The sequence below is a fragment of the Dermacentor albipictus genome, chromosome 1 (genome assembly GCF_038994185.2).
Source record: "Dermacentor albipictus isolate Rhodes 1998 colony chromosome 1, USDA_Dalb.pri_finalv2, whole genome shotgun sequence".
Classification (NCBI taxonomy): Eukaryota; Metazoa; Arthropoda; class Arachnida; order Ixodida; family Ixodidae; genus Dermacentor; species Dermacentor albipictus.
The window spans coordinates 50719587-50785382 of NC_091821.1; the positions used below are offsets into that span (position 1 = coordinate 50719587).

At 44.3% G+C, this 65796-nt stretch overlaps 1 protein-coding gene and 1 non-coding gene across 4 annotated transcripts; both read right to left on the reverse strand.

The window, feature by feature from the left end:
• Positions 1–559: 559 nt before the first annotated feature.
• LOC135912019 (U2 spliceosomal RNA) lies at positions 560–743 on the reverse strand. Its single transcript, XR_010567538.1, has one exon. It is a non-coding gene; the product is annotated as a U2 spliceosomal RNA (small nuclear RNA).
• Positions 744–18524: 17781 nt separating this feature from the next.
• On the reverse strand, positions 18525–57418 carry LOC139054917 (nose resistant to fluoxetine protein 6-like). Of its 3 annotated transcripts, none has more exons than XM_070532660.1 (15): positions 56808–57418; positions 47060–47268; positions 45025–45145; positions 43533–43620; positions 43337–43434; positions 34996–35178; positions 29286–29379; positions 28727–28828; positions 28450–28615; positions 25039–25118; positions 22492–22614; positions 22252–22372; positions 20707–20893; positions 20050–20204; positions 18525–18810 (listed from the first exon to the last, which is right to left on the reverse strand). In XM_070532660.1, exons 1-15 carry the CDS (start codon positions 57103–57105, stop codon positions 18622–18624), a joined length of 2214 nt encoding a protein of 737 aa, XP_070388761.1. In that variant the 5' UTR covers positions 57106–57418; the 3' UTR covers positions 18525–18621. The 3 variants fall into 3 exon arrangements, with proteins under 3 accessions (XP_070388761.1, XP_070388763.1, XP_070388759.1); XM_070532662.1 differs by having other exon boundaries at positions 20050–20192; positions 34996–35181; XM_070532658.1 differs by having other exon boundaries at positions 34996–35181.
• Between the last annotated feature and the right edge of the window lie 8378 nt (positions 57419–65796).

Sequence of the window (65796 nt, forward strand, 5' to 3'; positions counted from 1 at the left end):
AACGACGAGCAGAACTATAAAGCCCAATACGCTCCTGCAAGTCGAGAGAAAAAACTCAAAGCACATGAACGCTGGAAGATGACGCGTATGCGCTTGTTCTTTTTTTATTTCGAAACTTACATGCTCACCGCTTGGAAGGTGCTAACTATTACAGTCGTTCGAATACGGCAGCCTTTAACTGTGGTGTTAAATCCGTACGTCGAAGCAACTGCAACGAGAACAAGCAATAAGAACAGCGCTCAGTGTTTGTTGACTCGACACCAGAAGTTACTGGCCCGGCAGAGCAATGACCGCCACTGGTAGTCGAATTAAGTTTGTCCATGGCGGCCTCTTACCTGCATGGATGAGCTCCCCTAGCTCCCCCTGACTGCATGTCGAAGGACCACAAATTCCCAACAGGAAAGCGTAATCTCTTCCTCTGATCTTGTCCGGCAACGCATACAAATCGAAGCGACCCTGGAGGACATACAAGAGCGTATGGCGTTACAGCGTAGCTTTCTTTTTACAGTGAAGCTGTTTATGGCTAGCGTTCCATGCATTTTTGTTCTGCGTGTACAAAAACTGTGGGCCGATCCCGGGAATAGTGCAATACCGGGTCCTGCCGCGGCAGAGGTGAAGCAGGCTTCAAGCCCTCCGCCAACTTGCAAAAATAAGTTTAATATCTTGGGGTCCAAATAGAGCCCATATCAGACATTAAGCTGATAAGAACAGATACTACGCTTTGACTCGCGTCGGCCATGTATATGTTTGCACCGGACTCTCTTTGTCGGCGTTCCAAGCACTTGCGTATCTCCTTTCCTTTCCTTCCACTCTCCGTGGTGGCGGTCCCATCGAAACGTAAAGCCTGTCTAGTTTCCTTTGATTTTGACACAGGCATTCGAAGACCTGACATCTGTAGTATAGCGACACTTTTCGTTCGGCTCACACGATTCCGTTTTTTTTTTTGGCACGGCACAGTATTTCAGTGGTTCGTGAAGCTCCCTAGCCTTGGGAAATAAGCCTGCTCGACTTTTGGCTGTCCACAAAAATCCAAAGGCGCGAGAAGGAATGCACTTTCGAACCCGAAAGGACATCAAATGCAAAGCGACGGTAGCCCAAGCAGCACTTCCCCAGAAAGGGTTTGCATAACTGTTTTGATAAGGGGACATAGCATGGAACTCGGTTTGTGGAAGCAGGAAGGAACTACTTTGAAGGAGATTAGGGCAGCGAAAATACCAGCCGGCGCTTCTATTATTCCGGGAGCATGGTCGGACAGATTTCAGAAAGGCCCCTCTTGTACTAGCGAAAATGTTGTTTACAATTACGTGTAAAAATGAAATTTAAACACTGCGTCATTGATTACTTCGCACAGAGTGTGCGATAAATCTCACTAAAATAGGAAGTCATCGTTTCGTTCGCTAAACAAATTTGCGCTGAAAGCCACTTTACTCAGTAATTGTAATGCCCGAACAACTAAGTATTCTGATGGTTGAGGGCGTTGTTAACTTTCGCCCATCGCTGGGGAAAGCGGGAAGAGAGAGAGAGAGAGAAAACAAAAGAAAACTCTACCTGAAGGTCGCCGGTCACTTTGAATTTTTTCACCAAATTTTTCGCAAAAGCTTTGGTAAGTCGGAAAGTCATAGTGCAGTACTGTCCTCTCAGTGGGGTTGACCTGTCATGCGTAGGCGCAACCGTTCGTAAGCATTGTTCGAAGCCTCCCAGGTTGGAAACGCTGTATTCCAGTGCATTGTTCGGTACGAAGGCATTTGCGAAGATCACTGCGAACAAATTCTGAGTATTAGAGTACATTTCAAAACAAAACGTTTTTAGCGTTAAGGTGAAGCAGGTGAAGCAGGTGCTCGTTTTTCTTTTTTTTAAGCGTTTGAATTCTTAGGATTCTTCACGCATTTTCCAGGGCTATCTATCTATCTATCTATCTATCTATCTATCTATCTATCTATCTATCTATCTATCTATCTATCTATCTATCTATCTATCTATCTATCTATCTATCTATCTATCTATCTATCTATCTATCTATCTATCTATCTATCTATCTATCTATCTATCTATCTATCTATCTATCTATGTTTGTATCTAACCGTTTTTCGCACCTACCTGGGTCATTGGATAGTCCATTGTCAAATGGGTAGCGCATCGGGCTGCTATGCAGAGGGAAGATGCTTCGAAACCAACCGTGGGACCTACTTGGGCCTCTGAGCATGTGGCAATGTGTACATATGTGTCGCTCTTCAACGGACCTCTTTCACGCCGACATGGGTCAGTGTAGGTGCGGGACATGGGTGGGTGCCACCGTTCGAAGAAACTCTTTTACTTAGAGCGCTGGATATGTGCCATTCAGTCGGTGCTGGTCTTCAATGGACCTTTTTAAAGCCAACTTGAATCACTGGGTATTTGTGTTAACGCAACAAGTAGCTACAGTATAATCTATCTACGAGAGCATGTACTTGTAACCATGGTGACCAGTGTAGCGGTGCGGCCATCTTCCGGCCCACGGTAAGGAAAGCAACTTTGTAAGAGCGGCCCGGAGCTCTGCTGGTCGCATCACTGCATAAACCTAACTTAGCCTAATATCACAAGCTGCTTCTACCGATTGCTGGGTACGCATAACAAAAGGGCTTTCTTATATTTGTCACAGAAATCAGTCAAATACTGGCATCAAATACTTTAATAACCGATAAGAAGTATATGACAGAGTAAATAAATTAGCAAGGAATAGACGCAACGAATTGTGCGATGATATATTTTAGTTTTAGCAGAGGAAACGGTGAATTCTTCAGCATATCAATAAACATTCCCGTATACTGGTGCCTTCGACGCGTTGTATGCAATCGAATTCTTTCGCGTTGTTGGAGGATGTCTCTTGTCACATTCAATTGTGACAGGTTGTGCGAACTGCATCCGCTGCTGATGACAGAATTGCAGGCACTGTCACTTGTTAGGAATCGTATTTGTGACACTACAAAATGTTTATTAGAGAAAAAAAGGTACTGAGTGGCTGACAAGTGCTGCACCTATAATTGCCTACAATATTCTTAGCGTATTATGAGAGCACTTAACCATCCTACCTCTGAAAGGAACATTGCGGCAATCTTTCCATCATACCAGAAAAATGGCTCTTCTAGATTAGTCAGCGCCTCCTCACTTGTGCGGTTGTTAAATTCGCTCAAAACGCAGAAATAATTTTAAATTATGATAATAATCAAATGAGAATCTAAACCGGGCAGCCAAGGGAGCCTCAGGGTGCCTCTGTGCCCACCTCTTTCCTGGCGGGCGAGAGGGACATCAACGCACTCTGACGTGCATGGAACATGAGCGCCTGTAGCGACACGTTGGCACAGTGCATTCAACCACAACGAATTCTAAATGTTTTTGTGCAGCACGATTGTCCATTAAGTAAGAGTAAATGAAATAGTTTCTCTTAAGAACGTCACGTTGTTGTGAAAATCTGTGCACCAGCGAATACGTTTAACAATGTCGCTAACGGCGCTCGTTGTAAATGTACGCCTTGGTTAAAAAAATATCCCTGAGATGCCGCCACCATGGCTGCTGCTGTCTTGGTGACGACACGCGCGGAAAGCACAGTGTTGTCAGTAGAAATTATTTATTTGAGGGCCCAAATCGCGAGTGTACATGCCAACCCTTATAGTTACCTTGCAGAAAAACTACACAGCTTTTGGATGCGCCTCTTGGTAAACATGACCAAAGTGTCGTTGAGGAGCTGCCATACAAATTTCGTTTACATACAGGCCAGGAGCGGCCGCCGCTCATGAGAATCTGCGCTGTAAAATTGTGAGAGCTAGTGATGACATTTTTTTTATTGACTTGAATAAATGATGAGGTGTCGGCACCAACATAAAAAAGCACTCACTGGCAGACTGTTAGTGCTTACGAAGAGCGTAATAATAACAAGAGTAAGTTTTTACTTAGTTTCATAAGATTATGATTGCAATTGACGGGTACACCAGAGTCACAAAATGGATTGTAGGGCAATACCTAACAGCGACGAATCGCTTCAGCACACACTACACAGTACAAAAAAGTAACACAATAAGAATTAGCTCATCATACGATTGATAAGTATACAATGGTACAATGGCATAATGCAGACTAATAGACTTCAAGCATTGGGGCAGTACCTTTTATTATCTTGGAGAATGCCGCTGTAGGTCTTTCGTTTGTTTATGTATACCCCCAGGTATTGCTTGAGTACGGGTATGACTTCCGCTTGAGTGGATATCACGTTATTACTCTTCTCTTCATTAAATATCATTGTTACAGATTTCTCTGTGGTTAACTTAATGCCTAGATTGGTCGTGTCATTGCTACCCATATTCGCAAGTCTATCTGAATCCCTTGCATTGTCCACTAGTTTCATCCCAATACATTAGGCCAGGGACCATATCTCTCACACCTTTTGCCCATTGGGGATGTAAGAGAGATCGAAACCTAATTCACGGCTTTCCAGTACTTTTGTATGTCCTTAACATAAAGCGCGAACAACAATGCAGACAGAGGACATCCTTGCTTCAGCCCTCGGTGCAATTCCATGACTCCATTGCATTTCCAGCCATCTCATATGATTCGTACTCGCTTGTCCCTCTATGTTTAGCCCCATACAGCTCCATGAAATCATAGTCCATGGCCTCCTACTTGATAACATCCCAAAGTAATTCCCTGCCTACGTTGTCGCAACCTACCTTAATATCTAGAAATGCTATTCATAACGGCCTATTCTGAGCTACTGAAATATCTATGCCCTGCGCTATAGTACAAAGATACTAGAGAGCTTTAGCGTGTAGTATGAATCGTATGACATTGCCAGAAATGCAATGAAGTCGTGGAATTTCACCAAGGACTATAGGACCAAGGATGTCCTCGGTCTCCATTATTGTTCACGCCAAAACTCTCTATTATATGGTTTTAGCATGTACGGCTTTCCGGTAACAAGTTTTAGCCTGTCAAGTATTCGTTATATGTAAGCGGACTCGGTGTTTTACTGGATGACCAGAGGCGCAAACGTGAACGGCCTGCGCGGTGCAGACACCTGGTGGCGCAAATATCAACAAGACAAACACAGCCAACAATGCAGTAACCGAGTGTATTTTTCTTTGCTGCTGGTGTAAATGTCCTGCAGCAACACGATTACGCCGCTTACTTGTTCTCTTTTGTAAATACTCTTTGACCTGCTAGCTCTAGTCAGCGGCTGCGTCCAAATAGAATCTTTGTCAAGAAGCAGATTTGTAATCAGATTTGGCGCAGCTATTATCTGCTGTTGGAGATAAAGCATCTTCCCTTTCGAAAGAGCATCTTGTGTACGCTTGAGCTGAACCTCTGGGTAAATGGTCACTCCTGGTCACTCCTGATCAACAGAACTCCTTTACCTGGTCCCTTAAGGTTCCGTATATTGAAAGTCCAATCTAACTGCAAGTATTAAATTTAAAATCTGGGCACGTGGCCCCTGCTAGAGTTCATGAACACGCGGGTCTTTCCTGCTCTTCTTTCTTTCTTTTTTTCCCGCCGTGCTGCTAAATCACTTCTACCACCAGCACATTGGTACACACCAAACCACCCTGAACACCAAGTTGCTTGACTAGGCGAATTCAGCGAAAATTTCGATTATGTTAATGTTATAGCGCACTGGGCTACTGAGCACGAGGCCGCGGGATCAAATCCCGGCCACGTCGGCCGCATTTCTATGGGGGCGAAATGCGAAAACACCGGTGTGCTTAGATTTAGGTACACGTTAAAAAACCCCAGGTGGTCAAAATTTCCGGAGTCCTCCACTACGGCGTGCTTCATAATCAGAAAGTGGTTCTGGCACGTAAAGCCCCATAATTTAAAAATATTATAGCGCACGCGTGTGACGCTCATTGTGCAAATGTGTTAGTGTCTGTAAGCTGAAATGTTTGTACTTTAATGGGTCGTTCTTTGTATTTAAGCTAAGCAGTTCATATCCGCGAGAACTATCGTTGCCGGCAGCATACTACTTGTCTCGCTGAGTACTTTAGCCTCCAAAAGGGTGCTTGTGTACTGGGAATGGTGCTTTTATAACCTTCGGTGCAAAACAAATCTCATAGCATCAACATAATCACCAGGCGAAAATATTGCTAAATGACTTGTCTCGTCTTACGCCGTATACACACCTACTCAGATGAAAAACATCAGGAACAAAGAACGAAAAAAAGAATACTTAACATCCCTGATCGAGATCTTGGGAGGTTCAAATTTTGTAAGGGACAAGGGACAGAGTGTCGGCCGCAAAAAGCAAAAAATACACAAGTCATGGTACTCACTTCTGATGGCCCACGGTTCTTGCCTTTTAAGCGCCATTGTCAATCGGAAGAGCCCCGAGGCACACTCGGAGCTCACATTGACTGTATACATGAGTTCAGAAGAGTGCGACAGGATTGTTTTCACGACGAAGTCGGTTAATCGTTGTAGGTCCACTTCAATGTCCTTTGTCGTAACTTCGGGAGTGTGAGCGTGAACTTGTTTGTGCAGCAGTGCCACAAAGATGAGGAAAGGCAGAAAGTATGCCATCATGTTGAAGTAGTGAAGAAAAGACCGTCCTATAGTATAGGGAGGACTTCGACGAAAGGACGCGGTCGAGGACGCGATGCCTTCTCCTAGAAACAGGAAATCACGTCTCAGCCATCTGTATATGCATTTCTTCCTGCACAGTCGCCTCTCCGTTGAAGCCGCGATGCAGTGTTCTAGCGAAAAGCAACGGCCAGTATCCACCTAAAGCCCCGCGCTGCTATGCTGCTCCTACAGGCACACGTGTTGTCTCTTTTATTTTTTTCGCCTGATTCCACACCAGGGTTAAACGATTTGCGTTGCACTGAACGACGCCTGAGTGGCGACGGTGTCAGGTTAAGGAAGGGTAGAAGAGAAAGGAAGGAACTTTCTCCAAAACGTGTGTTACCGTTGACGTGTTACAAGTGGTTGCTACTCGTAATTCCCGTATGTTCCATCATTAAAAGTTTTGAAAGTATTTCGCTCGATGCGAAGAGTGTCGTATTTGTCTGTCCGCCACCTTAATAATCAAACAACATGCATCCTAAGACAACAACAGCCATTTCTCAAGAGGCAGTGTAGCGCTCTTAAGAACACCCCCCTCCACCTACTCCCCCCGCCCGCTTTTCCCCAAGAGAAAAATTATGTCTGTCTACGAAAAGGTTAATAAACTATTACTCCACATAATATTTTCAACGAACAGAAACTGAGCAATGTGCTGTTCATTAACACATAACTTTAGCATCACTGTGTCCACGATGTGTGGTTCGAAAAGAAAATAAATTTTAAACAACAATGTTTTCGAAATTATTATTTATGACTTGCATCAAGCGGTCTCCCCGAGAGCGCGAGCACACCAGAGGCGAAGAATGGTGTTGAGGTATACTCAACGCAGCCGCATTTCTCCTATAAACTAAACGGGTCATGACATGGTCAACCAGAATTTTGGTGTTTTCCCCATAAATTAAGTGTATGGGAACACCTTCGCATAATCCACTCCAGCATATGCAGAGCTCCGCGAGCTCGGCATCTTGGAGTGTCCGTCCAAAATAAGAGACTTGAATTGACAGGTCGGAGCTCCTCCTTGAACAGGCAGCAGCCGCCATGTTGATAATAAGCATGCGATGTCATGAACCGCGGCGCAACTGCCCGCTATGTGCAATACAGAAATATTGCGGCTACACTGATCGGCGGAGATGGTACGTGAACAATTATATTTCATTGTCTTCCCAGCAGTCAAAAAGCGCGACCGTGCTGAATTAATAGGCGAGCATGACACTGATGTCAGCATGACGCTGACGCCAACCATCGGCCGATAGGTTGAGTCGGTAGGCAGTGTCCCTAAAACACCAGTCGTCTATACTAAGCCGACAACGACACGGACATGACATCGACAGGGAGTTGTCGCAGCCTCGCTGCCTTTCGTGCGGAAAACTCCTAAAAAACATTCTACCGATTGACGTCGGACCGTTCTCCGATAAGTCGGTCTCTGAGTGAAAACATCGCAAGAAGCCCCCCCCCCCCCCCCCCCCCCCCGCCCCTGCCCCCTAATACTCTGCCTCAACTGCAAAGACTTCCATCTTTAGTCGTAGTAAAAAATAAACAAAATGATATAAAAAGGCACAAAGGGGGAGCATGGAATAAACTGAGGCACTTCTGACTATAAGACGTGCTGTCCCCTGTACTTGTCATTTACACAGCTTCCGTACATATATTAATCAATGTCTCCATTGTCTCCAAGGTCGTACCCCTCCCCTAGAGCGCGCCCACTAACTTTCTGGGTGAAAATATCAATCCTTTCGCTACCAGTCAGTTTTCGACAAAACGATGCAAAAATAACATTCGTTTTTTTTATATGTAATGACATTTATGCGGACGTATAAGGTGAAAAAAAAAAACACGAAAGTGCTTTATTACGAAGCCGCTGTATACTTCGTTTTTCAGCGACTACTGTCTCTAATAACATAAAATAAGGAACTCAAGAATCAATAAGAGTTTTTACAGGACATGATTCGGAACCACGGCTCACAAAAGGAAATTCCCTGTTGAACTGTTCAACAGCCTAAAACTATTCTAATTAACTAAGATTGGTTAATTACCTTTTTATTATTGTCAACGTAGGCTGACTATCATTGTCGACGTAGGTAGAAACATGACATGGAAGGAAACGCCTTACATTTTCTTTTAGCTACAGCATTGCGGATAGCAATAAAGCGCTGGCACATGACACGACCAGATATTCCGTGGGTATATATATAGCTCAGTCGTGCAGCACTCTCTTCCCATGTAAGAGGTGCCGGATTGAAACCCCGACACCTCCATAGTGGTGCGCATTTATTTTTGTATTTTGATTCGAAAACTGGATGAAAACTTTCCAGTAAAAGACGATTCTCTACGATGCTAAACAAAGAAAGGTGCGCCTCGCTGGAGCTGCAGGCATGTCACAGCTTCACACGGGATGCCACGCTCGCGCGTCATGCTCCAGCAGGTATGACTGTACCATGTTTCCAGCTATCGGGACAATGATGTATGTCGTACTGCGCTGTCGTGGCCCCCTGATTCTTCTAAACGTTTTCATGCGTCTGTGATGCACCTGTAGCGTCTTTTTATTTATTTGTGCCACGGCGGCCACATTTCAATGGGGGCGAAATGCGAAAACACCCGTGTGCTTAGATTTAGGTGCACGTTAAAGAACCCCAGGTGGTCGAAATTTCCGGAGTCCTCCACTACGGCGTGCCTCATAATCAGAAAGTGCTTTTCGCACGTAAAACCCCCATAATTTTTTGTTTATTTGTGGAGGCGTAGAGCTGAACCCTGGGCCTATGACGAAACCTCAAGAAGAGAAACTCGATCTCGTTGTTGACGCCACTTTAAGAGTTGAGGCCAACAGCCCGAATGTCCTTGAGAACGTTAATAAAGCGTTGCGCCTTCACGCGACTTTGCAAAACGAACTCGAAGCAGTTTTACGACACCTAGCTGTCTGAGTTGGAAGCCAAATTAGCAGTTGCTGTTAATGGCGCGCCTTCGCTCAACTACCGCGAAACCCTTAACACCATCATGATCCGTATGTCCAATGTTGAAGCCAAAGTGTGTGTGTGGGGGGGGGGGGGGGGGGGGGGAGGGGGGGGGGGACGTCCCGGTTTGCGCGGCCAAAAACCACTTGGCTCATATCTGCAGAATTCAATAGAAAGTTGACGGCTTGAAGAATCACTCTCGTAGGGGTCACCTAATGTTTTACGGATTTTATGATACTGGTAAAAGGGAAAAATGGGAAGCTTCCGAACAACTTGCGCTGTTTTCAGCAGTAACAAATGAGGCTTAACAGTTTCTTTGGTTGCCAGGGCTTATCCCTTAGGTCATTTATCTTCGGACAAAACGGGACAGGCAAGTTGAGATGGTGCTAAGTCGTGGCTACAGGCTGAAAAATACTGCTTTCGGTCTTTCTCGTTACCATTCCGAAGACGTGCGAGTGAAACGGCGCAAAGTCTTGCACTTTTCCAAGGGGATAAGAAAAGAATGTGATAGGGTCCATCTGGTATTCAACGAGCTCTTCACTAATAGTGACATTTACGAGTGGGATACAGAAGCCGATCTCGCAATTCGTATAACGCGAGGCGATCCGATGGTGGTTGATGCGCATGCAACACGTATCTTCCCGTTCCACTCAGAATGCATTAACATATCACATACATCGATGACAGCATTTCGTTCTTTTTCACAAATATCAGAAGTGTGCTTCCCAAATCAATTGCTTTTTCATCGTTCATTGATTCATGCTCAGCGTCTCTAGTCGTACTGACGGAGTCCTGACTTGACGACACTTTGTCCAATGCGCATGTTTTGAGTGTTTAGTCCTTGTTTACGTGTTTTAGCTGTGACCGTAAGCATAAAAAAGGCGGTGGTGTTTTGCTGGCAGTTAAAAAAAGAGTACATGTCAGCAAATGTTCCAATTGATACACTTTTATAATGCGTAAGGGCCACTGTAAAACGCGACTTGAGCCAGATGCTTGTTCCTGTATTTTATCGACCACCTAACATAAGCGCCATTTTTTCTGGAGAATTTCAAAGGATCCACACCGTTCTTGGTAATAATCGTTTTACTAACTGTATTTTGCTTATTTTCGGAGACTTTAACTTACATGATATTAACTGTCCAATCTTAACTGTTGCTCTAAACCCTAACAGAGGAGCATTGTTTTCTTCAAACTTGTCTTGACTTTTTTTTAACGCAGATTATCGCTAGTCCCATGCGAAAGTCGGCTTCGTCTGTCAACGTACTCTACCTTATTCTAACTAATGTTCCTAAAATTGGTTTTAACTTGTCCCACGTGGATGGTCTGTCTAATCATGACATTATAATCGATAGCATTGCTGTTTTACCTAATAAAATCCATATTAATAATAGGTATATACGATGTTACAAGAACGGTATCTTCTACAGAATCAAGTCAGAATTCTTAGCTTTTTCTAATGAATTCTTATATGTTTGCTTAAAGCTGACAGTTGAAGAAAATTGGATTGGTTCAAAAATGCAGTAGTCAATTTGATTGACATGCACCTTCCTCTTGCTAAATAAGGTGTTCTAAATTGCCACCGTAGTTAAACGATAGGCTTCCACGCCTCAACAATTAAAAAAAATGGCTGTATAGGACCGCCAACACAAACTGCCGATCACAATCATGAAAACGCTACATATTATGCGAAAAAGCGTACCAATCATCGCTAAAACCTACGAGATGTACCAGTTTTGGAAATGACCTCTCTTCTCTCCTCAGATCTAACTTGCGACGTTTTTGGCATGTTCTATGCCCGCGCAGCCATGCTGAAATTGCACCTACTAATGATAATGGCGGCATTCTCTCCGACTGTGTAAGTGCTCAACTACTAAGCAATGCTCTTTCATCTGTCTATTTACATACGAAGACTTAGCATCCAGTCACCTCATTAGTATTCGCACAGACATAACAAAGCCTGAAATAAATATTTCTGAAGGAGGAATTTACTGACTATTAAATAATCTTAAACTGTCTTCCGCACCTCATCATCTCCGATTCAACAACATGATACTTAAGAATGTCTCAGCTAGCCTCTCACCTATATTGTACGCCCTTTTCTCGCAATCGCTTTCATCGCATTCATCGCTTTCATCACGACTGGCGGCTGGCCGAAGTCGTTTTCATATTCAAGCCCGGTGGTCGATCTTTGCCGCTCAGTTATCGCCCCATCTCTGGAACTAATAGAATCTGCAAACTGTTGGAACACATTATTTACACTCAGTTCATCAACTACCTTGAGGAGCACAATATTATACGTAAGCAAAAGCACGGTTTCCCCAAACGATATTCATGTGATACTCAGCCCACCGGTTTTTTCTTTCTCATAATTTACACTCGTTGCTAGATTGTACTTTTCAGGTTCAGGCTAGCTTGTTCTCTGTTATTTAAAATCTTTCGATGAAGTTCCCCACCACAGGCTTATACTATAGCTAACACAGCTTAGCCCACACCATAACGTCGTCTCGTGTATTAAAGAGAGTGAGTCAACTTTTATTGATGCCACCAGTGACGGGGGCGAACGCAGCCTTCCCCCGCCTAGCAGATGGCCGACATCCCCTGGGTCTCAGCGGCTGCCTCGGCTAGCTGCACGGCCCAGAGCTGGTCTCGCCGGTCTGATCTGAGCAGCAAGGTCGTCCGCTGCTGTCGGTTTTGAATTTTTCGGCCCTCGAGAGGCGCCACCTTCGAGCATGTCTGTAGAATGTGTGGCAGATCAGCCGAATTTCTTTCGCACAGTACACAGTTAAGAGCCGTTGACAATGCTCATTCTTATGTCAACGTAACATCAGTAGACCGTCAATGTACTGTTCTAGGTCCGTTGCATTTTCTAATATATATATTGACCTGCCTAATTGTGTATACTCTTCTCTTTTAATGAAATGAAAATAAAAGAAAGAGACGTACTCACCTTATAATGGTGACGGCTACTCCTTTTCTCATAGCGGAAACAACAATATAAAGAAAGATATGTAGGAAAATGAAAAAAAAAAATCCCTTCATACGGTCAGAAATCCACAGCACTGTCCTATACGCCCATGAACATAACAGTATAAAAGTCAAATGCAAGTTGCACCACAATGAGTTCGTAAACAGCCACAAACGTACACAAACGGCCGTGAGGTAGACTTCGATGAGCATATAAACAGCGGAGGAATTACACAGTGTTAAAATAATTCACGCATGGAAAAAAATGTATAACACGTAATATAAAAGCACTAATAATTACATATAATAGAAGAACGTTATAGTAACATCGTCTGATTATTCAGTGCAATACCTAGTACTTGTTAAGGATGCCTGTTTCATCATAAAAATGTTCAAGTGTGTTCAGTATTTTTCGCAGCGCTATTTTCGGTGGCCATGAGCCCAACAATTTTGCGAGTGAGAAAGGCCGGTGAAGATCAGTGGAGTGTAGCTCTTGTTCTAGCTGCCGTCTTTGCATCTCGTATATGGGGCATTCGAGGAGTGGATGGCGAACATCCTCATCGTCGTGGCCGCAGGAGCAAGCCGGGGAAGGAGCCCGTTTGATGCGGCATAGGAAATGTTTGGTGTATGCTGTCCCAATGAGCAGTCGATGAAATAATGCCTCGGTACTTTTAGGAAGTTGTACATCCAGCTGGTATCCTTTCTTATTAGACTTTTCGCCTTTGATTGCGTACTACCTGTATACCGTAAGATATCAAGCAATACTACTCGTGAACTCCTCCTGTTCGACGTCGTCAATATTATCAAGTGGTGTACCACATGGTTAAAAACGCCGAATGAATTCAAAACAAAGTTACTGTCATTTACTCAGTATAATGCCCGTATACCAGCATCGTACTCTTTAAATAACGCCGAAATTGAACTTCGTGCTGCATATAAATAATACCTTGAAGAAAGGGGGTTAACCGAGGGGTCCGATATTTATTAATCATATTATGAGAAACCAAGAAACAAAGACACCAAGGACAACATAGGGAAGGAAGGAAAAAAAAAAGATGGAGAAGGAAAGGAAATGAGGTTAACCAGTTTAGCTCAACCGGTTTGCTATCGTACACATGGGAGGGGGAGGGGGGATGAAAGATGGAGATTACTTGTACTTACCGATTGAATTAAAGAAATGATAAATGGATGGCAATGAAAGTGGATGAAAAAACAACTCGCCGCAGGTGGAGAACGATCCCACGTCTTCGCATTACACGTGCGACGCTCTAGTCAATTGAGCTACTGCCGGCACGGTTTCCCCTTCCACTTTCTTGGGTATTTATGTGTTACTACTAGAACTATAACCTTGGGAGTTTAGTAACGTCTGCTGCCGGGATAGTTGGTACATAGCTTTTGGAAATGGTTTTAGGAGCAAAAATAAGACGCGGACAACAGAATAAAAGACAAAAGACACATATGTTTTAAAGACGTTTAAAAAAAAAAGACACGGAAAGGCGCACGCTCGCAACTGTTTTTTATTTTCCCCGATGCTTCACTTATATCCCCTCAGGCACGCGAAAAGGAACATACACGGGTGAGATCACATGAGATACAAACCAAACCTAATCACATCCTATCAGCCAGGAAACTAAACTCATTCTCGTGAAGACACAATGACGAAACGCTGATACACTGGTCACCAAGCTTTCTGATGAAAAGCCATGTACCAACTAGCCCGGCAGCAGACGTTAATAAACTATCTGTCTTGTGTCTTGTGCAGCGGGCCCTCCTTTTTGTGGTTCTTCCCTTCTTCCGGATGCTTCCCGGTTATTGTAACCCTAATCGCTACTACGTCATTCAGATCAAGGACTATTTCGTACTGCCTGCATAATGGTTTTGTTCCCGGGGAAGTGGCGAACCTGTTTGGATGCAGGAGACCATCTTAGGGACATGCCTAGCGCGTGTCAAAGATTGGGCGTTCGCAGCTCTGACGCCAAGTTGGGCTGCTATTTGCTGTTTGGATGGCTGCAGTTTCTATGCTTCTCTCAAGAATGTTCCTGGACTGCGCACATAAAACTTCAAAGGCTCAGGAAATTGGCTACTGAAACGACTGAATTCCAGTGGCAACGGTGTCTTCTGCTCTTACCCAGGCGTAGGAAAAAACGGTTTGGTCTGCATGTTTCCAGGTTCTGGGGGACATTCCAATTCCGGATGAGCTTGTTGTGGTGCTAAAGAACGGGCCTAAATAGAATGTCCAGCCTACCATTCCTGCCCACGAGCTGCTCTCCGTGAATAGACGTATGGCCAGCAGGGCTAGGACAGAAGACCAAAAAAGGTGCGTTCTCGATGGAATGAATAGCTTGTTGAAGATGGTTTCAAAAGAAAGCCAATGCGGCCGTGATTCTTTGGAAAGTGCTGTGTCTTTTCTGAGACAGAATGTCCTACGCCTCTTAGTGGCGGACAAAGAGGGGCGGGTTCCCCCATCCCAGGAAAGTGGATGGGGAAACCGCGCCGCGGTAGCTCAAATGGTTGGAGCATCGCACGCGTAATGCGAAGACGTGGGATCGTTCCCCACCTGCGACAAGTTGTTTTTTATCCACTGTCATTGACATTAATTTATTATTTATTTAATTCAATTGGTAGGTACAAGTAATTTACCCTATGTCTTCCTTGGTGTTCTTGTTTCTTGGCTTCTCATGATATGATGTAAATACCTTGAAATTTACTTTCAGTCAGATCTAACATGGCATTATCATACTGACGTCATCCTTGCTGCAGCTAACCATTCAATTGGCCTTATCAAATATTCTCGAAAATATGCCCCTCCCCAGATACCTAAGCACGCGTACATTGCACTTGTTCGTCCAAAAATTGAATACGCTTCCGTCATTTGAGATCCCGTTCAGGACAACCTTACTCATAACATCGAATCCATGCAAAACCATGCTGTGCTCTTTATTCTTTCAGATCACTCACGTAATTCTAGCATCACGGCACTAAGAGATCGTGCTGAATTAAAAAGCTTATCATATCGTCGCCAAGCAACTCGCCTTTCGCTTATTCATAAACTTTATCATCATCCAATTCTTTCTGAAAATTTCTTCCAGTCCCTTGCCGTCTTTTTTCCTCGCGGCGATCACCAATGTGAAGTTCATCATTTTGCATATTCGTTCATACCGCGGACTATCGTCGTATAAAAGCACTTGCCATCTCGCGTAACAACTGAGGGAAACGCAGTAAAATCCCAGCAGCTGCTACAAACTGACCGCTCTGCATGACCTAATTGATTTGTGTCTACTTTCCACTTTTCACGCGTCTTTGGTTTTACAGTTCCTTACACATTGACGTGTATCCTGCCATTAACATGTTACCTCTCCTGTTCTATTTTGTAAGCATTTCTCAGCATATGGTATTTTGCATTTTGTTTTTTATTATTTTTAAGTATATTTGTAAGCTTTCTATAGGTTCTTCTATGCACTATATTTATTGGTTTTTTTATATATTATGCATTGTCACTAGTATAACTGTTGTATCTATTCTAGTCCAAAATATGTCATGGTTTTGCATTCATTGCATTTTTTTCCTATCCACCCTTCCCCGGCTGTTAATCATGCACGGTTAATAATTTTGTTTTTTTTGTTCGTATTTCAGTCACATTATTATTGTGCAACTGTTCTAGCTCCCATGTTATTGCACTACATCCTCCCCTCCCCATATACTAATTCTAATAAATATACGAATTTCAAAAGAAGAATATATTAGGCATACCATACTGCTACATCCAGTGCTGCAACATCCTAATAAGTGACATCTTTGCACGACAAGAGCAAAGGGTTCACTATGCCCATGTGGTGCAACATAAGAAACCTAATTAGAAGAAAATGCCTTACAGTTTCTTTTATCTGCAGCATTGTGAAAAACAATAAGGCGCTGGCACATGACACATGCTGAGGTACCGGGGTTGTAGCCGAAAGGTAGAGTGCTCGCTTTACGTGTGAGAAGTCCCAGGTTCAAATCCTAGCACCTCCATTGCATAAAAGCCATTCCTAGCCATAGCCGACAAAGCAAGGTCACGTCGGCAGAGTTCAGTTGGGATGTAAAGTCGGAACGAAGGAGACTATAGTTGGTGAAGCCGGTTGTTTTGAAAAAGTAGGGTGTGCCACATAGAAAACATGATATCTAGTAGAAGCACTCTAAGTTTTCTAACGGCATCTGACCCATCGTCTTGAAGAGCTGACTAATCGGGGTTATCGATACGCTCGTTACCTATAACGCCGCAGTGACTTGGAAGTCACTGAAATATCACGTGGTATCCTTTCTCCACCATAATATGGATAAGTTCTCTAATCTCATATACCAGCTGTTTATGCGGCCCGCATCGCAGTGCTTTTCTGTGCGTAAAATTAAAATGTGTGTGTGGGCAATACACTCTGTTTTCAATCGGTTGTTTCTGTGGTGTTGGAGCGCCATGTATGTTGAGCGCGATGTTTCCAAGCGAAAGCGGCTCCAACATCGTCGCGTGATTTCTACTTGCAAATGACCACTAGATATTAACAGCGTTCCTCACAAACACCAAAGAAAGCGCCATTTCAACCGACTACCGCAGTGCGTGGGATCCGCATAATTTTTTAAGAGTATATGGCAAGCGTCATGTGGTGCCAAACTAGGTCATCCGGGAGGCAGTTAGATTCATTTGCGACTAACTTCATCACGTGTTGGTTGGGCTGTGCAACTCTAAGCCCGCTTTAATGGCAGACATTTCGGCCCTCGTTTGTAGAAGTTGTGGGCATCGCGCAGCAAACGGGTCACGATATGACATTTCACGGCTACCGGGGCACTGCGGACTGGGAAGCAGTGAACTGGCTGACACCTTGTATGATGGCGCTAAAAATGCGCGTTGTTTTTTTTTTCCAGACCCGATACGAGCTCCCTGATCGCTTGTGTGATACGGATCTTCGCAGCCGATTACTTGGATAAACGAGAACGTGAACACAGCTTCATAAATTTGACGCCGCAGTGGAGCTTCATCTACCATCGAAATTAAAACGCTGCCGCACAAGCTTGGTGTGAAGAATATAACTTGGCGTGGCATTTGCCCGGCGCTAAGCTATATATATATATATATATATATATATATATATATATATATATATATATATATATATATATATATATATATATATATATATATATATATATATATATATATATATATATATATATATATATACTGACAGCATTTCGCTTCTTCTCTGGCAATTATCGGCGCTTCGTCATTCTCAAAGGTCTTCATTTTAGGTCCTTTGTCCAGGTCCCCAAGATACATTGTAATAACTCTAAGGGCAATGGTACAATATCGACATAAACGAGTAGTGACTTCAGTACTTTGAATACGCTGCATTATTCACAACTAGCATCACTGCAATGTTATTATTTGTCGTAATGATCATCCATCGCTTTTTACTCAAGTTTTACCCTTCCCCGGGTGCACGGTAATAGGTCAGAGTGCACAAGTTCGGGCCGGCCTCTCTGTCTTTATATAAGTCAATTCTGATACTGCTACAATGGCAAGCAAATTGAAAGAACTGCTCGCAGAGTAACGGTAAAACTAAATAATCTGGAACCAATGCGTAACCTCTTGGCTGCCTCGAAACTCCAGTATGATTTTTTAATTAACGACTTCAATGAGGGGGAGGGGGTTAAACAAAATTGCATTTTTACACTTCGTGATCATACAAGTGCGCCAACCACACAACGAGAATCGCCCATGTGCTAAACCTGTTAACTGTTTGTTAAATCTGTTTGCAATTATAAAAAGGTTGGATCGCTTTTAGGGGGGTCACCTTTTTGGTGGATTATAATAGAAGCTACAACAAGTGCTTCAGTTTCTTCATGGGGTCATATTTATAGGTGTCGTACAATTGCTATAACTGGAGCAAGGAAAGGGAGTAAAATGTGCCATGAAAAAAAATTACATGCACTGTATTGGAAACACAGAAGCTCTAAAAAAAGCGCGAACAAAAGCCAAGGTGGCATTATTTTCTTTATTTACCACCACTCGTTGGCACCATTGATGTACAAGAAAAGCTCATGACCCAAGGATTTCACTTGGATTGAAGCTCATAGAATTAGGTGAAAACGTTCAGGGAAGCCGTCGGATTTGGTCACTTGTCTGTAGTGGCCTGGGAGTGGACATTGTAGGCTGGGAAGTTTCAGGAACTTTGTTGCCGAAAATGTGCTCATAAACATTTTCGATGGGCGCATCACACAGAAGAAAGAGCAGGTATGCGAAGCAGTAACTGATGCCTATGATTCCCAGCGTGTTCGTAAGCTGAAAGAAAAATGCCAAAAAGTCAATTTATTGAAAAAGCAAGAAACGCAATGTCAACTGTAGTATGGGGGCCTGAGACCGAAGCGACAGCATTTCCTAGCGTTGTTGAGAGTTGGGCAGAAAGCGATATACATTTACAAACTGAAAACAAAAAGACAGGCATAAAGAATAACAATAAGGACCTGCACTCACATTACTTCGAATTTTCTCCTGATGACGATAGCAAAGACCCTGCTGATAACTGGTCAACATCACGTAGTTCTCTCTAAAGCACCTCTGATTAATATCAGAGGTGTTTTCATCTTGCTATAAGTACAGAAGGATTTGTGAGCAATACGCAAAAGATATAATAGCATTCTGGTATGGAAGGACTTCCATGAATGAAGCATTTTCATCTTAGTTAACTGTATTATGGCAGTGAAGATATTACTGTTACGTTCATAAACTTTATAGCAGGCGGAATGTGTGCAAATAACATAGGTCAGGCGGACTATATAAATTAGGAACGTGCGTGCTGAGAACGGTAATATATATTCCTGGACTAGACAAGCGCCCAGAACATGTAAGCGAAACTCATAGTTAAATCAGAATTTATGGTCATACACATGTTCGAAAGTGCAGTCTAGTTTATGCATTACATGGATTCAGTAAATAAAAGAGTAAATTGAATAACTGCACTTGTGATCACTTTAACAGTTCACTAAGCAGTCACCGTCTTGGGCAAGGTGGTATTTCAGAAAATTCTGCTTACTATACTAGGAAAGGTATTAGGACTATTAGGACTATTATTACTAGGAAAAGTATTCGTGTTTATTGAACGTTCTCTTGCGAAGAAAGAAATAAGCAAGACAAGAAAAAGGAAACAGAAATACTTTGAGGGTCTTATTAATTGTGTTCTTATTAGCATCAGCTGAATTTATTTCACCTGAATGACTTAACTTAGCTCATTCCAATTCATGTCAAATAGTCTTTTGTACGATTTTTTCCTCACTTATTAATCGCTAGAGAGGCAGCATGACTACTCCAGAAATAAGATGTTCGTATCGAAATTTACTGGGCATAATCGCCGTCAACGCAATATGACATTGAGAAAGGAACTCGAAAAAATAATTAGGAAGAAACAAAGCCACTCTTCAGCCTTCTGCCAGGCTTGCGACTACAGAAGCTCCCTTTGCCAACGGTTTAGCTATTGTGCTCTTGAAGCCAAAGCGTCTCTATACCCAGATCTGCGTATCTTACCTGAAAAAAGTCGTCCAAGTTGAAGCGTGTCTTTACGAGCGCCATCCGAAGAAGAAGGAACACGCCTTGAAGTAGGTACACACCTTGCGTGAGCCTAGCGAGGGGCACGAACCCTTTCCACGATGACATCCGGGCTATCATGCCTGCGAGATTGGCTTGAGCCGATGAAGAGGCTCACCTCGACTCACCTGTCCGGGTGTTCTTGGGTGATCGTGCACAAGCTAAGCTGTGGCAATGTTAGCCAGCGCCATTGATCGCCAAGCGGCGGACGCGCCTTCATAGTCTGTCATGCCGTACGAGTGTGACCAACGAAAATCGAGCACCTCAATTCACCCTGTTGTCGATCATCGAATTTTACAGCAATTCATTGCCCTTAAGAGTAATGTGATTTCATTAAGTGTGTTCCCTGCGTTTACTTCACAATTACACCAGCCGTTTCCCAGCGTTTTCCATTGGTCGATCTGCAGCTGCCACCGAAATCCTAAGCCAAGAGCTCGGATTTCCTCAATCCCAATCTGCCAGAGGAAAGCGAGGATGCTCCGCGGATTGGTTGCATGCTCAGGGTTTCGTCAGTGTTTTTAGGTACCACAACACATTCTGGCATATTGCAACGCGTCTCCGCCCTCACTTAGGTTCATGAGAACGCACTATACACACCTCCACAGCCCGTAGCGCAGGCGTAAGCCGGCCAGCATAGTGACAGTGACCATAGGAGCCGGTGGTATCCTCCGTATATAGCATTGGTGATGGGGTCCGGTAAGTGCCCCCGATTCCATGGCAATGTGATGAATAAAATGAAGCTCATGACTGCGGCTGACATCAGCCAGAGCAATGCTTGAGTGATCTGCACAAAGGAAAGAGATTAAACAACAACACCATTTTCTTATGTCAAAGACAATTTCAAATCGTTATCTGCTCGCTCCAACAAATGGGCGGTGGTGTTGAAAGAGAGTAGGTTAGCCCGTTAATGCGAAAGCTGACGCTGATCCGTGAAGCGCTGTCATGCGCCCCCAATCTGCGAGTCCCGAAGAACCTGCAGCACACAAAGGTCGCAATCCGTGTTCATTGTAGGACTCTCCAGCGAACTTCATGTCAACCCTGTGTGGTCAAAGGACTAATTCGAAAAGAGGCTACGTTCCTCGTTCAAGTTAGAACTGGCTCCGCTACATGAAGGCATGCTTATTAAGACTGCAAGATCCACTTCCTAGTTTTGTGGCATTGTCGGGTGAGATTGGTTATCTGGAACATTCCGTTTGGTTGGGCCCCTAGTTCAATCACGAAATTAAACCGGTATTTCACAGTCTACAGAAGAAGGGTCTTTCACACGCGCGCTTTCAAGACGTATATAGTACTATGTTGCCGGAAGGACCTGGAGTAATCAGAAAAAAAAGAGGCCTGCGCCTGTTAATTGCCTTTCTCCACGACAGCGGGTTGAGGAACCCTTAGTGGAACACACCCTTACTCATAGCGTGAGAGATGCTCAGGTGGAACAATTGCTCCAGTTAAGTCTGGTTCATTCAAATTTAAGTCATGCAACATTTCACCGTGACACTTCAGCTACGCAGATTCGTGATTTATGCCTCAAGAAACTTGCGTGCACTGTGTATAAGATAGTAAAGAAATAGAAAAAAAATGCAATATTTGAGGCGTTGAGTAGACGTGATTTGAGTTCTGGGGCCATACTGTGGTTACCACTACTTAAGGAGTAATCGTTCCTTTCTGAGGCTGATAAAAAAAAAATCATCCCACTTTGTAAAAAGCCGAGTTTTCAGTTTTTTCATAGATATTGAAAGGCGACTGTTTTATGTCAAGAGAGCGTAAAACTCACGTGTCATGGTATGCTACTGCAAGATGTGGCTATGAACAAAATTCAGCGGGAAGCCGCAAGCCCGCTTGTATTAACACATGACGGAAGTTTAACATACCTCAGGTGCGCGAAGACACACACACACACACACACACACACACACACACACACCACACACACACACACACACACACACACACACACACACCACACACACACACACACACACACACACAAACACACACAAACACACACACTTATATATATATATATATATATATATATATATATATATATATATATATATATATATATATATATATATATATATATATATATATATATATATATATATATATATATATATATATATATATATATATATATATACTTACACCAGATATGGTGACTTCCTTGTATCTCACAGCCAGGTACCCTGCCAGGATTCCACTTACGTACGTCGCCACGTGGGTTATTGGTCTAAAATAAATCAACTCTATAGTTTTGAAGATGCGCCTGAAAAAAACAAAGCCTCTTTTAGTTTTTCTAAGCATCATGTGCAAGTAATAAAGATAAAGTTCCCAAACGAAATAATTAACACTAAATCAGTTATTAAATTTCAAACACCGTGGTACCGTCCATCGTTCGTGCCAGTTGTCATGCCGTAAAGCAGATTCGTAAAGAATGTGCGGAAGGCCGTGTAAGTGCTGCAGGTAACTCCAGTCAACAGCAGCACGGTCACAGTTGTTTTCGGAAATCTGGAAGCACGAATTAGCAGGTTATCTGTTGCTGTTGAAAGGCAGGACAGTGCACAAACACAAGAAACCGTCCACTAATGCACATGTGTGTTTGTTCATCGAATTCACATTACTCGAACGATTGCGAAGGGTACTGAAGCACGCAATAACAAGCAAGTTACATTTTGGGTAATACAATTCTCATAAAAAAGAGATGGATGAAAGGGGACGTAGAAGCAGAGTAAATATTAGGTGTGGGAAAAGCGAGAGCGAGAGAGACAGATAAACTCTCTAATGTTGCAGACTGCTAAGATGCAATCTAATAGGGCGCTCTTTGATTTTGTGCCAGCAGCCACGGTGACTGACTGAGTGAAGTAGTCTCTCGCTCAGCACCAAGCTACGGAAACGAATGCCAACTTCACCGGACGCATTCCAAACGAGAGCGCTGTGCGAAATCTCTCGGCTGTTCACATTAGCAGCACCGTAAAGGAACCCCCGGTGATCATCCAGTGCTATTTACTACGACGTCACTCATGTTCCAGTATGTCCCCACCTTAGAATATTAAATCCGTATTATTATTATTATTATTATTATTATTATTATTATTATTATTATTATTATTATTATTATTATTATTATTATTATTATTATTATTATTATTATTATTATTACAACTACTACTAAAGCTTGCGATGTGCACAGCGCAGCAGTTCAGATTATCGACTAGTCATTTGAAATCTCAAGAGTTTCCTGTGCGTAATTATTTATTGCGATAATGCGGGAAGTTCAGCTACTAAAAAGCTCGCTATATCGAAATGATAGCTAAAAATAAAACTCGGGAGATGCAGTGATATAGAAAAGAGAAAGTAAGAAGTGACCTTCGCAGTGGCAAGAAATAGAATAAAAGAAAATTTCCGACAGGAATACAATTTACATATCATGCACAATGCGGAGCCAGCACCTCATTTGCGGTACGAGCTGTCTCCTATGATTTTAAAATAGTTAACATCAAAATGTAAAAGTTGCATGTGACGGGAGGAACGCCATAACAAAAGAATGGGATAAAAAAAAAGTCGTAACAATTGCATAGCACTATTTTCTGTGCAGTGATAAAGTAAACGTAAAATTCAGCACATTAGATATTTATATGCATAATATAGTAGCTCAAAATTGACAAGTCCACTACTTCGTCGTATCAATAACTCCGCTAAGCAGGATTTGCAGGGGAAATCAAAAGCAAAAGAAACCACTTGACCTGACAAAGTAACAAAGGCGAGACATTTGTAACCATTCGCACTCTCAAAACAAAAGTCTAAAACACAATTGTGTTTCCATTGATTCGAAATAAGAGTGTGATATCTCGGTAGCGACTGCGCTCTATCAGAAAAAAAAAATGCACAGGCTACATTTCGCCGCTGCATAAATGGGGCACGAAGTTTGACATCGCTGTATATAAGGAACAGTTAGATCTGACAGCTTAGTATGTATCTGTCTGCGGGGAACTCAAATACATATAGATGACCGGCTATTGAAGCTAGGAAGTCGTCATACGAGTACACGTTGTATTACGAGAGATTACGAGCCCTGAACTAAACGTCACCACCCTGAGAGATCGAGAAAAAGAAATCGTGGCGCCGCGATCAGCGGGTGACTGCGACGCGCCTATAGTGATAGCTTTATGGTCTCTCGGGATACACCGGGGAAAGCTCTGTGTTTCGAGCATGTGTAATGTGGAATGATGCGTGAAGTGTTTACACTTTGAACTAAAGTGATTTCACCCCGTGTAATGTGAACATGAGGTGCGATGTGCACTACCTAGGCTTTGTTTGCGAGGTTTGCTAGGAAGCAAATGAGGAGTAGAAAGCTCGGAAACGATACTACTTCATGGTTCCCCTAACCGTTGTTTCCAGCTAGCAAAGAAAGGGCATCACGGTATATTACGTATAAGTGCGAAAAGATTTATCTGTATCGAAAAATTCCGGATTAAGCGAAACAACTAACCGGGTGGCAATTAAAAGAAAATATAAAACGCATTTTAAACTCCACCAGGTACGTCAAATATTGCATCTTTATTGTCCTTTTGGGCCAGTAGGATACAGTCAGTAGAAAAAATATATCTTATATCGCTGAGATTTTTTTTTGGTTGTGGACACTAAAATAAAAAAAAGCATGAAGAAAATAAACCCCTTTGGAGTATTTAATTTTTGCGTGCAACCGGCTGTTGTGTTCAGTGAACTGGTTCAAAACAGGAACTATTGCAGCGTCAGTATACGAATCGGAACTTTACATTTTACAGTATTCATGAGTGTTGTCAACAATACCGGAGCTGGATTGTTGTTTCAAAGCGCGAAAATATTGAACTCGCTAAAATAGAAAGTCACTTGAAGCGTTATTATATTTTTCTTTGTATTCTTGACAACAAGTAAAGATAGCGGTTAGCGTACCTAGGCAGAAGCATGGTGAATGGCAGCGTGAGGGTGAAGAGCTGCATCTCTGTGCTGACGTACCAAAGGTGTACTAAACACTGAAAAAAACGGGAAGACAAACGTTTCAACATCAAACAGTATATTTACTACTGCAAACAACTGCTCTTATTACTCTATTCAGTTTACCAAGTTCGGAGATATGCACAGGAACTCATTCATATGAGGAAACCATATGTAACAAGGTTTTGTATTATTGTAGGATGCACGTTACAAAGTAGTGGAGGAGAGGAGTACATTTTCTTTCGACACGCAGAACACTAATGCTAATATTTATAAGCAGCCATTTATTATTACTAACTGAACCACTGTTGAACGAAGGCAGGTTATGCAAACGGTGTATGAATCCCCTATGGCGGTTTAAAAGAAAATTGGTGCTAATAATACGACCATATCGCAGAGCTTGTGGTGTTAAAACTTTCTTGTTCTATCGTAAAATGTGTTCTTTTTTTCATTACAGCAACACAAAATTAACATCATCGAGGAAAAACGTCGCCAAGGGCGACTACCAGCATGAATTTACTAGGGCAGCACGTGCTGTAGTTTTCTTAAACAATACATTACGAAGGAGCGTCATATGCGCTGCCCACCCACCGTGAGGGCTCTGGTTGGTCGCTTGCATTGCAAGTTTTTATGTGGTGCTGTTTAGCCCGGTAATATCATGTCGAAGTATCAGACGCATTATCAGGAGATCATGCATCCGCGCCGTCTTAAAGGGCTCTGTTCGTGTGAGTGAAATAACTGTTAAACGATAACTTCCACCTACGTTAAGAAACGTAAAATCAAAACCAAAACCAAACGAGCAACACAGATTGTCACGCGTATATCTACACCGATCGCAATCCCTTTGCTTACGCAGGAAAAGCATTGCAGTGAGAGAGGCCCTGTAGCCCACGTTTTTGCATTCACTGCGTTTGAGTCATCCCGCCTCCTCTCATCCCCCCCCCCGCCTCTCTCTACTCTTCTCTCAATACATTTAAGCAGAAGTTCACGCAAATGCGCCGTTAAATTTGAATGTCATCATGCACCTGTAAGCCGGTTTCCTCGAATTAAAGAACAGAAGCGTTCTCAAGAATATTGCGAAAAAAAAAGAGGCTAAGAAAATCTCCACAGTTTTGCGCAATTAGTAGTTAAATATAAGCCATAGCTGAAGGACTACAACGCTGTTATGATGAGAAATCTTCCGAATTAATCTACGCCCCTGCTTTCTAGGCTCAAATGATCTGAAGCGGAGCCTTTCTATTAGTAGCGCCATCTAGGAGAAGGCGGGGCGAACAGCCGCCTGGTGTATTTCGATTATCTCGCCGGCCGCGCCTAATCTCCTTTTTTTCCCCTCATTACCATAAACAACGCCACGTGGAAAGTTCTCAACCGCCGAGTTCAATTTGAATATCGCATCACGTCATGCCATGTGACACACGCTACGTGGACGTCGAGGTAGATATAGAAATTTTGCCAACTCCCTCCTGGGACACTGAATGGAAACTAAAAGCCTCGTATTCATAGCAGTGTAAATTTTGTTTCTTCTCACAAAGTTGTGCGCATTTTCTTGTCGAAAAAGGCTTACTGTTAATGGATAAAATGAGTATCCGAGTGCAATTGTAGATTTTTCAAGCCACGTACGTCGATGATATAGTTCTCTAGATAAAAATAAACAGCGTTGTTGCCACCGTTATCTGGCAACGGCTACTCCTTTTATCGTGATTCATAATATAGGGCAAAAATAAATGTAGATTCTTGCATACATTAAGTCTCTGTCGAGTTCACATTTGCAACGAAGTCCGTGGATGTTTGGCGTACACATGGTTTAAATGCACGAACGAGATAATACCTCACGATGCAGTACAGTCAATAATCGTCACGAGTGACGGCGTCTTCAGAGAAGTATTGAAATACTTTTATGGCTTTGTGATGCACTTTTGAAGGCCATGAACCTAACACCTTGGTAAGTGAGAAAGGCCTTTGGGAGCTAGTTGAACGCAGTTCTTATTCAAGGCATTGTTCATGTGTGGTGGGCTTGGGAAAGTCAAGTAGGTGGTGTACATCTTTATCTTCGTGACCACCCAGACATGTTGGAGAGGCCACATGCTTAATTCGGAATAAGAAGTGCTCGGTGTAAGCAGTTCCGAGGCGGAGACGATATGAGGGGGTATTTACGCATTGTGGAAGCTGAGTGTCTAGCTGGTGGTCGAGATGTGAGTCAACTTCATATAAGATTGATTCCTTTGTGCTCTCTGTAAATCATTTGAACACAGACTACTCGCTTGAGGCCTCCTAAAGATCGCCGGCTGTCGGACTGAGATAAGGGAATAAGGGGTGTTTGCGAATTTTCATGAGCTGCTTTTGCAATTACATCCGCCATTTCAGTTGCTTTGATTACGTAGTGACCTGGAACCCATAGGAGAACCACATGTTCTTTTAGCGTTGTAGCTAGAGTAATTTATTTTAGTAGAGCGTTGATTACACGTGTCTCTAATTGTCCTGGAACGGCATTTTCAATGTATTTATGCCATGCCGTCTAAATGAAGATGTGTTCGCTTATTCAGGCAGTTTTCATCCAGAAACAGTGATCTGATGTTGCCAGGTTGAGCCCTTGCCCACGTATCGATACATTGCAATCCTTCTGAATTCACACATGATTATTTATTTATTCTAGGCAATGCTCAAAATCTCCATGACCGAACGCAGGGCAGGTGCGGGAAATTCAATTTGGCGCCCCCACATATCTTTGTTGTTTTGTTGTTTTGTTTTCGAGCCCAATGTGGCTTTCAATCCTCGGCTTTCTGGGAGTCTAGAAAAATCTATGTTCTACCGACCGTACCTTGTAAGCATTCTTTTAATTTTCTATTTCTTCTTGGCCCTTCGTCGTTGGCTCGCGCAAAGCCACACTCCAGCTGATCGCCAGTATCGGCAATTTAGCGGGACAGATGATAACCAAAGTATAGGATCGCAGAAAGGAAATCCTTGTACATGGTGACTCCAGAAATGTAATCTAATAATGTAAATAAATATCGGTCCATAGTGTTGCTTTATGTGTACGCAACACTCGTTGCGGTATGACTTCACTGGACGCGGTGACATCGCAGCTCGGGCGAAGCTCGGGCACATGGCTGCAGTGTACTGAGAGAAACGTGCGGCTAAAATACGCAGTCATTATTTGAATGTAAAGAAATATAGCACCGCATGATTTCAAACGAGTATCCGAGCATACTGAGCATTTCGCGTACCACTCTGCGCGCTTGCACAAACGAGAGAAGGGAAGCCGCATATCTGCAGAGGCGACTGCTTCGGTCAAAGATTTCGCTGACCCCTCCAAGTGCACGAGAGAGAGTGTGTGTGTGATTGCGTCATAATGAAGTAACTGATACTTGCGGTTTCATTGAGCGCGTTGAAGTTGTTCGTGTGCGTGATTACCGTCCACCATTTTTCTGCACACCTGCCGATTTGTTTCGAAAAGAGTTCTTGGTCAGCGGGCCCTTCACCCATGGTGGGAAGCAGGAATGCGAAGAACACCACAATCACAACGGGGACAGTCAGTCTAGAATTCAAAGAAAGAGAGACTGCGTACGACAGCAATGTTGCAGTCCTAAGAAGCACAGGCTTGCTTAAAAGGAGTAACTTGGGCATTAAACTCTGACAGGAGTCTTACCTGATGTACCGATGAACTAGAATCAGCAAGTAAGAACGCAAGCACTTTGTTGCAGGAAGCGCTTCGTGGCCCACATTAACGAGGTACGAAAACGTAAATCCTCTGCCAAGAGAAGGATTGTGTGAGTAAAGCCGCAGGAATTGACTCTCTTAGTTTTGGCACTCCAGAAAAATCCGTCGTCATTTGTATTTGTGTCATATATAGGCAACGAAAGCGTTGCTGCCTTCGTTTTGACACCAATGCTTTTCGTAGTACCTATGAATGAAAAAGCTGAACTCAAGCTTTAATGCCAGGAATGCCTGCAGATATTTCCATATTCACTGCTGAATGTTACCTGATATTTACATGATATAAAATAATCGCTTCTTCCATACATTCTTGCGGACATGGTCGCGCTGCATCGTTGAACGCAAACAGAATCATGAAGGAAGCTATAAAAATGATTTTCTTAGCCGTTGACTCAACAACTGGCCGCGTCTGACGCAGGTAAATCAAACAATGACCTCGCCATATCACGACATCGAGGAACATGCAGCAGGTATGAGCTTCTGCAACTTACTGAATGAAGAAGAGGCTGGAAATTGACAAAAAAGCATTTGTTATTAACTGAAAATACACCCGGTCTCCCATGTCAAATATCTTGAAGCCGGAATCTGTAAAAAGTAAAGTAATTTAAGAATTAGGAAACGAACTTTCAAAAGATTTAACCTAACGAAATAACTAGTTGACTACAGTGGTCTATCGGTTTCGTCTACTGCAGTACAGATTCTCTTGGCAGCCACGAGAGAACGCCATAAAAAATGTTTTTTTTTTTGCGGCTGAAAGTGATTTCATTTGATTATGTTAAGCAGCATAGGTTCCCGTTTCTTTGGGGTCTTAATTGTAATGCTTCGTAGTTGGGCATAAAATGAAGAAAACCCTGAAACACTTTTTGAATAATTCCATCCGTTAATTACTCGACCGTGCCAAGACCATATTACCCAAATATCAATCTTGCGTAGTATACTACGCACACATTGACCATATATAGAATACGGTACAGCTACTGTCTTCCAGGAAGGTCGCTTCCCCTCTATTGCACTCATACAATTTATATCATATTCCCCATGCTTCGAAGAACATGAGTGGCACCAATTTTCTGGGATCCTTCAGAACTACCAAAGGCCGAACCGGCAAGCTAAGTGCTTAGCTGACCTAACACGTCGCCAAGGGCGTACGTGACAGAAGCAAGATCCATTTCAGGTTTGTCACAGCAGTGTAGTATACCAAAGAAGGGAACACGATCCAAGCATACGTGATGATGAATATTTTTAACACTCTGCCCGGGGTGTGGTTACTGTGTGACAATATTACTTCACGCGCAGATTAAAGGACTGGGCGAGCAAATGCGCCACGCCTAGAGATGAACGCGAGGCTCGTCTTCAATGGGCGTATGGCCATCTCTAAAATGCCTCCTCCACTTTCGCACACAGCCATACACAAGCTGAAGCACTATGTGAATTTCGGCAACATAAATTTGCTCTTTCGCCGGAAACGCTATCAAAGCACGGTATTTTGTTTAGCGTACCGGTGGCTAGATTATATAACCTGTCGGTGCCAAAGCGCCTTCTATGATTGCAAAAAAAAATGTGGCACCATGTACTGTCATACTCCCATTCTAATGAGCTTTCAGGCTTGCGTACAAAGAAATAGTTGACCATTACTTTCAGTACGGCACTTGTAATAAGATGTTTCTATTTATTGTGACCTTATACGTGTTATGGCAGTTCAACAGCGATGATTCCGGAAGCAATGATTAAAAACTTAAATTCTTTAGTTTTACATGCCAGTACCGCGGTGTGATTATGAGGCACGCCACAGTGGCGGACTCCAGAACAATTTCGGGTCGTCATGCAGAACTTTGTTCGCTATCATATTTAAATTCTACCCGACTTAGCCTCGACGCCACTGCATAAACTCCGCGTCATTGAACATCAGCTGCCTCATGCGTCTACATGGAGCTTTAGGCAACAAGAAGTATTTCATTATCGGTAATATAGGTACAGTAAATGAAATACTCCAGTCACCAGGCACGTACCCAGGATTTCTTTTTGTAGGGGGCCCCCAACCCAAGCTAACTTTCCTATGCAACTGAGGAGGGGGGGGGGGGTACCTTAACAAGTACAAATGTGAATAGTGCCCACCGTTCACCATAAAGACGCCTAAACCCGCAAAAGAGAATTGAAATAAGGTGTATCTCACAGGCGTACCTGTGAGATACACCTCTCCTTTACTTTACAAACAAGGAACCACATCAAATGGACTCGCGCATGAAAGAAACGCAGGAAGAACACTGCCAATAACAAGTAAAGAAGAGAAAGTTTAAAATAAAGATTTCTAGTACCGTTTCTTTAATTAGCTCTGGAAGAATTATAGAGAAATATGTATTTGCGAAACAATCACAGTTCTCTTTGGATCTCTCGTTTACTGCTTTACCAAGTTTAGTGCCAAAACCAACTCCTGTTGTTATTTGGGAAGTTGCGTAACAATACGTGGCCGCCAGTCCCGTACAACCACGTAGAGCGCAGGACGCTGCGGTTCTAGACGTACTGCGCCCACCGTGGTAGGTCAGAAAAACACCCACATTAGCACAGCAGAGAAGTGGCTATGTCACCCGCCGCGGTTGCTCAGTGGCTATGGTGTTAGGCTGCTGAGCACGAGGTCGCGGGATCAAATCCCGGCCACGGCGGCCGCATTTCGATGGGGGCGAAATGCGAAAACACCCGTGTACTTAGATTTAGGTGCACGTTAAAGAACCCCAGGTGGTCAAAATTTCCGGAGTCCCCCACTACGGCGTGCCTCATAATCAGAAAGTGGTTTTGGCACGTAAAACCCCATATATTATTATTATTATTAAGTGGCTATGTCAGGTGGCTCGACTGATAAATGTATAAGCATCATTCAAAACACACGGAATTATCCTCCAGTTCTGGCGGCTTTTTCTCTACTTCCTGTTAAAATAAAAATATGTCGATCCATAAATATTCTCACAAACAACGGTTAAATTTCTTACTTTTTGTTTTTCCTTCCTGTTGGGCTGTTGCCTTGACTCTCTCCCTTAGTAGATCGCTTAATTTCTCAACTCCTTGCAGCTCTTGTTTCCAGTTGCCAATTTTGCACAAGAGTACTGTACAATTAGGGAAAAGCCAGACAAGCTAATGGGTGACAGCCATATTGTTTACGGATTTAATGGTTATTCCAGGGTCCGATGATGGACGCTCTTTCGCATTATTTTATTTTCCACCTTATCTAACCCATATCACGTGTATATGGTTCCGAGGATCTGCCAGCGTCGCGGCGAGCCCTCACTCCAGGAAATAATCAAGCCAAAGGAAACGTTAAACGCAACTGGCGTTTTCTCCGGGTGGAACTTGTTCCACGAGCATGCAGACCAGCTGACTACGAACGAAATCCCTTTCCTGGTCCCCGGATCAGTCTAAAGAAAAAAAAAAGGCTGAACTAACAAAGCAATAACTATGCGCGTGGTTGTTGAATAGATGGTGACAGCTGAACTCATCTCGAGTTAATCGCGCGGGCACCGAATCAATGAGGAAACTGGCCTTAACACCCCAGGAGATGCCGATAACCACCGCCATACAAAAGGAGTGAAAAAATTGACAACCCTTCCACTCTGTGAAGATGGAATGGCATCGAAAGCTAACGACAGACAAAGCTCTCAAACGAAATGCAAAGTGCTTCACCTCGGCCGGGGGTCGGCCCGAAGATAGCACAATACCAGGCCCACCCGGGCGGAGGTGAAGCAGGCGTTAAACACACCCAATACGTGGGCTGATCCCGAAGATAGTGCAATGCCAGGCCGACCCGTGGCAAAGGTGAAGCAAGCGTTAAACACTCCCCATACTGGGCCTATCCTGACGGTGCTGTAGTGCAAGGCCGGGCCGACCCGCGGCGGAGGTGAAGTATATTAGGCACTAAGCACTCCCTATAGGTGGGCCGATCCCGAAGATAGTGCAACAGCGGGCCCACCCGCGGCGGAGATGAAGCAGGCGTTAAGCACTCTTCATACGTGGATCCATCCCGAAAGTAGTGCAATGCTGGTCCGACCCGCGGCGGAGTTGAAGCAGGCGTTATGAGCACTCCCCATACGTGGGCCCATTCCGAAGATCCCGAAGGGCACGTTACGGTTTCCCGAGCCCACAGGAGTATGTGCCATTGAGCTCGGACCCTTTCTGCACCATCACCAGAATCGGCCCACATGATGTTTTTTTCTGCTGACGGACGCCTAAAAAACTAAGGAAGGTTCGTGATATACAGCTTTCGCTGTAAAAGGCAGCAAAACGTTGACCGCCGAATAGATTGATTTGTCGGTGCTTTAGGAATGTGTGTGAGGAGTGGTTGTGTGGGCCGGGAGGGGGGTTATGCCACTTAATTTCTGGTGGGGGGAGGCAGGCCCCCCCGGCCCCCCACCCTGGGTACGTGCCTGCCAGTCGCAGTATTGAACAGGAAAAAGTTAAGACAACAGTGGCCGGCAAGCTAATCGTTTCTCGAGTACAAGGGATGCTAATTTTCAACGGTTATTTTGCAAACAAAATGCTGCTTTGTTTGCGGCTACGGGGCCAGAATAGCATTATTATATGTGGGCTGTTCTTAAGCATGCCTAAATGTGACGTGTTTGCAAGCGGAACATGGAGAAATGATATGGCCGAGGTACTTTCTACCTCAGTCTCCAAAGTAACCCAGGTGTAACAAAACCTAATCTGTACGCTTGCCTTGGTGCTCACTCATATGATAAATATGTGTAAAGTCAGTTATTTAAATTATGCAGTTGGAAGAAACATAGTTTGAAAGGCGTACAAGAATTCGTAAGTAGAGGAGGAACAGACCCATGCTGATAGTACTTCAATGCCAAAAACATTAACGTCTTAGCCCTCTTCAAGTATACTGGGCTCTAGAGTGAGCATTCATGGCGACTATGGCTTTATATTAATCCAAGAGATTCGTTTTCAACGACCGCGGTTCATGTGTGCTGTTGTGCAGCCTCCATGCTCAGGAAGGTTAAGCCGCACACTGCGGCGGTAAAAAAGCGTGACGTCGCGCTATCTTGCGCAATTCAAGAGGCATGTGATGCGCATGCATCAGCCGGCCCGTGCGTCGGTATACAGCTCACGAGGAGACTGCGCTTTCTATTTCCATGTAGGCCCAGTAATAGAACACTTCAAAACTGTTTACTTTTGTGCACATTCTAAGATACGGACTCCAGTAAAAGCCACTTACAATGCGGAGATGTGCAGATCGATTAGGCTATTGTGGCTATAGATCCAGCTTTTCCGGGCATCGACGTTTAGTTTTCTCTCTGGGTATGGCTCTTTGGGTTGCCACTGGGTATGTGCTGCTATTCAGTGAGCCTCTTTGACGCCAGCTTGGCTCACTGGGTAATGCGGGCCGTTCCTATGAGTATATACCGCTGGGTATGTGTCAATGGGCATGTGCCGCTCTTCAATTAACCTCATTGACGCCAACTTGGGTCTCTGAGTAGCACAATGACAAAAAAAAAGATAACATCGTACCCTGCACTCCGCATTGGTTCGCAACACGTCACAAAAACAGGAACTATTCGCTGTAAAGCAGTAATATGATTCCTAAGAATCATTCTCGACCAAACTAAGCATGCCTTGCACTACGTAGATGTGAACTGGGGTTAAGCCTGGTTAAATTTTTATACGGCACTACTTGGGGGGCCTACGTATTTATACTGCAAGACCTTGGGGTTCGGCCCAGATTTTTCAACTGCCTTATCTTGGGCATCAGCCCATGTTTATAGACTGCTTCCAATTTTCGGAATCGGCCCACGAAATCGTCACATTGCCGTCATATATTCATTGCAGAAAACTCGGTTGAATTCGCCAAGAATTTTTTGCATCAAAACAATACCACGTACACACAATTTCGCGCCACGCGAATGGAAGCTCCCGTCAGTTGATTCAAAAATTAGATGTCGCCTGCTTGGAAACGTCGCCAGCTCGATCGCGTAAGCTTCTCTGTGCCTCGGAACCGCCCCTGTCACGTGCCCTTCGCGTCACTGCTCGCTGGCATTGTACCATTGGTCAAGCGCTGTCACCGCTTGCGATTTTTTCGAAATGTTTCGTTCATGATCGCAGCGGAGTTGGTGGGATTTTGGGGTTTCTGCGACAGCCACCGCGCCACTTTTGAGCCAAAACCGATGATATGTGAAACAGGCTTTAGAGATGCAAAAGAGAAACTTCACTTACGGTAGAACTCGGGTTGAATCAGCGTGTAAGAGTGAAAGAAAACCACCCAGAAGCACAGGATCAGTTTGGCTCCGCTGAAGAAGAGCAAATTTTCGCGTGGGGTTCCTTTATATTGGCTGGCATTGAAGAGGCGTTGGGTGTTCGAAATGACAGAGAACCAGCACAAGAACTTGAAGGGAAAAGCTTCTGAAAGAGAAAAGCTTGTAAAGACATCCATTGTGTTTGTGCGCACAGCGCAGTGAGTGACAAGCTTCACAGATACTGTGACGAACATTGTACACACACAGGAGTATGGTACTTGTTATAGACGCTTTCATGAGTAAAAATTACACTCTCTGAGTGAACTGAAGTTTTCTGATTCATTATGTGCACGCAGTGAGTGCGGATATAAACAAATCTGATTAGGAAATAACTGGTTTCTAATCAGTTAGTTGGTAATTTTATTCCCTTACACTTACATGTACGGCCAAAAACAAGAAAGGGGCTGACAGATGGGATTGTAGGCTCCCCGCCTACAAAACAAACACCGCCCACTAATCTACCAAACTAATGCACTCATGAAACACAATGAGGAGATTAACAAGCTAAACTCACTAATTTTCAACTTAGAAAACGTCCATAACAATGTTGACACCATGCACCACGCAGAAATACACGAAGCACCACACGAACACCTAGCTTGGGATGGTTTCCACTTGAACCGCAGTGGAATAGAGCTAGTTTCCCAACACATCAAGTCCTTTATTAAGGATAAATACAGAAAAACTTTTTTAAATTCCACCTCAAATACCACCTCCACCAACTCTGCGGAACGTGCAACCGCGAACAATACAGCTGCGACAGTCACTTCTAGAACACAGGGAATACAGACAGTGGAATGTGAAGCAAGCCACTGCACAAGTGAAACAGTCAACACAAGAACAGTTGGAACACAGACATTGGAATGTGAAAAGAACCAGAAGGCACACATAACACCAAAAATGACATCAACCACCATGCAAACAGACACAATGGCAGCAGACAACAGAAAACCCACCACCGAAGTCTACACACAGACCCCCACACGCCTGCCTGCACACACACAAACTCAAACAGAGACCGAGATCGAATTAAGCCAGGCATACGATAATAAACCGGCCAAACAGAAAAACACCCCACGCAAATCTGCCCGCAAGAAGACAAGTAAATGACAGACATCGCAAATCAATAACTCTTCAATGCCACGTAGCACCGAATTCCTACAGGCTAGAAAACTTACCAAAAAACATGTGAGCTACACCTCCCATCTGAAAACCTACACAAGCTGCACAGATAAAAATATAATTCCTAAAGGCCTAACACTCAAGGCTGTACCAGCTCTAGGAACACTCCCACCACACCATCGCGCAAACTGGCAAACAACATTACATAATGCCTCACTTTCACTTTAAAATATCCTCAAAGAACACTGCGAAGAGCAAATCGAAACTTTTAACCACAGGCTTAGGAACATAACCCTGACACCAGATGAGAAGAGAGATTTAGAACATTACGGCGAAAAACAATCTAGAAAATTGGTTCAAAAACAAAGGAAAAAAGCAAATTTTAATCAAAAAACAACCTTCCAGCCAAACAGCCACCACACCCAGACAAGAGGGACCTCGAGCTTAGAAGTACCAGACAGGAAGGAAATTTCCACAGAACTAAACCGCTCCAATGTTATAGACATTTCCAAAACATTAAGTCAAAAAGAAATAGCCGTACTCAGCAAGGGCTTAAACTTTTGCCCCACGAACAACACAATAAATGAATTCGAGCTTCACAAGGACCTCTCAGAATTCTCCCGACGAATGCGTATCCGACACTTTTTTGCAGACACACCAGACACCGGGACGACACCACTCCACTCGCCCAATCCACTTGGACTCCCGAACCAGAACAAGCCATAGAACTTGACATATACCTTAAAACTATCACTAAAGAAATTATAAGCCAATCCAAGACATCTAAGCGACCTAAAAACATAACTGCGTCGGAGAGTCATATCATTTCAAATCTGAGCTGCCGCAATGACATTGTTATTAAGGAAGCAGATAAGGGTGGAAGTATAGTTATTTGGCCAATAGAAAAATACAAGCACGAGGCTTACAGACAACTAAACAACCCAGAACATTACCGCAAACTAGATAACGATCCGACATTGTCCTACACAGTGACAATTACCAACAGGCTGAAATCACTTTTGGCTGATGAATTGATAACACCATCAGAATACAAATTTCTTAAACCAAACAACAAAACTGCCGGACGTTTTTACCTCCTTCCCCAAAATTCATAAAATGCCATCCGCTGAACTATACACTGCTATTATCCCAGGCCGTCCGATAGTATCAAACAACAACACCCCGACAGAGAGCATCTCCACATTCCTTAACCACTACCTGGGTGACTTGCCAAAAGCACTTCCGTCATTTGTACAAGACACGCCCCACCTGCTGAGAATTATTGAAGACATTAATACTAAAGGCACACTACCCCACAACACAATTCTCGCAACACTAGACGTCACGGCGCTGTACACCAACATTCCAATCCCTGATGGTTTAGCCTCGATAAAACAAACGCTGTCTAAACACAGTGCACAACACTCTACTGAAGTCTACCTGTCGCTTCTTGAATTAGTTCTAACACATAACTACTTCGAATTTGAAGAGAGTTACTACCTACAGATACATGGTACAAGCATGGGTACGCCTTTTGCACCAACCTACGCGAACATATTTATGGGGATTCTAGAAACAAATTTCCTATCGCGCTGCACTACCAAGCCCCACACATACCTACGATACATAGACGACATACTCATAATCTGGGGACACGGTCAAGACAGTCTAGATAAATATGTAGCCTTTCTAAATTCTGTTCACCCAACAATAAAATTCACATCAGAATCCTCAACTGAGCGCATAAACTTTCTGGACACAACAATATACATTGACAATGGTGAACTAAAGACAACGCTGTATAGAAAACCTTTCGACAAACAACAGTACCTAGAATATACCAGCCACCATCCCAGACACTGCAAACAAGGCATCTTTAAAGGCCAAGCCACACGACTACGTCGCATTTGCGTTGAAAACCAAGACTACATAGATAGACTCGATCACCTTAAAGAAACGCTATCAAACAGGAACCACCCAAACAGTGACCTTCAAACAGCTTACATCGCTGCAACCAAACTTGATCGAGCCGAGGTCCTCAAGCCCCGCCCGAGGATCACAAGAACAACAACGCCTCTTCTTACTACTAAATTCTCAAACGCACTCCCAAACGTGAATAACATCCTAAGTAAATACTACCCGATTCTCACCAGCAACCAGAAACTTAAGAAGATTTTTCCCGTCCCTCCCAGAGTGGTCTACAGACGCAACACTAATTTTAAAGATGTTCTTGTGCACGCCAAACTACAGAAAAAGAAGAAGTTGGGAACCAATCCCTGTGGCCGCCCCAGGTGCTCTACATGCAAACACATTCAATCCACTACTACAATAAAAAGTACAGCGTCGAATTACACACACAAGGTCTCTTCGGCTTTCACCTGCACATCAAGCAACGTAATCTACTGTCTAGAATGCGCCGCTTGTAGCAAACAATACATAGGTGAGACTGGACAACAAATCAATACAAGACTCAATGGTCACCGCGTGGACACAAAACACAATTTACCCAAAGCAGTAGCCAGCCACTTTAATGAACATGGACATATGTTTGACAAAGCAAGGCTCTATATACTACAAACAAATTTCCGTTCCCCTCGCGAAAGGAAGTATACGGAATCATACCTCATACACAAGTTTAATTGCCTACACCCGACAGGAATTAATTTGGCACGCGGCAACTTAGAATCTTTAAAAGCTGTTACTTAAATCTGAAACTCTCATATCATCAACCAATACACAAAATACATTAGGCCACCAGCCAACTTTAATTCTTAACCTCACCTACTCTTCCATTTCGAGAAAAGCAAAAAAAATTATTTTTTTTCTGCCTACTACTCAATTTAATGTACTCATTCAGGTTTTTACGTCTATACCAACTGTACGATCCCCTTCTTCCATGTACACTTGCCCCCGCCCGCTTCTGCACGCGTCACCCTCCTGTTTGTTATACCGATTTCGCCCCCCCCCTTCCCCCTCCCCCTCCCTTTTTTTAATCTTTTTTTTTCTTGAAACCACCTCGACAACACATTCCGAAGTCAATATGCCTTCTTCGGCGCCTCAACCCAGAATATCGCCTTCTGGATGCCGCCGTAACGACACCTATGTTAAGCGCGTGGGGCAGTGCCCCTTGAAAGACCATGCCGCTGCCTTTCAGTCACCCCATACATTGCACCGCAGACTCCTCGTCGCCACCTTAACTATTTCAATATTACTCGACCTATTACTACTATGCTGCTCAAGTCACTTTCAACTCATGCTTTTTTTGAGTGTGTGTTTGTGTGTCTGGGTTTTTTCCTTCTTTTCTGTCTCTTGTGTTACTCGCGCCTCGCGCACAGACCGCTTGACCGGCCCTTCTAATGCCTCAAAAACATGCCGCCGACTCCCCCTGAATACCTCCTAACCTTTCACATCCCCATCACGCTCCCAAGGCCCCGTATTTCTTAAAATTTCATTTTTCTCTTTCTTTTTCTTTCACTCCCCCCCCTTTTTGTGTCTTGGTGCCGCCTTGGCCCCCCCCCTTTTTTCCCCTTTTTTTTCGCTTTTTTTTCTGCTTCTATTTCTTTTCTTTTCTCCCCGCATGCCCACCCTCACGCTCTTGTCCCGTCGTCTCGAGAATGAGGCTCACAGACGTCGGACGACAGCGCCTGTTCCCTCTTGTAATCTCTCTCTTTAAAACCAGCCGCCAGCGACAACACCCGCACGTGACGTCACTGCACTAACCCTTTAAAACTAACACGCCGAGGATGACGAGGCCGCCTTTGACGAAGATAGGTCCTCCTATCGAAACGTTGGCCAGCCTGTCTGAGGTACTTCATCCCTGTTCACAAACTTTATATCACATACTTACATGTACGGGTATGCTATAATACTCACAGCTTATGGGGAGTGCGTACGGGATAGTGCGGGGCGTAACGTAACGTGGAGTGTGTTTCGGAGTATCCGGCTTCAAACTGAGCCCTTGCCTTGATTGATTACGCATTCGCACTGCATTTAAGGACGCAGGACAGACTGAGATGCTCATACTCTTACTTGACTGGTGTGTACATCATCTGCGCTAGTCCCGCTTCAATAACGCCTTCGTCGGAGCCTGCACGTGTTTCTTTGTGAAATGTCATGAATTCAACGCAAGTATTGGCATTGCTTTCTAAATGGGCTGACGCCGCCGAACTACTACCTTAAACTGTTCAATACAGTGCGCCTTAGCACTTGTACTTAAGGAAGTAATTATTAGCTTTCAGTCAGAAAGTGTTGCATCGGGACAACCATCATTTGACAACGTGTAGGCGTCGCATTTATTGTGAACACTGAAATAGACATCGCCTAGCGGACGCATCTGTTTGTTAATAATTGAACAGTCTTAATATATGCGTCATATGTGCAAGGCTATAATTAAGGTATCATTAAATATCCACATTAGTCTGCATATATATCAAGAATATCTAGGCGGTCGGATATCGAGATACTTTCTGAGCAAAGTCTAATTATATTGGTGTTCAGTGAATTCATGTAGCCTGTTGAAAATCGCCCCACTGAAATTTAATTTGCTCAGATTGCCCTTTAAATCGCACAATGCAAAGCGGTTTAAGGTGTGAGAGACCGGGCTCGTTAGTTTTCGTGATGTCTATATTTATTTAAACATATTAGCATTCTGCGTTGAGGACTAGTGTGACAATTAAATGACTCACAGAACCGGCGATGCTAAAGGCGGAGGTAATCTAACGTGCTCCTCTTTTTTTTTTTCGGTGATGTCTACAGCGCGCCGTTCCGTGTTCATGTCTCGTCACGGGGTGGCTAAAAATAGCACAAACTATTGTAGTCTAAATTTTTCTGTCTTTCCATTAGCGGAAGCGGCAAAAATACACCGTTTGTACTACTATTTCTGTTTATTGTGACCACAGTGTTTATTATAGAAGAAAAGGTAGTAAAACATTGTAACTGGTCTACTTACTAAATTTACACCCATTACTACTATTTTACTAGCTGATTGCTACGTCCGACAATCCAGAGTTATAGTAAGTAGGAGTGGGTGAATATTTGAAGTTTGAATACGAATCGAATATATTTTACTAGCCATTCGTATTCCTATTCGAAAAGAAACTATTTGGCAATTGCGATTATTAAGAAATTACCAAATATCTCGCAACAACCTGTTGTTAAAGCATAGTTTCTGTTCTATCTGCTGAATAAATCATTGTAAATTATCAGAAGGGAAGCAATAGCAAATGTTTGTGAAGCAACGCAAAAATAAACTGAGTAATGCAGGCCTATAGGTGAAAACCTACTTAACAACCTTGCGATTTTCGCTAGTGGTCACTTCAGTGTTACTGGCAGCAAACTAGTTCTGTAGCAGTTTTATTTGGTACTCTACAACCAGTGATGTTTTTTTTTTGCAACGGGCTCTTTTACACGTGTCTATCCGACACAAGTTCTTCAGCAGCTCTTTATTTTTTTCGCAATTTCTCATATATTTTCAGTCACCATTCATCTTGCGTTATTCGACTTTAAGACCTACGACATTCGGTCGCCAGAGGCGTGACGACCGAGCACCGGAGGTCTTAAAATTATATCTTTCACCGTGTTTTTCGAATCTTTTTTTCCCTTGAGCAGTCTGGCGAAAATTGGCTGGGATACGTTATACATGGTGTTTTATTTTAACTGCACCAAATTTTTATATATTGCCTGTGGCATATAGCACAATTCGACTATTCGATATTCGAGCGGATGCTCGCTACTTACTATTCGTGTTCCATTCGTATTAGACAAATATGATATTCTCCCATCTCTAATAATAAGTGTTCCCTCTACTAAGCAGTTGTACGTTTCACAAACCAGTTAGTAAAAGGCAATGCCGCCGTCACCGGTGGTCTATCATGCTGTATAGTGGCAGCCTTAAAGCAATGTTTCGATAAACTATAGTTTCTTTCATTGTGGCAGTTTATTAGTTATTTGCTGCGTTGTGGCACACATATGTGTAGAATGTACGTTATACAAGTATAGATTCATAATTTTGTTTATTTATCCAAATACATAGGTACGCACCGGTACAGCCTGTTCTCTTATAAAGTTTATGACTATACTCATAAGCTAGTTCTTTGAAAAATGACGTGTGGTATCCTGATCGTTGTACTGTACAATGCACGTGTTCTCCTTTGTCATTTCTTCCTTTCTGTACAGTGCTGTCTATTACAGTTCCTGTCATGAACCTTAGGTGCCTTTATTTGATGGAGCTATAAATATCACTAAACTGGGCGGCAATGCGGTCCTATGTTTTCGCATAGGTGTTTTTTCGCATACACCTTTAGAAGCAAGGCAACGTAATTATTTCGTGGCTATGGAAGCCCCACTTGTACACGAAACTGCCGTGCTTACTTAATTGGGTAGCAGACTGCACTTTACCGGTGCCATTTTTTTTGTTACTGATATGACCTAAGGAGATGTTGACGCACAATTTAAGGCGCCGGCTACTCCTTAGCTCTTGAATGGGTCTAGCCTGCAGAATACAGGGTTCAAGATTACATATCAAATATCCTTTTCATACAAGCACCAGGACTTGTCAAGCAACGTTTTCACAGTAACACTATCACGTAATATATACATGGTGCATACAATATACAAGCTAAACGACTCCACAGTTCTGTAGAATAAAGTCTCAAAAATACAAATGATGCTGTCGACTAATAATACAGTCTTTAGTAAGCGGGTGGTACGTAGATCGTGTAAATCATCACATTTAGTCACAACAAAACATTCTACATAACACAATCCACAAACGCATACATATATACAGCGACATTGAAATGAAATGAACAATGAAATCGTTAATAACGGCCAACAATGCCACTCTCTTAAAAAAAAGTATTTAGTGCTTTTAAAGCGCTCTTCTGCCGGCGCCATTAATATCTAATGTTTTTACACTGAGTAGCTGTTGTAGCTGCATGCACCACCCCCTTTGAGTAGTAAATGCAACAGCCGGCGTCGTTACTAATTACCCTTACAAGAATTCTAATTACGTTTGTGACAAGCAGTTACTAGCTTTTGACGAGTAACTGACGCGACCTTTTTTTTTCTGAGAGTGTGTGAATGTAATAATAAAACTAGACTGTCAAAGTCCTTTCTACACCTCGTCGGTGCGTACTTACCAGCCTTTTTACTGGGTTTCGTGTGGCCTAATGGCTTCACATACCACTCTGCGATTGTTCCAGCGCATAAAAGTAGTGCTAGAGAGCAGAAGAGCGCACTGAAAGAGATAAACGATGCGTTGCGAGATTGCGAGAGTAAATACCGGAGGCATCGGGAAGTTGCGCGCATCGAAAGAATTCTCATTGAGGAACTTACATGGAGCAGGCCTGGAGTATAGTTAAGGACTTTGGATCATCAGTTCTGCAACCACGAACCGTGGCATTCACTCCGTATAACTTCATAACTGGGGATTTAGAGGGAAAGAACAGAGCGATGATACCGAGCAGCGATCAGTGCGTCCTACACGCTTTGAGCTCGCATGCCCGTAGCTACACAAATATTAATTACCGTCAGAATGGTAGTTTTGGTGAAGTGGGCATAATTTCTCAATTATGCGACATAGTTTCACAAAATCGCACATAAAGCCAGAGTTAACGTTCTTGTACTGAAATAATGCATAATATATGTATTTTTTTAATCGCATGCTAACATCGACGTGTGTCATAAAGTGCTGTTTGCTTCTTTACCTTTTTTTTACGTGAAGTATGCAGTGTTCGACACTCCCAGCGAGCCACGATATTGCATATTTGTCCGTTAAATTCTGGGTCATTAAACTCTCGCACGAGCACCCTAATTACAAACACAGACCCCTTTCTTGCACCTTTACTTTCGCTAAAGACAAGTACATAGTATTTCACAAGTTGCGTAACCTTGTTAGTGTGGTTGCCATGCTTGCATATTAGGAGCCGCCAAACCCAATTTAGAATTACTTCTGTATCGTGTGTGTGTGTGTGTGTGTGTTTAAATTATTTTTTCTCTCCAGCCTATCGCATCCATTTGCCCCTTCCCAGGTACCAAGTAGCCACCCGGAAATAATCTCTGGTTAACCTCCCTGTCTTTCGTTTGCCTCTCTCTCTCTCTCTCTCTCTCTCTCACCTTCACCTACTGAAACACAGCACCAATACGTATTCAAGGAAGAAAAATTTTTCAAGAAAACACCCTTTCATCAGCTAGAATCTGTCCTTTGGATACGAAATGTCACTGACAAATCACTCCTCAGTGACTGCTTAAAATTTTAAAATTCTATACTGGATGACTCTCCTATATAGGTAGACTGCGCAGTTCGCCACAAGAAATTTTGTCATAAGGGGATAGCATTATACCACATCTTTCAAAAACTGTGCGAGTTTATTTAAGCGCTGGATTGTCTGTGTGGACGGAGAATAACCTCGCTTTTAGAAGGACGGAATGATAAGTTGGTTGATACGGCATTATAATAGAGTGTAAACAGCACACAGCGTCACTTTGTCATCTTGTGCAAACAGCACACAAGATGGCAAAAAGGACGAGAACACGGCGCGGCGTCCCCGTCTTTTCTGTTGCACTGTAGGCCCCGTTCGCGAAACGCGGTGTACATAGTGCCGCCTTCAGGGTGGGAATTTCTGGCAACAGAAACAAATGGAAATGGGCCGCCCTAAGTAATGCTTTAGAACTCGAAAGTCTCTATGAACAATGTGGTGCAGCAATAGAAACTAAAACAGCAGGCATTCTAGTCATAACTGTATTTCTATCTCAGCGATTGTGGAGGAATAATCATGCTGAAGTGCGTGGACATGCAAGATAACAGTATAGCAAGAAATGCCCTTACTTGAACTAAACAAATAATCTATTTCAGAGTGTGAGCACAGTGAAGGCAGGCATATCCCAACTCTAAAGTCGATGCTGTGAAAACCGGTGTCCGTAGTCGCAGTCAGTGGATCCTTCCGCCCCTGCATATGTTTGATTGGGAAAAAAGTTATATAGTAGTCAAAGTGGAGCTCCGCTGTTTCACAAATTACAGGCAGTGATTTCATTCAATAAAAATATTTAGTGCTCCAAGTTCCTCACACCAACAGTATCTCAGACTCGTAAAGTCGCCCGTGCGAAAGAACGGTCCACTGGAACGGGCACAGACAATGACAAACATTCCTTATGAAAGGAAACCTCCGTAGGTCTGTGTTGATAGCTGAAATTTGCCTGTCTTTGACAAGGATTCTAAAGAAAATGTAAATATTGACAGTCACTTAAATATCCTTACGTGACTTGAATGCGAAAGCGTTATGTCGTATCACGTGTCATACGTGACACGTGACGTGACGTCATACATGAGCACGTTGAAATCCACATCCATTTATAACGTTACCATGATACGTGACGTCATACATTGTCACGTTTGCTTCACAGTTCTACCTTAATCTACCTTGCTCCAATTTGTATCCACAATCCACCTTAATTCACATTAACTCACTTTAATCCACCATAATTCACCTTGCTGTAATTTGTACCAACCTTAGTCCACTTTATTTAACCTTAGTTTACTCTATTCCACCTTAATGCACTGTATTCCAGCTTAATCCACCTTACTTTAATTTGTACCAACCTTAATCCAGCTTAATCTAGTTTAATTAACCTTAATCGACCTAATTCCACCTTAATACGCCTTAACCATCTTTCTCTTATCTGTAGCAATCTTAATCCACCTTAACTCGCCTCAATCTGTTTTAATCCCCTTTAATTCACCTTCATTCACTTCCACTTAATTTACTCCACCTGAAGTTGCAATTTTTCCTAATTCTGCATTAAAAAATTTACAATCTAAATAAAAATTCGAAATCAGCAGTCCCTATATTTTAATATGCAACAAACTTTGTCAAATTTGGCGCAGTGGTTCCTGAGAAAACAAATTCTCCTTCCACATGTATTTTGATAAGAGCACCCGAGCTAAAGCTTCCTCTTAATACTTGGCAATACGCAGCAAAGCAATTGTATGTCCTCATGTAAGGGTATTCCCCCCCCTCCCCCTGTGTATGACTGCATCGTGATGATCACGATATCTTAGATATGATTAACTTCGAGCCCAATATAATGAATGGAAAGCATGAATTCAACAATACATTCCTTTAGCTTGCCCACATTTTCTTTTTGTGGGGTAGCCAACCGGACGTTATTCTGGTTAACCTCCCTGCCTTCTGCTTTTCTCTTTCCTTTCTTCCCCATTTTCGCTTGGAATATTTCTGGTTATGTTAAATGAAGTCACCTGATAATTTACGGCTGTTTGGGCCATTCACTTTACCGTATTTTATTGTATTAGCACCAGTTGTTCGCTGTCAGTCTGTACCACCACACCGCATCTATAAGTGACGTTTTGCGACTTAAATATAATCTCAGGTTTACCGGACCTAGTAGTGCTCTCGTAAAACAGCTTTTTGTACGGTTGCCCTCTCCAAATTTTTTACTTGCCTGGAGCAATAAAGTGGAACGGAATTTAAACGAAAACGTTTTGAGAAATCGTTTATGTTCCTACAAAGCTTTAGTGTTTGTTTTTCTTATAAAATATGCATTATAAACTTGCAAATTCTCATATCTTTCATCTAGTAATGCAAAACCAAAAATAAACATAAAAAGTCGGGAGTTCAGATCACTCTTAACTGTTAGGGTCAAAGCAGCTGTCTCTGGTTTGCTTTCTTACAATATTCCCCTTAGCGTCGCGTGAGCTAGTGCGTTTCTGTTTAGTTGAAATACTGGTGTTATTTCTCCGATTCTTTTGGCTACCTGGCTTTAGAACGGGGGACTCTCTCACGAATGACTTCCTACTGCTTATGCCAGTACCCATCCTTCATAGTGGCTTGTGTAGTTGAACTCACGCGTAACATGCCGGCGGCGTGGAAACGCTCCACGAGGCTGCGCATGGCTTCCTTGGGCATTTGGGCGAAGAGCGAGCAGTAGCGGCCTTTGAAGAGTAGCTCGCCCTGGTAGTCATGAAAGCGGGTCTTGAGGCACTGCTCGTAGCCTCCCAAACTCACCAGGCTGCCCTCGAGCAGGTTGGTCGGCACCAGGCCATTGGCGGTCACCACTAAAAGAACGCGCGGGGGGAGACGATCAATTTGTAACCTTTTCATGGTGATCGGTGAGTGGCACGAATTTAATAAAAAAATCAATAGTACTTCTCTAGAGCGCTAGACGCACTGTCCGTATAAGACGCGTTGCTGATTAGAGATAATCACACATGGCTCTCTAGAAAGCCTTTAGCGCCTTGCACTTATCAGCTCACGTCACATTGCACTGGCCTGATACAAATAAACTCCAATTAAACTCTCCCTGAAGTCGTGTCACGTATGCCACGTTGTCTTATTTTCAACCAAGCATTCCAGTAATGATATGAAGCTATTAAAAAGAAAGCTGTTTTCACCATAAGCATCATCAAACCCAACCACAACAACCCTAACAACGCTAACAACAACCACAAACATATGTAAGGACCATACGAAAATTAATGATCAACAACTTTTTGAATGCAAGTCGGAAAGTGTACAAGAATGGTCGTTTGGCAGTACGTCGCACCGTCTTTTAAGCAGCCATCAATTGTCATTTGCCATAAACAGGTTGCGCCATCTAGCTACCAGCAGGCAAAAAAAAAGTTGACAGTTACTTTAGCATACCCTAAAGAGAATGAAGGCAAAAGCCTGCGCGCTCACCAGACATTATATTTATTTATTTATTTATTTTACCCACAGTGTTTGCACATTACAGAGGGAAAGGGCATATTGCAGACAAAAACTGAAAAAAAAAACAGCTGATACAATAAGAATAAGCAGCAGAAACAATCCACAAGTTAATTGAAAACATGTGCAGTTGGAACTAAGAAAAAGCAGAGTAATTTCAAGATCTAAAAATATAAACAAACAAACAAACAAACAAACAGGCTAAACAGAAGAACAAATTGAGTACAAACAATGAGGCAATGCTATGCATGTTATTCAAAGAACACTTAAAGCGCGATGTATCCGCAATAGCAGTAGCTGCTTCTGGCCGGTGATTCCATTCGGACGTGGTCCGAGGCGAAAATTCGTGTAAGTAGGTCACAGTTCTGCAACGAGGAATATAAACTTTTTGGAGGTGGTCAGTTCTAGATGATCTGAAGGGAGGGGATTTACCGAACTGCTCACGAGGATTATTGCTGTGATAGTAAATTTTATGAAGAGGAGTGAGCCGGGCTATTTCTTTCCGAATGGTAAGTTCCGGAAGATTAAGCAGTGACTTCATCATGGTAACACTGGCTGTGTGGTCATAATTGGATAAGATGAAGCGAATGGAACGCTTCTGCACTCTTTCAAGTTCGTTTATCCGTCTACTACCACCGGGATCCCAGATAGATGATGCCTGTTCAAGTGAGGGACGGATGTGAGGAGTGTAGAGAAGATTTTTAAGTGATGGGGGTGCGATATAGAAATTTCTTCGGAAGTGCTCAAGTGAACGGTTTACTTTGGCGATGATGTACCTTGCATGGTGCTCCTATGATAGGTTACTACAGATATGAACAGCGAGATATTTGTAAAATGAAAGCGACTCAAGGGATGTATTATCAAGATGATAGTGTGGACATGCTATTGAGGGGCGAGATATGCGCATTGATTTGCATTTTGAAGTGTTTCATTCCATCTTCCATGTTTGACACCGGCCAAGTATGTTATTTAAGTCGGTCTGGAGCAAGGCAACATCTTCTTGGATATCTGTTTTCTGGTAAATTACTCAGTCATCTGCGAATAGGCAAACCTTTAATGAAATGTTACTGCCTAGGTCATTCATGAAAATTAAGAAAAGTAAGGGTCCCAATACAGACCCCTGGGGAACACCCGACAGCACTGGTTGGACTGGGGAATCAGCAGTATTAGGCAGAAACAAACTGAGCACGGTTAGAAAAGAAAGCTCGAATCCAGTAAAGCACATTAGGATCTAGATTTAATTGGCCAAGCTTAAGAAGTACAAACTGATGACTAATCTTGTCAAATGCTTTAGAGTAATTTAAAGAAACACAATCTATTTAAAATCCAGAAATCGAGCAAATGATACAGGTCATCAGTAAAGACCAGAAACTGTGTTTCGCAAGAAAAGTTCTTGCAGAAGCCATGTTGTGTAGGTGCAAAGAACTGGTTCGACTCAAGAAACTTAACAAGTTGTTATACCGCAATGTGAAAGGGCAGTCAAGTGCTTTGGCATAAATTATTAGTTTGCCTCTAACACCACGAATGTTGGCTGAAAAATCCTCCCGCATGACCACCCTGCGTCCTTTGAGCGTGTGACGCTTCGAAAAAAAAGACCGTTTCTTTTGTTTTGTAGGCGGAAAACTAATTGGTCGAACTTTGTTAGCGGAAAATTTCCCCATTCTATCCATGCGCAAGCGCAATGTTATCGTCAGATAACGTTAGTTCGAGAGACTGGCAGATTAAACTTAAAACATTTTCTTCTGTCTGCTGTGCCGTTTCAGAAGCGTTATCGACGATTCCAAAAAATACTAGATTGTCCCTCCGAGAGCGATCATCCGCTACATCAATACGCACGCATAGCTTCAGCGCCTCGCTTTGCACTTGCTGAATTAGTTGACGCATTGTTGTTAGTTGACAGTGTACATTATGTAAATTAGATGTCGGCTTTTCGACATTTTATAGGTGCTTAATTATGGTAGGAATATCTAAAGTAAGCGATTGTTGCTGACTCTTAAGCTCTAGGATATCACTTGACATCGTCATCTGTGCACCTTCAATGCGAATGGAGCGTTCATGCATGTCTTTCATCAATTTGTGTATCTCAGTAAGCTGATCATCCTTGGGACACGGGTTCTGATCAACATCACCGCATATTGACAGCAGCAATTCCCACAAAGGCACATATAAGGCTTCTGGGCATGGAAGCACTCCGATACAACGGTTGTCCGACCGAAAGTTAACATATATAGGGTAATTTGTTGAAAAAACTCAGCTGCAAAAGGTAGGCGAGCATGAATGAGTACATGCTTCAGGTGATGCTTCCATGCCCACTGCTTGCGGCATGCCTGCAACATGGTTTTAACGTTTTGACAAGTTTTAACAGTCGTTACATTACTTGACATTTTTATTCGAATACATTTCTACTTCCTATTACTTGTTTTCTCCCACCAAAGGTCTTAAGTTCGAGCGCCTTAATTGACTCTACCTTAACTGTTCCTTGATTAAATCTGCCTTAATTAATTTCGCAATAATTAACAGGAAATGTAGTGGGTCATACTTTCGACCTTCGCGATGTCAATTGGAATCCAACTTGGAGATATGGCCGGTTCACCCATATCTCCAAGTGGGTTCGGCTCCAACCAAAGGTCGAGTGTTCAACTCCCACCAAAAGTCGAAGGTTCGAGTGCCTTAATTAGCTCTATCTTAATTTACTGTGCCTGAACAATTCTTGCCTTAATTAACACCGCAGGTCGTGCTGACGCTTCTGCTTCACCACATCTTCATGTTTTCTTATAAAGAAATTGATGGCCTATTTTGCCCTAATTACCATCAAAATTCGTGTGTTCGACTTCCACGAAAGGTTGAGCGTTCGACTCCCTATGAATTTTGGTGACATAACGTCGGACATCATATTTTTTTTTTACCTATAAGGCATCTAAGGCTTTCGCCTTATTATCAGCCCACAATCCGTTGCGAGAAAGTGCGTTGCTTGAATTTCTCGTCAAACAGCAACTTTCAGCCATAATGCTTAGACATATTCATAAGGCTTAGCATTTGTTTACGGGCTCTAACACTGTGCGATGATAAGTCAGACATTTTAAATACGACCAGTCGAATATTCAAGATCAGGAGCGGAGTTGTCGCTTCCAGACCGCAGCGGCAGAAGCCAAGGAGACCTTTCATCTACTTATCGAAGACAGGTGAGTAACTATAGACTAAACCCGCCGTGGTTGCTCAGTGGCTATGGTGTTGGGCTGCTGAGCACGAGGTCGCGGGATCGAATCCCGGCCACGGCGGCCGCATTTCGATGGGAGCGAAATGCGAAAACACCCGTGTGCTTAGATTTACGTGCACGTTAAAGAACCCCAGGTGGTCAAAATTTCCGGAGTCCTCCACTACGGCGTGCCTCATAATCAGAAAGTGGTTTTGGCACGTAAAACCCCAAATATTATTATTATTATTAACTATAGACTAAATAGCGAGAATGCTTGAAACAGTTGTCACAGTGCTGTTCGGACGATGATTAAAAGCTTAGGTCACCGGCACCTAAAGCACTGCAGATGCTATGTCACGCATTGCGCGGCAAGTGACTTGCAAAAAGAAAAGACCTTGCAGCACAAGGTGCACTTTCACACTTTTAGATAAAATTGGTTGGGAACTGCTTCCGCACCCGCTTTCCAGCTTTGGTCTGGCTCATTCGTACTTCCATCTGTTCGGATACTTGAAGAATAAAATGTAAGTCTAGGGATATGAGCCAGCAGAGATACGTGCAGCAGTGCACCACTGTCGGGAACGGAGTTCTCTCAGGAGGGGATTTTCAGTCTTTCCGACCAGTGGAGAAAGATGTATGCAAAGAAATGGGGCATTAAGTGAAATATTGAAGGAAAGTAAAACCAACACCATGAACAACAAAACAAGGTAGGACTGTCTCGCTTTCAATAATGCAGCGTAATAATTTGTGAAAACTTTTGCCATTTACTTTCAGAACGATCATCGTATGGTATTACTTATATTCGACATGCCATCACTCGATCTCAACGTCTGAAGCTTGTGTCGCAGTGTTTCAACATTTGTTTCACTTAGGTTCAGTTCGGATAGTAGCATCCAAGATTGTAATGAGAAGACGTGTTATTAATGCACGTAGAAAAAAAATGACCATGTTAGATTGAGAGAAGTCCGTGCTTTTATCGTAACGATTGATGGTGTTTTACGTTCAGAAGTTCTAGACTTGAGAAACAACGTAGTGGAAAGCTCCGGTTTGATATGATCTCAGGAAATTCTTTAATATGCATAATCGGCCATAAAGATTTGCAGGAAACATTATAGATAGAAAATAGTTTACTCCAATTTAATGTTTCCGTCTTTAGCACTTTATAATACCTACATAATGATGCAGTAAAATATAAGCGCTGTTTTATAGCAGACTGCACATTCATACTTGTCGTGGAACACATGTCCCGTATACTTCTGAGGCAGACTGTGTAGGCAAGCTTAAGTTTGCAGGTTTTATGATATTCTTCCTTTACAACCGACTATATGGCGGCTGCAGCTGGGAATTGATCCCGTGACTTCATGCTCCGAGACAAGATTGCGAGTTTGCAAGAGCGTAAATAGCTCCTCCAAATATAAAACATTACGACCCGGATTCACAAGGCTGTTAGTGTGTAAAAACGGTAGATCAAATTATACACTGGCCAGTGTGTGTGTGTGTGAAAACATTTATTGGAATGAGGTCCGGAGGCTCGACTTCTCAAGTCAAGGCGGGCCGCTCCTACGTTGGCACTGTCAGGCCAAGCCTTTCAGCGGCATCATGGGCCCTCTGGACGGCCCTTAGTTGGTCCTGAAACAATGGGCTTTGAATCCTTTTCTCCCACTGTGTCCATTCTTCAATGAGGTTGAGGAGAGTCGCGGGGCAACCCGCCAGCATATGTCTGATTCCAATGATGCCATTACAATCGTTGCAGTCCATCCTAATCTCCCTCTCTGGATATATTTTATTAATGGTGTACGGTGTGGGATATGTACCTGTTTGCAATAAGCGCAGTGAGACTGCCTGAGCCCTGTTCAGTTTTGAATGTGGCAATAGGAATTGCCTGCGTCCTAAATAGTAGTGTTTGGTAATGTCATTGTATGTTATTAAATGATCTCTAGATTCCCTGGCTTGATGGTGAACGGCTCGGTTGTGATTGTCACGGTTAGCAGGTCCTCGTGCCAAGTCATGAGCAACCTCATTGAGGTTTATTCGAGTCTCGTCCACTTTTCCCATATGCGCAGGAAACCATCGAATTTCAGTTCTCATAATCCCAATGTTTTCAAAAAGTTTCGCGGCAACACCACCAGTGGTCATACCGAAATACACAATAGCCGAGGTTATGGCCAAAGGCACGTACATTAACGAACAAAAGGCTTTATGAATTCCACCCCAAGTGACAATGCAATGTGCGAGACAGCTCCTTGGAAGTCAAGGTAAAGCAGCACCCTGTCCAAGCGCGGAAGGAGGGATGGCTGGTGTACCACTTGAGCTTCAGTTAAAAAATTGCTGTGGTGAACAGCTTTCGTAATGCGAGACAGATTGAAGCAGGGGTGTCTTGAGTAACCAAACCAATTGTTAAGCTTGTATTCTATCAAGTGGGAATAATGTCATTTTGCTTGGAGATGTGGGAGATGCCAGGTGTAGGTGGTGCGACGGGAGGGGGGGGGGGTTGGAGGGGAAGAGAGTCAGGGTGGTCTAGAAATAACTTGGATAGGCAGCAAAAGAATGTTGTACGCATATAGGAGGTGGCGGTGGTGGAGAAGTATAACCCTACAGCCTCAATACTTTAACTTCCGAGTGTGATGAGACGCATTTTGAATAGCTGTTTCTCCCGAAGGTTATGTGACTGAGTAACTGTGCAAGCGTATCGTATTTCTGCATTATACCTCCACGTTTGCTTTGTTAGTCTCTGTCCTCCTCCTTGTGTGTCTGCGAGCATCAAGTCAGGAGGTGTTGTTCGCCTCGCGTCTGACAGAGTGGTCAGCTCCGTGAAACTGTGTTAGCAAACAGGTACGTAATTTCTGGCACTTGTGTTTTCACCTCATTCGTGGCTGGTTATTTTCGAAGCTTGATATATGGAGGGATTATGTTCTATTTAAAGGTGTTTTGCAGCATGTCTCACCAACGTACACTCTGTAATGGCATATTCAACTGATCGCTTCAGAGAGCTGTCACCTTGCTGTAAAGTTGTTCAATATAGCTTTGAAGCGGTATACTACAAGGATGTATACATTTATTCACGGGTCTTGTTTTATCATCAACACTGTAGCCAGCCTGCTATGGTAATACAACTTAGTTATTGTCTCTTATGGTACGCCCACACTAGCGACAAAAACGCGCGCGACACGCCGCACGCGGCAAGCGCCCGCGCGGCAGACGCGTGCGGGCAAGTCCACAGTCGCGTTTTGCGGCACGCGGCAGCGGCCCGTGGAGTCCCGCGTTGTCTCGTTCCATTCGATACTTCTCGCGACAACGCGCTCTCCGTTCTGTCCATTTCGTCTTCCATCGGAAGTGTGTGTTTTTTTGCGCCACTGCCGGCCACGCTCAGGCATGTCGGATACGGACGAGGAGCTACTGGTGACTGTGAACACTATAATACTTGTTTGTTCTTTACTTGTGCGACGCCGACGTGCCAGACAGCGGACAAGAAAGTTTTGAGTGCGGTACAGGGACACTGAGGGCCAGGCGCACACTCTGCTTCCCCACCTTCACCAATTACTCACCTGTCATGCCAAACTGCTGTCCATAATGTGCCAGCGGTTGGCGCGCAGCTCCTTGTCCGACGCTCGATTTATCATAGAGGTACGCATATCCGCGAACGGTTTCCAAAAACGCCTCCATTGCGAGGCGAATTCTTCGTCGACGCCTCAGTGGCGGTGTGGTAAGGCTTAACAAAAACAGCCCCCTTGACTGGAAATGGCCTCTGAGATTTTACGGCGCGCGTGTCACTGTTCAGGCCCATAGATTATGATTCTTTGCTTATGCGACAGGTGGCGCCACAACAGCGCGGCTCGTAAAGCGGCTCGCTTCTGATTGGTGGACGTTTCGCGTCTGCCGCGAAAAATGGGTCTCGCACCCATTCGCGCGTTTGCCGCGCGTTGCTGCCGCTTTTCGTGAATCTTGCCGCGCGCGACAGCACCGCTCGCCGCGCGCGTTGTGTCGCGCGCGTTTTTGTCGCTAGTGTGGACGTACCATTACACAGCTTTTGAAGCACGACCATAGAGGCAGATCATAAAGAAACTTGCCCCGACACTGAGAGTGGCATACCAGGCATCGGTAACATTTTGAGCAAATTGACCGACGTTGCTGCTTCTTTTGAAGAGTACTCTTGAAGAGTCCGGCAGTCTCATGCCGCCAGCTTCCCAAAAGGTGGGTGTCCTTCCAAGCATCTGGAACTCCCGTAGTTGCCGCGGGCCCTCAGGCCGCAAGCGAGCTTGTGCCTGTTTTACCGGTAGTGGCAGCACTCGTCTGTCTCCCACAGCAGCGGCAGATGCTCGACTATGTCGCCAAAGCAGTGGTGGGGACAAGGGGCGCCGAGACACCCTCGCAAACATATATAGCCCCCTCTTTAGAGATGAGAGCCCATATAAACAACTGAGCCTCAGGTAGTGGTACATCTCTAGTGATCAGAAAAAAACGGTGCCTTTCCGGTGGCACCAGGATTCGAACCTAGTTCTTCGCGCATATGAGACGCACGCTCTACCATTTCACCACCGGTACGGTTGGATACGCCGTAAAGAAAGAGGAGTACTGCATACACGTTTTGCGGGAGTAAGTGCTCGCCAGATATTTGAGTCCATTTTCCAGAGTTGGTATGCTTGTCGATCAAAAGGAGAACGCTCCCTCATCTAGTGCCCGAGGCAGAGTGAACGTGCTACCTAGGTGTTTATAAAAGAACTTGTTTAAAATAAAGTTACATATGGCAGTTAGTGGAGCTGATGCAATAATTGGCAAACGCGAACGTATGACAATTTATTTCGTCTGGATCGAGACATTCTGGCTGCAATCTTTAGCATCAACTGCTGTAGAAACACCAGGACAAAAGTTCTAAACGCAAAGTTGACACCACTCGACCGCACCATAATGGTGTTTGTAAACGAACGTAGCAACATGAATGCAACTGCACTACAGTGCTTATCAGGATATCCGCCGACTGTTGTGTCAGTCAAATCAGCTCATGATGTTGTGTGTCAGGGGCTGACCGGTGGCTAAATTGAACATAACAAATTTAATATTTATCAGCGATTTGAAGCTACCTGCATGTCGACGTTTAGTTTGAAGTCACATATATTCTCTTTGGCCACAAAAGACGGAATAGTAGAATATTTATTATGTAGTTCCGTTTCATTCTGAGCTCCCGACCGCCCCTGGCTGCACGACTGGCTGCACGCTGGCTCCATGCAAGAAAACTGGCTATTGCTATATATGATATTCGTTACCTTGCTTTGAGTGTGCCACGCGTGTAGAATAGAAACGATGCAATACAGTTAAGAAAATACTAAAGACAAAGTTCAACGCTGCGATGCGCACCCGTTCAATTCGCCTGCGAAACTATTTAAATACAAGCAATAGTTTCAAGAGTAGCAGCTTCACAGATTAAGAAACAGCTCCTATACTTGACGCTGTATATGCATTCCATCAAATACACGAAGATCGGAATGAGCCTCGCTTTATGTTCTGACGACAGTTTGGGCACACGAGATTCTGGCTTCCGCCGGAGCTCGATAAATAGAAGGCTGGTCTTTTCATGTGCGTTAATGGGACAGACCGGTATGCTTTTGCTGGCTTTCCCACTGAAGTGAATTGCCAACTTTTGCTGACAGTTTACTTCAGTGGCACTGATCAAGCTTGGTGCCTACCCACAGATGTACTCACTGCGGATCGCCCATGGTTCCTTGAGCCTTAGATGCAGGAAGAGCTTGATGAGACTCGAAGAACAGGCAGCGCCGACCTCCCCACTCGTCAACAACTCCGAGACCAGTGGCAGCGCCTTCCGGGAAAGCAGAGTGAGGGCATCGTCCACGTCGGCCTCAAAGCTGCGCGTGCTTGCCTCGCTGTCAATCGGCGCTCCAGCCACGGTGGTTGTGGTATCATCGACGCATTCACTAGAAGCGATAAAGTGGGCGACCATGTATCCAAGCAGAGGAAGCCTGTTGCTACCTATCAAGTTCATCGCGCTTGCTGCTTATTATACACCGCTCTCACTATCCGTGCACTGGGTGAAGCACTAGAGCTTGCGTGCAGCACGTCCGCAGGACGAGCAAGCTGACATGCCCTATCTAACGTTGTCTAAACAACGCGCACTCGGACGGCAAATGCCTTGGAACTGCGTGGACAGACTGGCTTTAGAAAAAACAGAGGCTAAGACCAGCGTATGCGGATGGCTGTAACTTAACGACTTGCCAGCAGGTACAGCGTACCGCCCAAGCGGGCCTCCGGTGTCGACTTGTTCGCATCATCAGCTCTCCGACTCGGAACAGTGCATCGTCGTGCACGCTCCGTTGGGCGCAGATTATGCTGCGCTCAGATTGACAGAGGGGGCGAAACACGCGAGAGCACCAATGAGGAAGATGAGCATGACGGGAACTATAGAGAACGCCAAAGCAACAAGGACGTCTTCGCGCGCATTGAAAATAAACTTTGGCGCACGCACAAGGCATGGAGGAGAGGAGGTTGAGAATACCATCGAGAGGCACCCCAAGGGACTGGAATGCCGTCCACGGAGCGTGGAGCGCCGCGGAGTAAATAAAACGCCGCCGTAAAGGCCGCCACTGCACGCTTGGCCGCTGCTACGCCAATCTACGCGCGTTGTGCTGAGAGTATTTTGCATTCGGCAGCGCCACGGGCGATCCGAAGGGCACAGGTTGCGCCGCGCAACCGCGACAACTACGCAGGCTAATGAGGAAGTCAAACGACGTGAGCACTTTGTGTGAGTGGTGGAGTATTTAGAGAGATAAACCAAGCAGGTAACTGCGACGTAAAAGGAGAGAAAAAAATCAGAGGCACAAATGCGAACTTATGGCAGCCTTAGCAACCAATGTTCTCATCACGTCGCTCAGAAAACAATTAATTGGTTCGGAGAGCCGTAATGGAGGGCGGAAAGAACAATGAATGTGCAAGGTTGACCACATATCTAAATAATCCCGCTTAATATGGCATTGTTCGGGCTAATTACCATTTACGAGGCTCCCCCAGCGCGCATCTTCAGTACCTCTCTCAGCACGATCTGCTCTGTGTCACAAGCACGTTTTCAAAGCTTTAGACGTGGCTTCTGCGTGGAAGTATTTTTGCGCTAGAGAGCTGTTAAGAGTTAGTATAATATTAGCGCAGGAGGCTCACAGGGGACCTTGAACATGAGAAGGAAATTCACAGAAGAATAAAATTATGCAGATCTCATGCATTGTGGCAATCGATGTAAGCGAAGCTTCCTGTGCTGTTTGCTTTGATTGACGATAATGAGCGGTGATATTGACGCGAATGTTCAATTTCGTTAATGTTTTGTCCTACACAAGAGTGGCGAGTTGATGCTAAGCGTTACCTTGCGTGCACCACTCCTCTTTGCCTGCGTAGTATACAAAACACGAAGGGAGAGGTGTTTGCTTGAGGCATTGTTGTGCGCCATATTTCATAACCTCTGAGAGGGTTGAGCATTGTCATTGCCTCACATGGCGCATAGTATCATGGCAGAAGCATTAAACTTGAATTGGATTATGGGGCTTTACGTGCCAAACCACAATCGGATTATAAGGCAGGCCGTAGTGGCCCACTCCGGATTCATTTTGGCACTGTGGTGTTCTTTAACGTGTCCCTAAATCAAAGTACGCGAGAGTTTTTATTTCGCCCCCGTCGAAATGGGGCTGTCTCGGTCAAATCCGTGACTTTGAGCAATGCCATAGCTGCAAAGCTATCGCGACGCGCACAGAAGTGTTGATTTGACGTGGGACCACTTCCGTGGTGTCGCCTAGACCCTGCGGTACGCTTTAATTAATGCGGCTCTGCTTCTGCACGCCCTGCGTAAGTTGTCCGCTAGACATATTTGCATGGTTTTATTTTTCGGAAATTGCAGAAACGCACCGTACCGTACCTTGAAGTTAAGTTTATCCAGCGTTTCGTTACCTTCTCACGTCACCTTTTTCTTATCAACCCCCCTCCCCCCCCCCGTTTATCTGCATGGGAACTGCGAGCGAAGAGTGGTATGGCTGTTTCGCCACTCGTTTCGCGAATGCCGTCGGTTCTACCCATTTTCGGCCCCCTCTCCCCCTCCTCTTTTCCATTCTATCTAGCTTCCCTGCGGACTTGCACGTTGGTAGAAAGGCAAGCGCTTGGGGGGTATCACGGATAATTACAGCTGTTAATCAAGAGGCTAATTGGGGATCACCTAGGAACTCCAGAGGGTATTGTGCACATTCGACGTGGTGTGGTCCAAACGAGTTCCTCGCGTCTCTTATTCTCTGCGACGCTCCTTCCATGTATATCATCATCATCATCATCATACCCACCACCACCACTATCATCATCATCGTCATCATCATCATCATCAACAACAACAACAACAACCTATTTTAAGTGCACTGCAAGGACGAAGGCCTCTCCCTCCGATATCCAATTACCCATGGGCTGCGCCAACCGATTCTAATTTGCACCTGCGAATTTCTAAATTTCATCAACCCACCTAGTCTTTTGGCGTCCTCGACTGCGTTTCTCTTTTCTTGGCATCCATTCTGCAACCCTAATGGCCCACCGGTTATCTAAACTACGCATTACATGACCTGCCCAGCTCCATTTCTTTCTCTTAATGTCGATTAGAATATCGGCTATGCCCGTTTGTTCTCTGATCCACACCGCTCTCTTCCTGTCTCTTAACGTTACGCCTATCATTCGTCGTTCCATCGCTCTTTGTGCGGTCCTTCACTTGTTTTCGAGCTTCTTTGTCAGTCTCCAAGTTTCTGCCCCATATGGTGGCACCGGTAGAACGCACTGATTGTACACCTTCCTTTTTAGGGATAATGGTAAGCTTCCAGTCAGGATCTGAGTATGTCTGCCGTATGCGCTCCAACCCAATTTAATTCTGTAAATTTCCTTCTCACGATTTGGGTTTCTTGTGAGTAATTGTCCTAGGTAAACGTATTCCTGCAATATTGTCTGCAACACAGCCATGCATAATTAAAGAACGAGCTCTCGTTTGTGCACCTAATCTCTAGCCCTAACGTATATCCGTGGGCGTTGCACGCGAATACTTCGCACAGTACACGGCATATGTGGCGAAAATTCACTTCCAATATATCCTTATCTCAGCGCTAGTTCACTGTCAGCTTGTCCCCCCCCCCCCTAAATCCTAAATAAGTAAAGCACGCATATTGGAAAGTGAATAAGGGAAAGAGAGAGAAAACAAGGAAAATGCGGGGAGGTTAAACAGATGGACGTCTGGCCAGCGACTGCGCATAAGGCCAAATGAGGAGTGCGAAATAAAAAAGGACCCTGCCGAAACCCTCCAAAGACCCTGTAAAGGCTAAAGGAGAGAGAGCTCATGTGTGGAGGAGTAGAAACAGTGTCTGTAAGCGTCATCAAAGGTCCGTTTATTACAGCAAACTCATCAGAATGTGCGTGGCTTCCTAGGTTGATATTGAATCAGGCCATGCATGCAGGATTTTTGCCTGTATAAAGGTCCGGTTGGCTGAACGCCCCGAAAATTTGTCATTGGACGTCGAAGGATGTGGGAGGAGGGGGGAGGGGGGAGGTGGGGGAGTTCTCCATGGTCTCTTGCCCGTTGTGTCGGTCACATATAAAGGAGTCAGTCATTCTAACGACGGAGGAGCGCGAATTGGCGAACTCTAGCCCCAGTCGCAGTCGGCACAACAGTGTAGTGCCGCACCGGGAGACGGCTGATCGTAATCGCAGCTGCAGTGACGAATGCAGTATGAAAACACGACGGTTGGAATTCCCTAGAGTTCTTTAAAGAGCGAGCGTGATTTCGCGAGCAATTCGGTGGAGTTCCTTAACTGCATCCATTCCTGATAATGGGATGAGCATGAAGCGTGCGTGGTTATTAGCGGATCAAGCAGCTTCATCAGCAAGAAGGTTTGCGAAACTACAATGTGCAGGCAGCTACTGGAATATAGTGTTAGGTCCTTTTTCGGCAGTGTGATCGTAGATTTGTATCATGTTTGAAATTCACTGTTCATAATTTCCATGGCGCATTGTCACTTGTTAGCTTTGAGGGGCTTCTTTAGAATCGGAGAACACATACCACTTACAAGCCGATTCCTTTTTAACATAACAGTGACACCAAGATAGGCAAGTTCTTCTGCTGTTGACGTGGTTATATATAAGGTTTGGAATTTGGCTATGACCAGACATGCCTGAACGACGACACCAACCATGGAACTGGTAGACGTTCCGTGTAACATTCGTGTAATATTAATGTGGTCCGCATAAACTTCGTGCAACAGCGATAAAGTAAGCTGTTTTAATACCATTATGACATGTGGGAATTCTTTGTAAACGCTGGTATTTTGGAGAGTACCTTCAGACTTCTACATACACCATAATGGAGATGGTCATCTTGAAGCCGGCGCGAAGCTCTTCTAAGGGAAAACTCGTTCTTGGTAGTTCTTGAAAATATAGGCTGTGGTCTCTTAATTTCGAGCAAGCGAGTTGATGGTCAGAAATTCGTATGAAAGGTCGAATTTGCGCTCTGAGCGCGTCAGTAGCTATTTAAGTAATGATTCGGGACTCTCTGGCGATGGCAATTGTTGCGGTGGTTGAGGCGCACCAATCTAGACCTGAACATGTGCGAAAAGCCTGGGTTTGTAGCTGTGACACACAAGGGTTGTTTTTCCCAATGCGAGAGAGGATAGCCAAGCTATTTTGTAAAAATTTCGAAATTGTGCCCTATATACTTAAAGCATAGATCTCATGTTCCCCACGTCTTCCCCCCGGAAAATCTTAGCATGCGCGCAATTGAGCTGAGCCTTTTCTTTAAGTAGGAACACCAGGAACTTCACAACATGTCTCTGTCGATGACGATGCCTAGAAAGCAGTGAGTTTTGTGCGCTAAACAGCTTGCCTATTGATCTAAACTGGCTGCCATGCCATTTACTTACGAATAAGTATACCACTAAGAAGACCTTTTTCTGCAGAAATACTCAGGCCTTGATTGCAGAGGCACAATGATGTCCAGCTTGCGGCCCACTGGAACCTGGCAGTGACCTGGGAACCCGTCACCGCCGATGCCTGAATGTGTACGTTAGCACATACAGAAAGGTTGACTGACTGCGGTATGTTTTCAGCCAGACCGATGATTATAAGGTTAAAGGCTCTAAGGCTGAGAGCTCCATCCTGCGGGACACCATGGCTGGTGTAATGAGGGACAGTTTGACCGCCCGCTATTTGCACAAAAATAAATCTTTACACGTAGCTCCGTATCCAGAGAAATGTTCGGTCACCGAGTGCCACAGCCTATAGCGTGCCAGGCTGGCTCCGGGATCGACATTATCATTATGTCGAAGACGAGGGCCACTGATATTCGCTTGACGTATTTTTACTGTTGGAAATGAGTAACGAGATTGACGACGTTGTCTACAGAAGAGTGGGGTAGTTAAAGTCTTGCCATGGGATGGGATTATATGCTATAACACTGTCGCACATATTCGAAACTTGTTTGAATATTGTCACGTGGTAGTGACGGTCGAGGACACAGCAATAAAACTGTGAATGGCGAAACTGAATTTATCGGGCGAACCTGTGCCCACAATAACAGGCTACACTCAAAGCTCAACGAAAGCGGCCAACACAGTCGGCAATCGTCGAAAATCTGATCTGCGGAGCAAGCGCGTCGGCTTTTATACATCAGTCCTCGAGGTTCCAGAGTAATCACTGGTGCCTGCGCGTCTTCCAGAAAGTTCTACACCATTCGCGTCGCGCATACATGACATCAGATTACACAAGGTTCGGTGACACCCAAACAATAAAAAGAACCATCGGTAACAATCGAGAAACTTGCTATACATGCAGGCGCGTCCCACGCTGTGCGATAACATTTGTTAGACCGTAAAAAGGGGTCAACCGGAAGAGACAAACAAGTACCTGGGTCAATGCCCCCCTCTCAAAAAGCATCGTCTCGAAGCTGCAAACCAAACAGGAGAGATAAAACAAAACGGCCACTTATTAAATAAAACCAACAAAACAACAAAGTAAAGTCCGAAGTAACGCAGTCGAAAAAAAAGTTCGAAGTTCAGCTATGTAAAGTCCCAAAGTTCATTAGCGCTGGTAGAACGGCTTAAGCCGCACAACATGGACTACTTCAGGTCGTGAGCGGCGCCGCTGTGATAGCGAAATGCTCTCTGGCACGACATCATCGTCGCGTGAGCCAATGGTCCGGATGATCTTGTAGGGTCCGAAATAGCCGCCTAATAGATCCTCACTGAGTCCTCGTCGGCGTATCGGGGTCCAAACCGAAACACGATCGCCGGGTTGGTACTCGACGTAGCGTCGTCTAAGGTAATAGTGTCGGCTAACGGTCCTCTGCTGGTTCTTGATGCGCAGGCGGGCGAGCTGTCGGGCTTCTTCTGCGCGCTGGAGATATGTGGCGACATCAAGATTCTCTTCGTCGGTGACGTGCGACAGGATGGCGTCGAGAGTCATCGTCGGGTTTCTGCCATAAACCAGCTTGAACGGCGTGTTCTGTGTTGTTTCTTGCACTGACGTGTTGTAAGCAAAAGTTACGTACAGCAGGACCGCATCCCATGTCTTGTGCCCGACGTCGACGTACATTACTAGCATGTCGGCGAGGGTCTTGTTTAGGCGCTCCGTGAGACCATTCGTCTACGGGTGGTAGGCAGTTGTCCTCCTGTTGCTTGTCTGGCTGTATTGCAGAATAGCTTGGGTTCGCTCTGCTGTAAAGGTCATTCCTCTGTCGGTGATGAGGACTTCTGGGGCACCATGTCGCAGCAGGATGTTCTCGACGAAAAATTTCGCCAGCTTGGTTGCGCTACCTTTCGGCAGGGCTTTAGTTTCAGCGAAATGGGTGAGGTAGTCCGTTGCCACGACGATCCACTTATTTCCGGATGCTGACGCCGGAAACGGTCTCAACAAATCCATCACGATCTGCTGAAAAGGTCGGCAAGGAGGCTTGATCGGCTGTAGTAATACCGCTGGGCTTTTCGGTGGTGTCTCGCATCGCCGACAGTCTCGGCATGCCTTGACCTAACGCGCGACGTCGGTGGTCAGGCGCGGCCAGTAATACCCTTCCTGTATCCTCAATAGCGTCAGGAAGAATCCGAGGTGGCCAGCGGTCGGATCGTCATGTAGGGCATGCAGCACTTCTGGACGCAGCGCTGACGGAACAACAAGGAGGTAGTTGGCATGGACTGGTGAGAAGTTCTTCACGAGTAGGCTGTTTCGAAGCGTGAACGAAGACAATCCGCACTTAAATGACCTAGGGACAACGTCGGTGCTCCCTTCCAAATAATCGACGAGGCCTTTTAGCTCCGGGTCCCCTCATTGTTGTTCGGCGAAGTCTTCCGCGCTTATTATTCCAAGGAAGGCGTCGTCATCCTCGTCGTCTTGCGGCGGCGGGTCATTGGGGGCACGTGATGGCCAATCGGCATCACAGTGTTTTCGTCCAGATTTGTAGATTACAGTGATGTCATATTCTTGCAGTCTGAGGCTCCACCTTGCCAGCCGTCCTGATGTGTCCTTTAAATTAGCTAGCCAATTAGCTAGCCAACTAGTTCTTGGCAGAACACTTTTTTCTGTGCTGTGTGAATTTTTGGTGAAATCTTCGCCTTTCGAGGTGCCTCGCCTCCCCGTCTTGCGGCCATGGACGCGGAGCATACCAGAGGCCCACCTGGCCAGAAGTTATCACGCCGTCAACCGCAAGGAAGCGAGTTGGCTCCCCAGTGACACCGAAGACACCGAGTTGTACTCTATGTCCGAAAGCGACTCATCCGACGACAGCGTCATACCCGTCAGGAGTAAGAGGGCGAATAGAAAGATCGTCAACACAGCGCCGTCACCTTCTGCGAGTACAGCGACTGTGAAGTCAAGGCCTGCGCGCTGGCTACACGTCATCATCTTTATGCCGGCAGAACCCTCAAGCAACCTACGATTGCTGAATAGGCAAGCCCGATCCATTTTTCTGGAATGTGCGGTGCCGGATCAAATTAAAGACACCAGAATAAATCCACGCAAGAATATACTCGCCATAGACGTGTACTACAGGAGTGCGCTTGGAAAATTTCGAGAAATCACGGAGCTAGGCGGAATCAAAATGCGCCCCTTATCCCGATCGACGATATATCCATAGCCGGTGTAATTTGCGACATTGAGTTGGGAACCATGTCGAAAATGGTCAATCTTCAGTAGCTCAAAGGCAGGCCTACAATCTGTGCTTTCAGCTCTGCGTCGCGACCCATACGAACAGCTCTTATTCGATATTAGATGCCTACTGCATACATCACATGAGAAAGGACACCACGTGAAGTTTCAGTGGCTGCCAAGTCAATGAGGCGTCATAGGAAACGAAGACGCCGATAATGCCGCTCGGGCAGCTCTTGAAGACACACAGGAAGAGGCCATACCACTTTCACGGTCCGATGCAGCCAGCAGACTTCAAGTGCTTCCACAGGAGATCACGCTCTCTATGGTGCACACCAAGCAGCCAGACCCACCGGAGCAATCGTCAATACCACCTGCCCTCTTTGATGCATCTCTGTATGACAACTGGATCCGTCGAAGAGAGGCCACTCTGCTTTATTGCTTATGGCTAGGGGTGGCATTCACGAAATCTTAGTCATTTTGCATTGTAATGGCCGACAACGCTCTCTACAATGCCTGTCTTTGCGAGGAAACGCTAGAACACATT

What these genes read in the sequence shown, in the direction of transcription:
- LOC139054917 (XM_070532658.1), bottom strand. Translation starts at nt 57,105, where the DNA reads ATGAACTTGATAGGTAGCAACAGGCTTCCTCTGCTTGGATACATGGTC. An exon ending in TCAACGCGCTCAATGAAACC is followed by an intron (nt 25,119 to 28,449) that starts GCAAGTATCAGT and finishes CGTTTTTTTCAG; the next exon opens with TGTTTAGTACACCTTTGGTA. An exon ending in CTGCGCTACGGGCTGTGGAG is followed by an intron (nt 20,205 to 20,706) that starts GTGTGTATAGTG and finishes CATCGGCTCAAG; the next exon opens with CCAATCTCGCAGGCATGATA.